The sequence below is a fragment of the Erpetoichthys calabaricus genome, chromosome 9, assembly GCF_900747795.2.
Source record: "Erpetoichthys calabaricus chromosome 9, fErpCal1.3, whole genome shotgun sequence".
Classification (NCBI taxonomy): domain Eukaryota; kingdom Metazoa; phylum Chordata; class Cladistia; order Polypteriformes; family Polypteridae; genus Erpetoichthys; species Erpetoichthys calabaricus.
Window position 1 is genome coordinate 91458073 of NC_041402.2, and position 72089 is coordinate 91530161.

The 72089-nt window shown below is 40.3% G+C and overlaps 1 protein-coding gene across 1 annotated transcript; it reads left to right on the top strand.

Annotated features, from left to right (window-relative positions):
• Window positions 1-18491: 18491 nt before the first annotated feature.
• Window positions 18492-58305, top strand: nqo1 (NAD(P)H dehydrogenase, quinone 1). The gene is made up of 7 exons (XM_028809893.2): window positions 18492-18531; window positions 18654-18777; window positions 24653-24817; window positions 24900-25030; window positions 44604-44717; window positions 46733-46834; window positions 57826-58305. The coding sequence occupies exons 2-7, from the start codon at window positions 18774-18776 to the stop codon at window positions 58129-58131; spliced, it is 822 nt and encodes a 273-aa protein (XP_028665726.2). The 5' UTR covers window positions 18492-18531; window positions 18654-18773; the 3' UTR covers window positions 58132-58305.
• The last annotated feature ends 13784 nt before the right edge of the window (window positions 58306-72089 follow it).

Genomic DNA, 72089 nt, shown 5'->3' on the forward strand with positions numbered 1-72089 from the left:
ACATGATTTCTTCACTGATTTAGTATCCCGTCATTCTAAGAATTCTAGGGTCTTATTTAATTCAATTAATACGGCCATTCACCCTCACTCTGTGACGGGATTAAATAGTACTGTTCTTTCATGTGAGCAGTTTCTTTTATTCTTTGTCAGTAAAATTGATACAATCCGCTGTGGTATTGTTCCAACTGGCTATGCACTTCCTACTGTTAATCATGGCATTGTCTTTGAATCTTTTGATCTTGTCTCACGTTCACAGTTAAAAAGTACTATTGACACCCTTAAACCTACGCTCAGTCCTCTTGATATTGTACCACCACGCCTCTTAGTGGAAGCCTTTGCTGTATTGGGTCCACCTTTACTAGCCATTATCAATGGTTCTATCAGTGAGGGGGTTGTGCCCTCATTTTTTAAACATGCTGCGGTGTGTCCCTGTTTAAAAAAGGCACAATTAGATCCTGGAGTTTTAGCCAATTTTCACCCGATTTCCCAATTGCCATTTCTTGCTAAAATATTAGAAAGAATTATTTATAATAAATTGGTTGATCACCTTAACTCCAATAATTTATTTGAGATCTACCAATCTGGCTTTAGGTGTTATCATGGTGTTGAGACGGCCCTCCTGAAAGTATTCAATGACATCTCTATTATTACTGACTCAGGTGGTGCTGCAGTCCTTGTCCTCCTGGACCTGTCCGCTGCCTTTGACATTATTGACCATGAGATATTGCTGTTGCGGCTTGAACATCTTGTTGGTCTTAAAGGGGCTGCTCTTAACTGGTTCAGGTCATATCTAATTGGTAGACACTTTTCAGTGACTTTAAATTCCTCTTTTTCGTCTACTGCTCCTCTTAAATGTGGTGTTCCTCAGGGATCCATTTTGGGTCCTATTTTATTCTCTATATACCTTCACCCTATTGGAGCTATTTTTAGGAAATTTAACATTTCTTTTCACTGCTATGCTGATGATACACAGGTTTTTATTCCCATCTGAAACTCTGCAATGAATCAACTGCACAACTGTCTCTTTGAACTAAGATCCTGGATGGCTAATAATTTTCTTGATCTGAATCAAAATAAAACGGAGGTGCTTATAGTGGGTCCATCAGCTAAAGCCCAAATTGGTCTTGGACTTCTCTGCTCTTTCTCTGTCTTTTGCAAACCTCAAGTCTGCAATCTTGGTGTTATCTTTGACAGTAACCTCTCTTTTGAGAAACAGATTAATTCTGTAGTCAAGAGTTGCTTTTTCCAGCTTCGTCTTTTAGGTAAGATCAAGCCTTTTTTTTATCTTCTAGGGATCTTGAGAAAGCTACTCATGCTTTTGTCTTTTCTTGCCTCGATTACTGCAACTCGCTGTATTCTGGGATTAGCAAATCCCTGATACGCAGGTTACAGTTGGTCCAGAATGCTGCCACTCGCTTTCTGGTTGGGGCAAGAAAGTCTGATTCTGTTTCTCCAATATTAGCTTCTTTACACTGGCTGCCTGTCAGTTTTTGAATTGATTTTAAAAATCTTGTTGCTAGTTTTTAAATCTTTACATGGGCTTGCTCCTGCCTACTTATCTGAATTGTGTGATTTACACCAGCCATCTAGAGTGCTTACATCTTCTGGTCAGTTGTCTCTTGTTGTCCCTCGTACCAAGTGTAAAACTAAGGGGGGCAGGACTTTCGCAGCTGCTGCTCGTCGCCTATGGAACTCTTTTCACCTCATTACATAAAGGAGTCGTCTACAATTGAATGGTTCAAAACAAGTTTAAAGACTCATTTCTATTCACTTGCATTCCGTAACCTTCAGTAATACTGATGGTTTCCTCATTGTGATTATGTAACATTAGTTCTATTGATTATTTATTTTATTTATGTTCATTTACTTTATTTCTATTTATGTTAATTGAATGTTTTTTTTTCTTGTATTATTGTAAAGCACTTTGGCCACAGCATTCCTATGTTGTTTTAAATGTGCTATATAAATAAATTGACATTGACATTGACATACCTGACAAATATCAGAGTCATCTGCAACACTTCAAATTTGGCCTCTTCTCTCAAGACAGCAATAATGTCTTGACTACATCTTTAAATCAATTTAATGGTATCTTGGTAAAATTATATTAATTTCTATAATAACATGAACATTTACCCAAACTTTTGATTGGTGGTGTTGATGCCCTGTCTTCATGTCAATACAGTACATAGAAACCTGCAGAAAAGCAAAGGTCAGCAGTAGTGAGGACAAACTACCTAACTGTAGACTGAATACAAGGAGAGAGAAAAATGGATAGATAGAGTTAAATGAGAGAGCTGTCAGTGATGTTTTGCAGGTGTTAAAGTCTGTTAAGGATTGACCTGTAATTAGACAGGCTCAAATAAAGTTTGTCTCCATGTATTTTCAGTTTCAATAAAGTTACTCTTCTTAAATAAATGGCTTGCCTTTAACAGTTTTATATGATGGATGGTGTACCCAGTAGAAGCTGTTCTTTCATTCTATAAAAGAGTCTACAGAGAAAAAAAGTGTGACAGAGGCAACAAAAAAAAAGAGACATGAACCAGGCTGGCTTTACTCTAAATTTACAACCCTCCTTTAATAATCGTTCTGCAATTGTACAGAAGACAGGAACTTTCTACTAGTAAATCCTGAACTGTAACTACAGAAGATAAGTTACACGAGTTTTGTCAAGGAAATGAAAAAAAAGTGGCTAAAAATCTTTGCAATGATTTTCAGCAAATTTGTAATTATACCATGGAGTACTGCATTTAGATAAATATGTGACACGTGAAAACTGACCCATCTTACAATTCAGGAAAGTTCAGGCTTAACCTAGGCTCCTCTAAATCCAAATTTGATGTCTCGTAACTGCACACCTGCTCTGTAGACTTTTAAAGACAAGAGAAAGAGTTGCTTAGCACTGAGAAAAGAAGCAGTTAATGGTTTAATAGTTATCTGCCGGAATAAGGAGTCAGCAGCAACTCTTGCATAAGCCCTACTGCCATTGTGTGTCTTTGGGAAAATGGTCAAATCAAACAGTTGATACTAACAACAAATAATGGCGGCACGCTCTGTCTGATAGTCTGCCATGATCAGGCATTCATATTTACCAATCCAAGAAATTAAGCCTCACTGTCATCAGATGAAGGCATTTGCTTTAAATTTAACTTGAAATTTGATCATATAGAATCATGGAGCTCATTCTTCAGCATAATTAAAATATTATTTTATAACTCTACAGATCTCTGCCAAATGAAATCCACTCATGTGAGTTAAGCAAACAAACCTGTAAAGGATTCTGTTAAATCCTGTGTTGAACAAGTGGCCTCACTAATATTCCCATAAATGCTAGATTAGAGACTTTGGGAAATTCCATCTTACAAATATTTAAGAAGAGTGCCACTAATAGGTAAAGTTTCTTATTAATTACACTGTAGCTTTCATTGAACTTTGACTGAGTACATGCTATTCTTCATTAAGGAAGACCAAACCATCTTCTGTACCCCACCAGCTCATACGAAGTGTTTGCTAAACATCTAAAGATTACTCAAAAGTTTTAAAAGTGCATGCCATTCATTTTTTTTATTATTTTTTTCTCATTAGAATTATCCATCAAATCTCTCTCTATATATAAAATCCAACGTCTGTCTGTATATCTGTCCACTTCTTACAAGAGAACTACTTAACGAATTTAGATCAGACTTTTTACTAGAACTTATTTGAACATTCCAGTTGATTTTCCGACTTCTCTTATTGCACTGAGAATCATAGTTCTCTTGCAGGACCAATATATTCTCATTAATCCAAGACAGAGGCTGCGGGCCAAGGTGGAGGGGGAAGCGTGACGTCAGGAGTAGGGAGCCAGGCAGAGCCTTCCTTGCTGTCCTGTTTCACTTCTACGCTGGCGGATCCGCGGGTCACGGCTAGCAAATAATACAATTAAACCTAAAACAACATTTACTCATAAACAGCACACCAATTCAACTGTGAAATCCAAACTTGTTTTCTCCATTTAATAGTTCTCATCTCTGTATAGTGACATCTGAGGAAACAAAGCTACAGGGATAGGCCCCAGCTCCTCAGCACAGAATTGTACTCAGTATTCTTAGAAATGATAGGGATGGATATGATGAGTGAAAGTACCTTCACTGAGGGATCTTTCTGAGGTGGAGGCTGAGATCTGTGCAGTTCTTCCATTTGCTGTGCTCCTTTTTTCCTAGTGGCCTGCATGTCTCACTGGTAATAGTAAGTGTTGTGCTCCCTTGCCCTTAACTCATTGATGTACTAATAAAGAGAGCCATACCTTTTTAAAAACAAGTGATAAAGTAGTTTAATAGACAGTAGTACTTTGAAGTCCTTCAAGTATTGACTTGAAAGTGGTAGCTCTGCAATAGGGGCAGGTGGGGCACTGCCTCCCATCCCCTAGCGGATAACAATGTGGAAAAATTAAATAAGTAGTAAACTTCCACCTTAATAAAAGCATAAATGTCTGTGTGCCCATCTGGTTTCTATGTCTGTCATTCCAAAAGATGGCCCATCACATTGCCTTGCTGAGGTCTACATTGATTGCTTAGGATGTAATTCATGCACTGCCACCAGTAAATACACTACCAGTCAAAAGTTTTACAACACCTTAGTTTTTCCAGTTTTTCTTCAAATTTAATCAGTTGAAATGCAATTAATGACCTAAAATGGTGTAAAGGTCAGCATTAAACTGCTAGAGATTTAAATTTAAAGATTAGGTTAGTAAAAACAGAAAAAGTAAATATCAGAATATTACAAATGGGCCTTCTTCAGGTAACAACTAACAGACTACAACCTACAGATGTTCTGAAGCAACTAAAGTAAATCAAGCCTTGCAAGTTGAAGCAAACAATTTACAAAGGTGTCCCAACTTCTATTGATTACTTAAAAACCCTCTGTCTTAAAGCAGAGTTGAAACAAACTGTTTTACTACACACTCTGAAGTATTACTTGGACAAAATGCTGTGATAATGACAAGAAAACAGCAATTAACATATGAAATGAAACAGAGTACCCTTAGAAGTACAGACCTTTCATGTAGAGAAACTGCAAAAAAAAATCTAAGTGTCAGTGAGTACGGTGTCCTTACACAATCCAAAGGCAATTAGAAACTAGAAGAAACTCTGATAGGAAGAGATCAGCTTCAAGCACAGCTTAACAGTAGTAGAAAAAAGCAAGTGTCAGTTTCTACCATGAAGAGATGACTTTGTTCAGTCTGCAGTAGTTCACAGCTGGTATTTCAAGACCCTATTTTATTGCTTAAGGAATTGCTTTCTTCCTGCCACTCGCTCCATCAATCCTGCAGCTCGAAGTCTCCTCTTCACACTAGAAACTGAGACTTGCTGTTTTCGACCACTGTTAAGCTGTGCTTGAAACTGTTATGCTGTGAGCAGTGAGTTGCAAACTGTTTCACATTTCCTCCTCATCTACAATAAGCTGCTGCTTAAAATATCAAATAATTACTTAACTGCCCCTCGGTAAAGCACAAATAAATATTGTTATGATACAAGTCTCGAAATATCCCAGAAATTCACATTAGAAGGGGAAATTCCATCAAAAACCCTGGCAAAGTATCACAGTGGGCAATGTAGAATCTTTATAAATAAAATATTTATTATTCAAAATTATTTGTAGAACAAAATAAGCTCCAAGGAGTATGAAGGACAGAAGGTAATGCCTTCCATAAAGGCAATGCCAAAAGCAAACAAAATCCCAATCACAAAAAAAGAGTAATTAAAATACAGAGCAAATATGTCAAAAAATGTAGAAATTCACAAAGCACAAGAAATAATCATAAATCCAAGAACTCATCACTTCAAGTACAATTGAATGATCTGCAAGGAACTGTGGGTTGCCCCGCCTTTAAAGGGCTGAGGGCAGTCCATTATGGTGTAGCTCACAGGTGGCCCCACCTCTTGAGGAACCACCCACAAAACACAAGGTACATAACACAAGCATAGGAAAAAATACAAGCACAAGAACCCTGGCTGAAACACAAGATTTCTTAAAATAACAGTTAATTCAACAACTTGGGTACACAGGCAATCACTGGAAGAAGGACTGAGAAATCCAGGTTCCACTAAACCTGTACTGTTCTCTTTTCAGTATGAGATCAGAAATGCATCTGCCAGGACCACAATTCCAGGGAGCCAGTTCAGCCCAGGGTCACATATTTCTAAGACAATATTAAAGGGAATGGTAGATGAGGAAGAGCAGTTCACTTGTTGCTCTAAGTAATGACAGAACTCTGTTAAAGAGGTTGCTGTTTAACGATGGAAAGTAATACTAAAAGAGGTCCCACCCTTCTATCTTGTGGCAACTTTTGCTGACTTAGCACATGCAGGTAACATTTTACAGAACTCTGTACACATGACAATAAGGACCCTTCTTCTTCTTCTTTCGGCTACTCCCATTAGGGGTTGCCACAGCGGATCATCTTCTTCCATATCTTTCTGTCCTCTGCATTTTGTTCTGTTAAACCCATCACCTACATGTCCTCTCTCACCACATCCATAAACCTTCTCTTAGGCCTTCCTCTTTTCCTTTTCCCTGTCAGCTTTATCCTTAGCATTCTTCTCCCAATATTCTCAGCATCTCTCCTCTGCACATGTCCAAACCAACGCAATCTCGCCTCTCTGACAGAGTCTCTGTCTCCCAATCCTCCAACTTGAGCTGATCCTCTAATGTACTCATTTCTAATCCTATCCATCTTCATCACACCCAGTGCAAATCTTAACATCTTTAACTCTGCTACCTCCAGCTCTGTCTCCTGCTTTCTGGTCAGTGCCAACGTCTCCAACCCATATAACATAGCTGGTCTCATTACCATCTTGTAGATACCCTCACTCTTGCTGATACCCGTCTGTTACAAATTACTCCTGACACTCTTCTCCACCCATTCCACCCTTCCTGCACTCTCCTTTTCACCTCTCTTCCACAATCCCCATTACTCTGTATTGTTGATCCCAAGTATTTAAACTCATCCACCTTCACCAACTCTACTCCCTGCATCCTCACCATTCCACTGACCTCCCTCTCATTTACACACATGTATTCTGTCTTGTTCCTACTGACCTTCATTCCTCTCCTCTCTAGAGCATATCTCCACCTCTCCAGGGTCTCCTCAACTTGCTCCCTACTATCGCTACAGATCACAATGTCATCAGAAAACATCATAGTCCATGGGGACTCCTGTCTAATCTCGTGTGTCAACCTGTCCATCACCATTGCAAATAAAAAAGGGCTCTGAGCTGATCCCTGATGTAATCCCACCTCCACCTTGAATGCATCTGTCACTCCTACCGCAGACCTCACCACTGTCACACTTCCCTTGTGCATATCCTGTACAACTCTTACGTACTTCTCTGCCACTCCCGACTTCTTCATACAATACCACAGCTCCTCTCGAGGTACCTTGTTATATGCTTTCTCTAGGTCCACAAAGACACAATGCAACTCCTTCTGGTCTTCTCTATACTTCTCCATCAACATACTCAGAACAAACATGGCATCTGTGGTGCTCTTTCCTGGCATGAAACCATACTGCGGCTCACTAATCATCACCTCACTTCTTAACCTAGCTTCCACTACTCTTTCCCATAACTTCATGCTGTGGCTCATCAGTTACTGCAGTCCTGGACATCCCCCTTATTCTTAAATATCGACACCAGTACACTTCTTCTCCACGCCTCAGGAATCCTCCCACTTTCGAAGATTCCATTAAACAATCTGGTTAAAAACTCCACTGCCATCTCTCCTAAACACCTCCATGCTTCCACAGGTATGTCATCTGGACAAATGGCCTTTTCATTTTTCATCCTCTTCATAACTTCCTCCTTGCTAATCCATTGCACTTCCTGATTCACTATCTCCACATCATCCAACCTCTTCTCTCTTTCGTTCTCTTCATTCATCAGCCTCTCAACTTCTTCTTTGCCATCTTTTTCCTCTGTATACTCTCCTGTACTTCCACATTCCACCACCAGGTTTCCTTTTCCTCCTTCTTCTGTCCAGATGTCACGCCAAGCACTCTTCTTGCTGTCACCCTTACTACTTCTGCTGTAATTTCCCAACTGTCTGTAACTCTTCACTACCACCCAGTGCCTGTCTCACCTTCTCCCTAAACTCAACCTTGCAGTCTTCCTTTTTCAAATTCCACCATTTGATCCTTGGCTCTGCCCTCACGCTATTCCTCTTCTTGATCTCCAATGTCATCCTACAGACCACCATCCTATGCTGCTTAACTACACTTTCCCCTGCCACCACTTTGTAGTCTTCAATCTCTTTCAAATTGAGTCTTCTGCACTGGATATAATCTACCTGTGTGGATCTTCCTCCACTCTTGTACGTAACCCTATGTTCCTCCCTCTTCTTAAAATACATATTCACTACAGTCCTGTCCATCCTTTTGGCAAAATCCACTATCATCTGTCCTTCTTCATTCCTCTCCTTTACACCATACCTACCCATCACCTCCTCATCTCCTCTGTTCCCTTCGCCAACATGTCCATTAAAATCCGCTCCAATCACCACTTTCTGTCTCTTGGTTACACTATTCATCACTTCATCCAACTCACTCCAAAAATCTTTCTCCTCCATCGAACACCCAACTTGCCAGGCATATGCACTAACAACATTCATCATTACACCTCCAATTTCCAGCTTCATAATCATTACTCTGTCTGACACTCTATTCACCTCCAAAACACTCTTGACATACCGTTCTTTCAGAATAATGCCTACTTCATTTCTCCTCCAATCCACACCATGATAGAACAATTTGAATCCACCTCTGATCCACCTGGCCTTACTTCCCTTCCATTTAGTCTCTTGCATGCACTATATATCAACCTTCCTTCTCTCCATCATATCTGCTAACTCATCTGCTAAGTCATACTGCCAACATTCAAAGTTCCTAACCTCAGTTCCACTCTCTTTACTTTCCTCCTCTCCTCCTGCCTCCGGACACATCTCCCCCCTCTTCTTCTTCTTCCTATAAACCTACCTGCCAGGCGTTTATTTTCTCAAACAGTTACCAACTTTTAACTAGGGAAAGAGTATTAATGAGGACAATTATAATATCTTGCTAATAAAGCAACCAGCACACATGAACTTTAAACTTTGTCTTTTGTCTTCACCTTTTGTTGCCCCCTCCCACCCGTTACAATTTCATTGTAAGACTTTAATAAAAACAATGGTGCTGTCATTTATAGACAGCAGATCTGCAGTGTTAAATTAATACTTAAAAGAGCATACAAGGGAATTTAACACTAGTCTAACAACTGTGCTGGGTACTTCTGTTAATTCTTATGTATTCTTAATTCACAGGACCCTTGTTATCAACTTTGTAAATAATTTACAACAAATTTCCCAAGAAGAGTAAGTCAATTAGATACCTGCTGACTTATTTATGTGGGATCAAGAAATATTAATAATCAATAGCACTCTTTATATCAATGATCACTAATTGATTTGCTATTATTTCTGACTTTAAACAAGTCCCAAAAGAAACTGGTGGGAGTAGTAACTTAGTTGATAATGTCTGAAAGGAAACAAAAGAAACAGCACACTCAGAAGAACACTCCTTTCTTATCTTTTGAACAGTTAAACAATGCATATATTATGCTATAAAACAATGGCTCAGCAGTCCACACTGCCTCACATGCAATATTACAATAAATTTAAGAACTCCTATGTTAACTTCCAACTGGCTGTGCAAAATACATCACAACATCTCTTTACCCACAACACCCAAATATGTGGTTACAGAAGGAAGTCTCAGAAGTTAGCTGGACGTGAGGTGGGCTTTGCTAGCCAGGATCCCAGAGGTGTATCAAAAGCAAGTGTTTGGATGTTCTGAGATCTGAAATGAAGGGAGTAGGAGGAGAGGGGTGTGATATTATGGGAGTGAAATATTTAGGATATCAGGCACAATGACAGTAAGGGATGTAAGGAAGCAGACACCTTTTGCAGGCTGCTAATATACCATCAAAGGTTATCGGCCAGTTGCTAGCTCAGTTGGGCGACAAGGAGTTGCCTACAACAACAACATTTAATTCTATAGCACGGAATCGTAGACAAGATGGTGCTTGGTATTGAAATATGGACTTGTTATTCTCACCCCGTCTGATACTTTGATATTGCCCTCTTTCCAAATCTTTTATTGCCCTTTACATAATGTTGACTTAACCAATGTATCTGTTGGATATTTTACAGGGAGACATAGACCACGTGAGAACAGTCCCACCAAATGACTTCACATAACAAAATTGCATTTTTTCACCACCATGACATTGCTCGCTTATACCCTTTACAAGAAACATGTTGAAACACTGGCTCAATGCTTCCATTACTTCCCAGCTCGATTGTTGCAATCCTTGTACACTGAATGATATTTAGAAGACTTGAATATGTTTACCTGTACTGACACCAAAAATGACTACTCTTACTAGAAACTTTTATATTGCAAAAATGAAAGGTTCATAGTAGCAGATCTGTCAGCCAGAGAAGGTGAAAATGTAAAGGCAGCCATCTGCCCAAATACAGATTTGAATGTTATAGTTTATTTGCACTGTTTCAGATGAATAAAAGGTTTTATAGATTTTTAAAAGGGCTTAGTGAAGTTTTGGAGACGAAATTAGTGACCTTCACGTTTAAACCTTTTTTGTTTCGTTGCATATTTTAAGGCCGCACCCAGCTTTCTTTTTACATTATTTTCAGAAACCTACTTTCTATTTTTGTCCTGTTGTTAAAGGAAAGCTCTTGCATTCCTGTTTCACTTCTAAACTTAATAAAAATTCTACAGTTAGTAAAGCATTTACTTTTTTTTTTGTTGCCTAGGTAAGGTAGTACATTTTAAGCAACAAGCTTGAGAAAATATTTCAAATTTAAAAAGTCAGTCAGCACACATTTTGCTTTTCTTTATAAGGTAAAGGTTTCACCCCTAATTTACATATTAAACATAATATTAGTCACTTATAATGAAGTTTATGTGAAGTGGTGCCATGCTTTGAAATGTAGAGAAAAGTTGAATTTAACTATCAGAATACATTTGAAATCTTCACATATATACAGTAGTGTATCTTTGATAGTGTTTGTGAAAGGGAACTTCAATGAGATAAAAAAAGTGTCATGTCAGACCCAAACCAGTTCTGATGGAGCATTTTGACTTCAGGAAGTAAATGGTAGAAGTAAATTTCATTTTAAATTTTCAATATGTCGACCATATCCACTTAACAAATAAATATATGTTATGAATACAACCCTTAGTTTTATTTTTTTTTTATTTTTTAATGTAAGGAAAAATTGCCAAAGATAGTGTTGCTACTTCAGAGACCTGGTTTTTAATCCTGAAAAGCTATAGGCTTTGTTTAGGTATATATACATGAATGTCAAATTATGTATTTTACTGTTACTGTTTTGTTCAGTCCTTCAGAGTTATGGGTTTAAATCCCAGCCCAGGTACTGCCTATGTGGAATTTGCATAGTTTCTTCTTCGCTGTGGGTTTTTTTTCCGTGTTTACACCAATGTTTCTCCCCCATGCCAAAGGTGTTTGTTATTTGGTGACTCTTAAGTTGGCATTTTATGAATGAGTGCAAGTATTTAAGTTCCCGTTTTCCCAGAGATGGACATAATGCTTTGCCCAGGTATGAGTCTCACCTTCTACCATTTGATTCCTGGAGGTGCCAATTTCTTGTAGCCCTCAGATGGATAGATAATGTGGATGTTACTGTATTATATTTGTAAATCCGTGTATGCTCTCTAGACTTTAGTGAAGAGTGCTATATAAAAATAAACTGAAATGAATTTAAGTATGATGTTTTAAGATATGTTCAATTCTTTATCCTATGTTGCCTTATTTTAATTTCTTATTTTGTCTTTTATTTTTCTTTGCTTCATTATGTAAAGCACTTTGAGCTACTTTTTGTATGAAAATGTGCTATATAAATAAATGTTGTTGTTGTTTACTGGTCTTCTTGCTATACCACTCATTGGACATTAGAGTTCTTATATACACTAAGTATACAGAGGACATCAGTACTGTTCTTGCCAAGGTTCTGATTCTCTGTGGTCATTTAAGATCCTTCCCTGGGCATCTTTTGAATATAGAAGAGTAGGGTTTATTCCGGCTAAACTGCCCATTACGGCCTTGTCCAATCTGGCCCCTTAATCATCCCGTCTATAACTGGCTATTTCTCTTATCCCTTCATCACTTTATAGTTAATGTGTGGTAAGCATACTGGTGCAATAATGGCCGACGTTGCATCATCCAGGAGGGTGCTACACATTGGTGATGGTTGACTTGGTTCCTCTCTGTCTATATAAAGCAATTTTATTAGCGAAAAAAGCACTATAGTGGCAATTATTATTATTTATCAGCTACATAGGCTACCAGTCTCTCCATGTATAAACCCCAAATTTTGGCTTGCTATCTTCCAAGTCTTGAATGGTCTAGCCTTCACTGATCTAGTTTAGGGATTTACCTTTATAACCCTCCACATGCATGCAGCTCCTCTGGCACTATACTATTATTGGCCCCCAAGACCAAATTCTCCTACTGAGTTGGCATGTAATTCAGTGCCATGACCCCTAAACTCTGGAATTCATTACCCTGATATATATGAGACTTCTCTTTCCTCTCTTCCATCATCTCTGGACAGAAAGCCTTTACAGTAAATGACTTTTGTCTTCAGCAAGTAAATTGAGTTGTTGTCAGTTGATTGACTTGGCTTTTGAAAAATATTCCACTACTTTGCTTTGAAAAGCATGTGGTTTGCTTTTGCAGTATGTTTTGGCTCATTGACCAACTGTACTGTGAAGTGTCGTCCTATCAGTGTTGCAGCATTTGGTTGAATGTGAGCAGATAGTGTAGTCCTGTACACTTCAGAATTCCTTCTGCTACATCTGCCAGCAGTCATATCATCAATAAACACTAGTGACTGCCTTCCATTAGCACAAATGCATGATCATGCCATAAAACCATGTTTCACAGATGATTTTTGGTATTTATTGGATCATGAACAGTTTCTTCTCTTCTCTACACTCTTCTCGTTTCAACATTCTGGCATATATTGATCTTAGTTTCCTTTGTCCAAAGAGAAGTCAAGCAAAATGACACCTTTTACTGGCTAACTGAAAAGATTAAATTCCAGAATATAAATAGGCGGGAGGTGAGGAAAATTGGGCAGATTTTGTTTTGCAAAGTTTCAGATTTGGAGATTGTGGAAGAATTGTGTTGATGGAAAGTTAAATTTGGAGTGTAATTGTTTGTAGGATGCAAAGATGTTATCTATTTACAAATCACTAAGTGATTTAATCCCATATGTTTGCCAGACATTAAAAACTGTGAACGTTTGAGAGGGTGGAAAAAGGCGCTTATCATGCAGAGGTGCCACAGATAAAAGCTTCTCTATCTTGTACATATATCATTATCAAGCTCACTATAGTGAATTAAATTCCTTCTCTAAAATAGGTTTACCTAAACTTTGTAGAATAATTACTCAATTAAAACCTTCCACTTGTACCCTTCACCCAGTTCCAACACGCTTTTTTAAAGAAGTTTCTGATGTGCTCATTGATAGTGTGCTTGATATAGTTAACTCCTCATTAGATACTTGGGTCTTCCCAGATTCTCTAAACAGTGTGATGGATGGCCGGAGATCGTGCCCTACCGGGATGCCTGGAAGAGCAGGGAACTAGGAGAAGGACAATTCATACCCTGCGACATGAGAGGACAGCCCCCTTGTGTTGCATTGGGGCAACGGGCTTGTGACTTAGATGCTCAAACCTGTTGAGGTCTGTGGCCACAGCCAGGGGGTGCCTGGACAGCTCCAGAAACAAGGTCTGCAGCACTTCCGCCATACCCGAAGTGCTGCCAGAAGAGGAGCTGGATTCACGTGCAGCGCTTCCGCCACACCCAGGAGTGCTGCTGGAAGTTAATCGGGAATCACCTGGAGCACTTCCAGGTGTAGTATAAAGGAGGCTGCCTCACTGCAGTAGAGTCTGGTGGGAGAGGACGGAGCTTGCGAGGAGAGGAATGGAGGCTGCAGAAGGAAAAGAAGAGAAGTAAAGTTTAGTGTGTTGATCTATGCATTGTATTGTGTAAATAAGGAAGAGTATAATAAACGTGTGTGTTTTGGACATCATGTGTCCTTGGTGTCTGTTTATAGCTGGGCTGATCTTCTACAACAGCAATAGCAAACCACTGCTCAAGAAAAATAATATTGACATCTCTGTCTTTAACAACTTTCAACTTATTTCTAACCTGCCTTTACAAAGACAAATTCTAGAAAATCATTTTTTAATCAGTTATATAATTACATGAATAAACACACCATCCTTAATACATTTCAGTCAGGTTTTAGACCAAATCATAGTACAGAAACTGTATTGGTTAAAGTAGTTCATGACCTATGAGTTAAGTCTGACACAGGAAATATATTTTCATTTTATTAGACTTGAGTGCTGCATTTGACAACATGGACCACAGCATTCTTTGTAGTTGTCTTAGCCAATTTATGGGTTTCTCAGGTAATGTCCTAGACTGACTTTCACTCTTATTTAACACACAGAAAATTTTTTGTTAGTTATGACGATTGTAGCTGAAGGATCCATGATATTTTATATGGGATACCACAAGGATCTGTTTTGGGCCCACTATTATTTTCCATTTACATGCTCCCATTAGGCCAGATTATCTTTAAACACAAGGTGAGTGACCAAAGTTATGCAGACAAAACACAGATTTACTTATCTATAGCACCTGTTAATCCTGACTGTCTGTGCCCTCGGATCCAATGTCTGTCTTGTCCAGTACAGTATTACTGAATGGATGAATAGTAATATTCTCAAGCTAAATAAGAAAAAAAAAAACTTTAGATGTTGGAAAAAAATGGAAATAGTGAGGATCATAGAAATAAACTTGAGCCCTTGGCACTAAAAGTCAAGGCGGAAGTTAAGAACGTAGGTGTGATCATGGACTCTGATCTAATATTTAAATTACACATTAACTATGTTACTAGCGCTGAATTTTTTTCACTTAAGAAATATTGCAAAAGTTAGACCTCTTACAACATTGCAAGACGCTGAAAAATTAGTTCACGCTTTTGTTTTTAGTCGACTGGATTACTGTAAGGTAGTCCTGTTAGGAGAGCATAAGAAAGACATCAACCAGTTGCAGTTAATTCAAAATGCAGCAGCAAGGATCTTAACCAGCACAAGAAAATCTGAGCACATCTCACTGGTTTCAACATTATTACATTGGTTTACCCGTGTCCTTTAGAGTAGATTTTTAAATACTGCTCAGGGTATATAAAGCTCTGAATAACCTTATGCCCTCATATATTTTGAAGTGCCTGTCCACTTACATTCTGCAGTTGCGACTTCAGATCGTCTTACACTGGTTTGCTTATTATACCGACAGCTAAGCATAAAAGTAGTGGTGAAGTCACCCTTTGCTGTTATGCACCAAAAAGTTTGAATACTTTACCAATAGAGATATGTCAGGCTAATAAAATTGATCAATTTAAAAAAAAACTATTAAAAACCCCCTTGGCCTTTTCTTAACTGCATTTATGTTCTCCTTCTAATACATTATATAAGCATTGCAATATCATACACTTTGTGGATGTGCTATCATTATTAATCCATACTTTTGTCTGTTTTCTTTTCTGGGCTCTCTGTGGTGGCGTTTTATGCCACCACCGCCTGATCAAAGTACTGTGAAGACACTTCTGATGATGGAATGAAAGTAGATACTCTAAATGTCTATGAGACTCGCTGCATTGAACTGTCGAAAATAAAGATCAAAATTAATAAGACTGACATCAGTTAGACTGACTTATCTTTAACACCTTTATGTTAGATAGAATGTCCAGTGGAGGCTGGGTGGTCTTTTGGCCTGGAAAACCTGCAGGTTTTTTTTTTTCTCCAGCATCTTACCCTGTAGTTGTGTTTTTTTTTTTTTTCTATCGTCCCTGGCCATTGACCATAGGATCCGACTTATCTTAATGGACTTAAAAAACTTATCTTCAGATTAGGATTCTATTACTTGCATATCTGTGTTATGTAAGTGCATATTGACTCCTTATATTTTTTTAAATATATTATTTATTTAGTTATATGTAACTATCTATTTCTAACTTGCTGGTTTGTTTTCCTCTTGTAACTTTTCTTTTATACTGTGTAAAGAACTTTAAGCTGTATGAAAATGTGCTACAGAAATAAAAAAAAAATGTTGTTGGATGATTCTGTCTGTACCTGAGAACTCCTGTTCTCTCAGGTAGGACACTCTCCTTGTCTCTGTCGTGCCTTCACTACAGCAACTCTCCCACTTCTCTACTTCCCTGAGTTGTTTTAAGAAATACAGTGCATCAAAGTGGGTGAATGTAGAGTGAGTGATAGCTATCTCAGCATTGCCTCCAAAATGTTACACCTCTGCTAAAAAGGGGAATGATTAATAAATCAGGCTCAACACACTGTTTCCACAGCAGTGTCTGTATAATGACTGAGGAAAACAGGAAGAGCACCACGATATCCCATCTGGCCGACAGCCCCAATCAACTCTCTAATCACCAATCAACCTGGAACTACTGTATCACTCACACATATATATTTGATTATCAGCATTCAAGACTTTACCCATCTTTATACTATTGTTCTCTTTAAAAAAAGGAAACTTAGAAATGAATTCAAACTGCACTAATACATCCCTATGACCCATTGTATAATAATTAGACTACTGTTAAACCTGAAATACTGTTGATATAAATATGTAAACATTTGATCTCAATCTGTCACAATATCGGAGAAACCATGAGTGCATGCTTGACTTCCCATGCAGGTCTTTAGAATGAATGAGAAAACTAAGATATGAGAAGGCATATAAAAATTTTCAAGTATTTCACTCAGATACTGACCAATTTAACTAAAATCAATTTGATTATGAAGCTGGCGGGCTTCCCACTGCACCACAGTACTAATGAATTAATTGATAATGTGATATATGATTTACGCACATATGTGCAGCCCAGAGCTACTAAATTTTTTTCCAAACATTTTCCTGTATTTTTCATTAGTTATGTTTTTTTCGTATATGTAGCCTCTTCGCTGTCACTTTAAGGCGCTCGTTTTTGACGGCTTTGCAGTTCCTTTCTAATGCCATTCCCCTGAAAAGCGCCGCATTGCATTCATTTCACTTTACGCGTGTTGCCTTCACAACAGTACGTGAACAGTTTAATTATGACTTTCTATTAAGCTCTGTCTTCTGCATTATTGAACAAGATGTGTCCGGTATCGAGTCCGTTATGTAAAGTGTTATCCGCTGAATCTAACAACTCGGCTCTGAATTAAACAGTTATTTCTACTGTGTTTCTGCAAAAGAGCGGCCTCTGTATTTTACAGACTGTTTTGGAGGTGTTCATGCCACTAGTTTCGAAGGCCTGAAAATTCCGTTACGAGCTCGGCATTTGGTAGATCGGTCATTCCTCCAAGTCCTTTGACGTCTGGGGACCTCGCTCGAGGGTCTGCAGATCAGGGGTTTCTTTAGTGTCTAAAACGAAACCGGGACGGGTGAGAAGTGTCCACCTGCAATCAGGACAGTTTTAAACCTGGGACAGATCCGAGCACTTCAGACACTATGCTACGAGGTCCATAAATTGACGCCCCTTCTGGAGCCATTTCCCTGATCCGCTGTTTTCCTGTACTCCTTTATTAAATTTCTAAACTATTGAGGTCTTTCAGTTCTGCATCCGAAGCAGTTGCTTTGGTGTCATATACTGTATTAGAAACAAATAGAAAAAAAAATCTTAACATTTTGTATTTTATAGTACAGTATACGTTTTATATCTGCGTTTGCCATGTCTCATTCATGAAACTGCACTTTTAAAACGTCAAGTTATATGAGGCACTGAACGGAGTAGTAGCTCTGTAGCTAAGGATCTGCACTGGTAATCAGGTTGACCCCATATAAAAATGGGAACTGATAAGGAAGAAGACGAAGAATAAACTATATAGTGCACTCAGATACGATTAACACTACATATTCCTATAGACTTTGAATCGAATAAATGATAAAATTTGTGTAAAATATGCAATACTGTACTACGCGCCGGACGTTTAGGAGTTCTTTGGGGTATTGTCTTAGTGGTCCTCTCTGTGTTATATCATTAGTAAATATATTTACTGGTGTACTAAATTTTAATATTTATATTAACGATGCATTAATTGTGGCGGAGTTTATGCTCCATAGGAATGACGCACTCGCCCTCAGAAGCACAGAGGTATACAATAGTCGTTTGAGACGCCCAGCTAAGACTTTCTATAATAGCACATTTAGCACAAAAGTGAACCTCTAAAATATGTCCTGACTGCAGCAGTACTCTATTGAGACGGGTGGGTTCAAAAGCGTAACCCCGCCCTTGTCTGTAACAAGCTCCGTCGCCGCCCCATTTTCCGTCCCGCAGCTAGGGCTACTTGTGTTCTCGAATTTCAAGGGAGAACGCCTTTGCCTGGTCCAGAGCCACAATGTAATATAAACTTCTCCGCTAAAACATTTCATAATTGCTAAGTAGGTCACCGGGACTCCTTGTACCGGGGTATTTGCATTTGAGGTCTCGTAACAAGAAGCTCTTCGCATTTCTTCCTGCAGGTTTTGCTTTTGATCAGCTGTGAGATTCCACAACATAATTTAACTTGAAATCATCGCTTTGAGGACATTGTGCACGGGGACAAGCAGCCTGTTCAGAGGAGAGAAATAGCAGGCACATCCATGGGTAAGTCGGCTCTAGTCATTTTTAAGATTGTTTCTCTAAGTAATATTGTAGATATTGTTGCATACAAAACATTTTAATACACAGTTATTTACACTGCCAGGGACATTGTATCAATAGAATCCATGCATGTTGTTTAATTAGTAACTCATAAACTGCCCTGGTAAATGTGAGGGCAGGTGTTGCAGTGAGTTAATGTCCCGCGCTATGCTGGCGTCCAGGCCAGTGTTGGTTCCTGCCTGCGCCTCAGATTAGACGCTCCAGGAATTGGACGAATAGACGGGCATGTAGACAATTTATAAATGTTTGATCAAACTGGTTAATCCGCCTTTACTACAGTGGACAATTGTCTTTTGAAATATGCTCCTGGCTACAACTAAAGTGCCTTAATATATTAAATTACTCGACAAACGACTTTACATAACAGTGCTATAAAATGTGCATATTATATCTTTTATCTTGAATACAGGAGGTGATTTATTCAATATTCCATAGCTAGGCAAAGAGGCTGACACTATTGACTGTATTATGCTATTTTGGTATACATTAGGACTAGATAGATAGATAGATAGATAGATACTTTATTAATCCCGATGGGAAATTCACATATACTTTGTAATTCCAGTATAATACTGTAGCTGTGACTTAAAGCAGTCTGTCTCTCTCTCTCTCTATATATATATAAATTTACACACAAACAGGTATATAAACATACAGGCAAGAGTCAACTCTGCTACCTGTATATTACTGAAATCTTACATAAAGAATTGAACAACATACAGCAAAATGACCAAGTCATTTAAATACTTTCCTTCATATCTTCTCTGCCTTTTAAGATAAATAGTGAACAAGTGACATCTTGGGTAGACTTTTTTCCCCTGACATGCTAAAAAAAAGCCCCTTGAACAGTTTTCCATCTATCCAGGGCTTCACTTCTTCATTAGCTTGTAATGAATAAGAATTTCCTTTGTTCAGGTTACATGATTTTGAATTAAACTGCAGTGTTAATTTAAGATTAATAGCATTTTCAATTTGAAAAATAGAACAGAAAAATGGTTGGAATGTTGAAAAACTGCTCAAAAATGGCATCCCTGCCAATCAAGTTGTTTCAGTTAGAATGTGTGTCTGTTCCTCCATTGCCTTTACACACTCAACCCAAATTGGGAGAACCAGCAGCAGAAACCAGGTGTGGATGGGTTCTAGCCCATGTCAGAATAAATAGGCGGTAATCTGCAGAGGACAGGAAGATATGAAAAAAAATGATCCGCTGCGGCAGAGAAAGAAGAAGAAGAATCTACAAATGTTGCTTTTTAAAAAGAAAATTTCAAAGAAGTGCAAAGTAAAAGAGAAAGGGGTGAAAAAACTAGTGTGCCAGTGGTAGATGAAGCTCTCAAACAATTTACTTAAGTAAGTGTATAAATAAACAAGCAAAAATGTACTCTAGTAATAGTAATATAATAAAAAATAATTATAATAATTCTTTACACATATGTAGCACTTTTCTCACTACTCAAAGTCTCATTGACCCATCTACATAAAGAAAAGTAACAAAGTACTTGCTTGAAATTATACTTAAAAGTATTAAAGTAAAAGTACTGTAAACATTTCTGTTTTCTTTTTAAGCATATTTTCTCACATCCATATTACTAACCAAGAATGGTAAACCGGATATGGACGCAGGGACCTGCCCGTGGATGCAGGAGACATAGTGCGCAGGCGCCACACAAAGCCCCCCTCCCCAGAGTGAAACGGGAGAGATTACGAACGTGCGCAGGCGCCACACAAAGCCCCCCCACCCCAGAGCAAAATGGGAGAGACTACGAACCGTCTGACATGCTGCAAACAGGATAAAGCGAGGTCAGAAATAAAAGACAGAGTAGGAAACAAAGTAAAACGTCATAAAGAGGTTAAAGAACGGGGCCAAACACATGGAGAGCAGGTTACAGATGATGAAAACTGGAATGCAACAGCTTCAAAAAAACCTAGGCACGAAACACATGCACAGCGAGATACATAATATAAAAGCAGAAAAAACGACAGTTAAACGTCCACACCACACAACAGAGGCAGACCCGGAAGGTGCAGGCGCCTACATCGCGCGTCGGAAGGCGCGGGAAAGTATGAAAGGCAAAGGCGCCTACACAGCATGGTAAAACCCGACATAATACGGAAGGCGCAGACGTTGCCGCCATATTGTGAGTGGCACTACTACGTAGTGAAGGCGCAGGCGTCACCACCATATTGTGAGTGGCACTACTGCGTAGTGAAGGCGCAGGCGTCACCGCCATATTGTGCGTGGCACTACTGCGGTGTGAAGTTAGGAATAATGTGCTGCTTGGGATCGTACAAAACGCTGAACACGACCCACCGTCTGAAACTGCGGAGGCAAAGCAGGCATGGGTTCAAACCGAACGAGCTCGACTGACGGATATACGCCTACAACGCGCGTCTCAAACCGCAGAAGCAGGGCAAGCACGTGTTCAAAACAACGCAAGCTCCTACAACGCGCGTCTGAAACTATCGCTGCCCAGCAGGCATGGGTTCAAAACGCCGGGGGTAGGTGAGCGAAGCCCCCTTGTGAATATTACTAAAACAGAAAAATGGGAAAGTAGCATATTGTTAGAAAACAATACTCTCTTTATCCATATTCCAAATATGTTTATTCAGAGCAGGGTCATGAGGCAGCTGGAGCCTATCCCAGCAACAATAGGGTGCAGGGCAAGAATAATCTCTGGCTAGGGTGTCATCTCATCACAGGGTGAGCACACACACCACACAAACACTAGGGCCAGTTCACTTAACCTGCATGTCTCTGGACTGTGAGGGGAAACTGGAGCACCAGGAGGAAACACACATGTACACAGGGAGAACATGCAAAGTCCACACAGAGTGCACATGGGGCTTAAACCTAAAACAACTATTAGCAATTGGAACAGGAATAGATTTCTGAGATACTGTATATTACTGTCAGTGGAAATACTTAGTTTAAGCTTTAGTAAAGCTGAGAAAGAAGTTTTTTGGAGTGTGGTGCAAGGATATGATGTTTTGAATATGAAATGCCACTTAACTTTGCCATTTGACTCATGGCACCAGTTAAGGGATAAAGAAGTTAAAAAATTAATTAATCAATGCAGCTTATTTACCTTGTCTTTAACAACTTTTGAAAAATAATGTTTTCCAAATGATCAGTACATTTGACACTTCGTTCTACCGAAAAATAAAACAATTCCTAAAACACATGTACATTATGTGTACTTTATATGGGTGATAGGATACATCTTGCTGAATAATTCAGTGAAAAGTCCACTCTCTGAAAAATAATGGCTCTTTAATAGCACTATATGGTTCTTTACTAAGTTGTGTGGTTCCTCATAGAGCTGTTGTATGGCAAAGCATCATTTCATTCTGAGGACGGCACTTTGCATGTGAAATTGGTTGTTTGGGCTTTAAAAAAAGACTCCTTAAATATGGACAAAACAAGGATCTTTAATGTATAGTAGACTACATAGCAGGGCAGTACTACAGTAGAGACCTATAGTCTGTGTTATGAAGTGCAGCAAGAGCCCTTTTAAAATCACAACCCATTGATATTTTACAAATTTGTTACCCTATATTCCTGATTATTTATTATATGAAGCCTGTTATGGATCTAAATAAATAAAAGTTATTTCTGGAACCTTCATGTCGATGGGTCTTTTGGGAACCAAAAATGGTCCCTCTATCGTGCTGAATGTCTTCTGCTTATCTCACCCTTTTGATATTTTCTGATGTTCTTGCAGTTCTCAGTGGTTTAAAAACATGTATTTCAAACTACTAGTTGATTGATATTTATCAAACTACTTTAAAAAAGTATGAGGAGAAGGAACTCTTCCTCACCAAGGCATGATAACCTTAATAAAAAGTCTTTTTTGCACCTCGGCTGCAGATTTAGATTCAATGTATTCCGTAAACACAAACACATTATGAGAACTAACCACTTGTCCGTGACCACTGCAACTTAATTCATTGTAAAACTCTGCCACGACACTTTTTATACTCACTCTATTGACACAATTCTCACAAACCCTGAAAATTGCTGCATTGTTGAGCCGCACATGTTTGGACATTTCAAAGTAGTCCAGCTGTCCCTTCACATCACAAGCTCATCTGTCATTTCTTCCCCTCACCAACCAAACCCTCTTATGTGTGACTTTGCTGTCATCCCTTCCATTTTGATTGTTTTCTCTGGTTGTGAGATGGAAGGTAGGAATACTTGCCATGGAAACGAAAGCTCTTCTTGATGTGTTAATGACATTGTTTCACATTTTGCACTGTTGCAAACAGAATGCTAAAAAGCGGGCGGTTTATCACTTAATACAGACTTCACACTTGGACAAACTTGGTTAATTTTACCACACAGTTATATGGCAATCCATCACACACAAATACTGTATGTCACCAAGTCTAACAACCTATAGTTTAAGAAACACTGCTCTGAATGGAAAAGGCTGACTGCATTGCGTATGCATTTTAGCACTCCTGTGGAACTGTATTGAGTTGATTTGTTTGTTCTCACAAATCGATTTCCATTACTCACTGAAAAGAGTCAAGTGACTTTAAAATGTAACGTATCACCTTATATAAATGTAGCCGAGTAGAAATTTGAGATATTTGTAAAAGGAAGTGGAGTAAAAGTAAAAAGTATCCACAGCTAAATCTACTCAAGTAAAATACAGATACGTGAAAAATGTACTTAAGTACAGTAACAAGTATTTGTACTTCGTTACTTTCCACCCCTGCATTCTGTGTAGGTTGAATTTAAATGTATCACTCGAACTCCTTAAAAGCTAACATTGGTCTGCAGTCAATATGTTAAAATATTCTACATGAACAAGGGGGCTTCGCTCGCCTACCCCCGGCGTTTTGAACCCGTGCCCGCTGGGCAGCCGTAGTTTCAGATGCGCGTTGTAGGAGCTTGCGTTGTTTTGAACACGTGCTTGCCCTGCTTCTGCGGTTTGAGACGCGCGTTGTAGGCGTATATCCGTCAGTCGAGCTCGTTCGGTTTGAACCCGTGCCTGCTTTGCCTCCACAGTTTCAGATGGTGGGTCGCGTTCAGCGTTTTGTACGATCCCAAGCAGCACATTATTCCTAACTTCACTCCGCAGTAGTGCCACGCACAATATGGCGGTGACGCCTGCGCCTTCACTACGCAGTAGTGCCACTCACAATATGGCGGCAACGCCTGCGCCTTCCGTATTATGTCGGGTTTTACCATGCTATGTAGGCGCCTTTGCCTTTCGTACTTTCCCGCGCCTTCCGACGCGCGATGTAGGCGCCTGCACCTTCCGGGTCTGCCTCCGCTGTGTGGTGTGGACGTTTAACTGTCGTTTTTTCTGCTTTTATATTCTGTATCTCGCTGTGCATGTGTTTTGTGCCTAGGTTTTTTTGAAGCTGTTGCATTCCAGTTTTCATCATCTGTAACCTGCTCTCCATGTGTTTGGCCCCGTTCTTTAACCTCTTTATGACGTTTTACTTTGTTTCCTACTCTGTCTTTTATTTCTGACCTCGTTTTATCCTGCTTGCGGCATGTCAGATGGTTCGTAGTCTCTCCCGTTTCGCTCTGGGGCGGGGGGGCTTTGTGTGGCGCCTTCACACGTTTGTAATCTCTCCCGTTTCACTCTGGGGAGGGGGGCTTTGTGTGGCGCCTGCGCATTATGTCTCCGAGTCCATGGGCAGGTCCCTGTGTCCATATCCGGTTTACCATTCTCGGTTAGTAATATGGATATGGATTTTAATGTCTGTATACATGCTGCACAATCTTGTAATTTGGTCATCTTATGAGCATCACATCAAAGTTACAAGGTTACAGACATTTCCAAAAGTCCTTTGTCTTTTCCAGGTAAAAACGTACTGATTGTTTTTGCTCACCAGTCACACAGCTCATTCAATGCGGCTCTAAAGGAAGCTGCCATGGAGGCATTTAAAAAGCAGGGGTGCAAGGTAATGGTTTCTGATCTGTACGAACTGAAATTTAACCCGACTGCTACAAAAAATGATATAAAAGGTTGGTATTTTTTTTTTTAGATTTGTAGTGAATAGATTTTATAAACATTTAATAAAGGCTACTTAACTACTTCTGTGCTTAGGTGAAGTGAAGAATCCAGATAATTTCAGTTACGGAGAGGAGAGTGGTTTGGCATGGAAAGAAGGAAAACTCAGCAATGACATAACGGAAGAGCAGAAAAAAATTAAAGCTGCTGACCTAATTGTATTCCAGGTAAAAAGGATTAATTGTAGAAATAGAGCAAGACACTGCATATGGAGTGCAAAAGCTGCACTGTTAGGTAAAGCATTAGAAGACTTAACGTTTTCTACAGTATAGTTGTACAGTGTGAAATGCCATTTGTGCCAATTAGATAGATAGATAAAAAGGCAATTCTGCAATTAATAATCACATGAAAAAGGGCAGTGATGTAAATAAATGGGGCTTTAATTGTGAAAATACATATAATTAAAGTTCATCTAACTATTCTAAAAGACTGTTAAATCATCAACAGTTTTCTGCAATGATGTAGTAAAGTTAAATTCCCTTATTGTAAAATGGCCTTACTTTATTTAACATTGGGACCTTTTCAAATTTTGCATGTACAGATGTCTCTCTTGAGGCCTGCCTGATTTGTTTCAGACAGAATACCTTTTTCATGGTCGTTTTGTCATGTGTCATTCAGTACCAATGGGTGGTGTCAAACCAGGGCATCGGCTATTCACCCATGCAGACACAAGCAACAGGTGAAATTTTCAGCAGCGGACATCCAGCATTAATGCGTGACTCTGTCAGTTCTTCTCGAGAAGCTTCTTTGCTCATTCAGTCATAAACTAATGTCAACCTCTCATACAAAATTATGCAAACTGAGTTCTTTAGGCAGTGTTTTGTGATTGTTAAGGCTTAGGATTGAAAACCTTGAGAGTATGGATTCAGAACCTGCTGATGACACAGTGTGACCATGAGTAAGTCACTTCACCTGTCTGTGCTCCAATTGGAAAAACAAAAGAAATGTAACCAGTTGTATCTCACATTTTGGAAGATACCTGTTAAGTAATAATAATGTCAACAATTTGAAGAGTACTTATCTCTCTTTTTATTTTCATTAGTGTCACCAATGTGTGTCAAAATTTTGTCATGCCTTAAATTGCATACAGTTTTATCGTCTTCCAGACTGAATAGCGCAATGTTTAACTACCACCATATTTTTGCCTGTTTGAATGCAAGTAGCGTACCACCTAGATTCAGGCAAAAGTAATTGACAGCAAATCATTAAAAACAGAAATAGATTCAGCCAGTCGATCTTGAATGAAAGGTGACAAAAACATGAAAAGAGGCATTCTGAAATTAATAGCCCCAGCATTAAAAGAACCTTTCATTAATGTGAGGTTTAGAAAAGTCCCATAGTTAAAGAAAGTCAGTGAAGAATAAAACCTGCAGCAGTTTAACCATAGAAGATTATTTAAACATAACAAAATGGTTAAATTGTATCTAATAATAATTAATTACGTTTTATTCACATTTTAATTGTTCCTTTATAAGGTGGTGTGGTGGCTATGTAGCTAAAGGATCTGGGCTGGTAACTTCAGGTTTGCCAGTTCGAATCCAGGCAGTGACAGAAATGAATGTTGCTCCGTTTGGGCCCTTGAGCAAGGCCCTTAACCTGCAATTGCCCCAGGCACACTGTACAAATAGCTGGCCCCAAATAATCCATCCATCCATCCAGTTTCCAACCCGCTGAATCCGAACACAGGGTCACGGGGGTCTGCTGGAGCCAATCCCAGCCAACACAGGGCACAAGGCAGGGAACCAATCCTGGGCAGGGTGCCAACCCACCGCAGCCCAAATAATCTGCACTTTTTAATGCGATTATTAGTTAAATTATTAATTTTCTATAATTTAATGACTTGCTCATACAGTATATCTCATTGAACTGTTCCATATGAGTATTTTAGAATTTTTAATTTCATTTGATACAAAGGGAGACTCGCGAGATACTCACAGCACTGAATATCTCCACTGGCTGCTCCAGTGTGCTTCTGGAAAATTAATATAAATCACCACATATGCTCCACTGGGCCCTTCATCAAGGCTCTTAACCTGAAAGTTGCTGCAGGGGCACTGTTCAATGGCTGTCCCTGCACTCTGAGCTCCAAAGGTCATTCAAAAGCACAATTTCACCTTGAGGAATCAAGACAGTGTACCAAATACCAAAAAAAAAGTCAACTATGTCCTGCAAATGAGTGTTTTACAGTAAACTTGTAACGGCCGACCCCTTTTACCCAGCCGGCAGCTACACCTCCAAGACCAGTGGCCTGGATAATTAACTGAGAAATAATCTAACTATCAAGCCGTACTTCTTACCAATTAAACTTTTCCCCCCACAATCGACGGTGAAAAATATGAGCACAAAAACAGGATGTAAAATTAAACAGATTATATGTATTAAGTAAAACAAGACATGCAAAAAATAGAAACATATAAATACAAATATCCCTCCACCCCAGCAATAACAAAACACCACCAAATATATATAAATATATACAACAAAAACCCTCCCTTGTCCCTGTAACAAATAAACACACAACACGAAAACAACAATGAATGATAAACTGAAAATGAATGAGAACGTGAGTCCGGTAATAATGAAACTGTCCTGAAAGCGGATGACTGAATTAGTGATATTGAGTTGTTTGAATCTCCCCGGAAAAAATGGAACAGCCTCACCGTGAATCCTCGTGTGTATGGTGGATGATTAAGTCCTACCCCGGGGTCTTTCGTGGTGAGGTCCTTGAAATAAAATCCGGCAGATGGAAAAACAAACTGGATTGGCAAGCGCGATGTAGACAATAACTGGTACCGTTGGTTCGTGGTCGTGAATGAAAAATCTCCTTCTCTCCTCTCTCTTCCTTCTCCTCCTTCTGGCTTAAATAATCCTGTGACGGCTGTGATTGAATGATTGTAAACAGGTGTTTTCCAGGTTTGTGGCTGTGGTCTCCTTCCATCATCCGTCCCCTTTTTACGGGGACGCCATAAACTGATGCACAAACAGTAAACGGGACAATGAAACGAGACGCACTCAGAACTGACATTTAAACACTATGTGGCCCCGCTGCATCCCCCCCCCCCCCAACCTTGGACAAGGGAGGGCCGAAGTACGGCTTGAGATTGGCCACATGGATTGTGTCTATCTTGGAGTCAGTGCCGATACCCCTTTGAAACTGGAAATTAACGGGACCTGTTTGAGAAATGATTTTGGCCGGACCTAACCATTTAGGCGCTAGCTTGGGGGAGAACCTTTTGCTGGCATCCGAGAGATGGTGAGCTCTAATCCAGACCAAATCACCAGGCTGAAAGTGCGCTTCCTTACGCCGGGCATTATATAACTTGGCATGTCTGGATGTCGAACTCACCAACCTCTGTTGGATTCTCCGCCGTAATTCCTCAATCTTAAATAGGTTATTGTAAGTGGTGGTTTCTGGATTAGGGGCTCTGGGAAGGAGTCGGTCAAGCGGACCCTTTAGCTGTCTGCCCAGCGCAACCAAAGCAGGCGTCTCACCTGTGGCTTCGTGCACAGCGGTGTTCAGGGCAAACCGGAGCTCGGGGAGCCATTTATCCCAGTCCTGATGGCGTTCACCCACATAGGAGGCGATCATATTCTTCAGGGTCCGGTTCACTCGCTCTGTCATGTTAGCCTGGGGATGGTAAGCTGTTGTCAAGTTTTTCTTCACTCCCCAGGCTGTATAAAGTTCATCTAATAGAGAGCTCGTGAACTGCGGCCCCCGGTCTGAGACAATGTTCTTCGGCACCCCCCAGCGGGTGAAGATTTCGTTCTTCAGGGTGGAGCAGATCTTGTTAGTTTTTGCGTCTGTTAATGCAAACAGCTCCACCCACTTTGAAAAATAATCAATCACCACCATCAGGACGGTCTTCCTCGAGCTGGTAACAGGAAAAGGCCCCATCAGGTCGACTCCCAAAGTCTCCCCCGGTCCATCCGTGATTGTCGATTGCAGAAATCCTGCCGGTTTACCAGGTGGGTTTTTGAGCTGTTGGCAGGTGATGCACTTCTTCACATGGTGGCAAACGTCTTTCCGGACAGACGGCCACCACGCAACCCCCAGGATCTTTAATAAAGTCTTTGTCCTTCCAAGGTGACCACCTAAAGGACTGTCATGATAGTAAATTAGGAAGTCTGGGATGAGGTCTTCCGGGACCAGTAGTTGGTGTTGCAGACCCCCAAGGGAGGATGGAGTGGTCCTGTACAGAACCCCCTGGAGGTCCACGAAGTGTACCCGGTCGGTACGCTGCTGCTCCAGTCCCTCCCTGATGCTCTGGCAGAATGGACTGGTGGCTTGTGTTTGAGCCAGGTCTTCAAGGCTTCTTGGCAGAGGGAGGATCATCTTCTTTGCCTCTGCCAAACACACCATCCCCGGTGGCTCGGACACCCTGGACAGAGCATCAGGCACAATATTGCCACAGCCCTTCCGATAGGTCACCTTGAAAGTGAAGTTCTGGAGGCGGAGTACCCACCTGGTTAGACGGGAGGAGGTCTTCGGGTGATTAAATACCCAGGTCAGAGCGTGATGGTCGGTGTACACTTCAAATTCAACCCCCTCCAGATAGTGTCTCCATTTTTCCACAGCCCACACGACAGCCAAACACTCTTTTTCAGCTGTCGAATAATGGAGCTCGGCGCCGTGCAAGGCTCGAGAGGCGTAAGCGATGACGTGTTCAGCCTGGTGGATTTTCTGAGTGAGCACGGCGCCAAGCCCCAGGTTGCTGACATCTGTTTGTACCTGGAAAGTGAGCTGCGGATCTGGCTGGGCCAGAACGGGCGGCTCTTGAAGGTGGCTCTTTAGTTGCTCGACTGCGTCCTGGCACTCTGCTGTCCACTCCCACGGGACATCTTTTTTTCTTAGGTTGTTCAAGGGAGCCGCTATATCAGCCATCCGGGGAATGAACTTGTGATACCACCCCACTAACCCAAGGAAACGTTGCAAAGATTTCAAATCCGTGGGCGTGGGGTAGTCTCGGATGGCTAAGGTCTTCTCGGGGTCTACAGCGACCCCCTCAGATGAAAGAATGTGCCCGAGGAAGCGTATGTGGGGTTGAATGAAGGTACACTTTTTCATGTTCAGCGTAAGGTGCGCTTGATGTAATCGTTGGAAGATGGTGTCCAGGTCCTGGAGATGTTGTTTAATAGAAGGGGAGTAAATAATGACGTCATCGATGTATACAAAGCAGATCTTGCCTATCAACCCCCTCAGGACTTGCTCCATGAGCCGCTGGAAGGTGGCCCCAGCATTTTTAAGCCCAAAAGGCATGACTGTGAACTGGAACAAGCCTTCAGGGGTGATGACTGCCGTCTTCTTCCTACTCCCCTCGTCCATCGGCACCTGCCAATAGCCACTGCGGAGGTCTAGTGTGCTGAAAACTGCAGCGACTCCAGAATCTCATGAACCAGGGGCATGGGATATGCGTCCAGGCTCGTCTTCCTGTTAACCCCCCTGTAGTCCACGCAGAAACGATAGGTGTCATCTGTCTTCTTTACGAGGACCACAGGGGACGCCCAGGAGGAGGAAGATGGTTCATTAATTCCCTCGGCGAGCATTTGATCAAGGTGTTCTTTAATTATGCCCTTCTTTAGTGGAGAAACGCTGTAGGCTCGGTGCCTTATTGGAACTTCGTCCGAGGTGTGGATCACGTGGGTAACTCCACGGGAGACTCCTAATTTCTCAGTCCACACCTCGGCCCACTTCTTCAGCACCGGCCTTACCTCTTCGGTGGCAGCCCCTGTGGAGGAACAGCCCGAGGTGCTTGCGTCACTCCTTACTGCTGCGTAGAAGCCAATGAATTCCGAGCCCAGATCTTCTTTGGATTTATGAATGAAGTCGCATACCCCTTCCCCTGGCACCGTATACCCCCTGGGACTGAGATGGATGGTCATCCTCATGGTGGTTACAGAGTCCAGCCCAAGGAGTAACGGGACGGACAGGTGCCGGTCATCCAGGACATACGTATCCATCTCCCAGGTGGTGGAAAGTACACTGTACCTCAAGGGGACTTTGCCCAGGGCCCTGTGTTCACTCCCATCTGCCAATACAAATCGGACAGACGGGGCAGATGTTAAGTTGTCTGTCGGTCGGCTAATCTTCTTCCACATGCTTGAGCGGATTAAGGTGTGATGGCTCCCTGTATCCACCACCGCATCTACCTGCCACCCCCGCAGCTTCACTGGGACGATCAGGAAGGACGTACTCGCTTGCATGATGGCGAGATCGGCTTCCAACCGGCAAGGTTTGGCTCGCTGGGGTTTTAGGGGCTGGGTTTCTCGTGTACTGGCTTGTACCTTGTTCCAGTACGTTTTTGAGTTTCCCCAGTCCCGTTCCACTTGTGAGCCCACCTTCACCAGGTCTTCCACCGACCCCACAACCCCCCTGAGACCCCCAGCTAACCGCGGGTTACAGGCATTAAGAATGCGGCGGACCACTTCTTCTTCAGACATAGCCGGCCGCCACTTCAAACACAAAGCCCGATATTCATAGGCGAAGTCCCGGATGGATTGCGAAGGCAGTTGCACCATGGATCGCAGCTTGTCCTCCAGTTCAGATTCATAGTCTTCCGGAAGAAAAGCCGCGAGGAAAAATCGACGAAAGGATCCCCAGTCTTTAATGTTCTTCTTGGCTGTCAGCCACCGGCCCCGAGAGGGATGCCCCCATCACCCCCATAAGCTCTTCTGGGGTTAAAGGGTTAACAGCCAGGTACGCCTCCCCTTCTTCCACAAAGTTGAGGACATCATCGATGTTATAAGGGGCCCCCAACTTGGGAAAGGAAAGGCGCACCCCAGGAACAGAGGGCCGATTGATGTATTCACCCCCCCCACTAGACCTGTACGGCGTTGAATGACAGGGTGACTGACGTAACGTCTGGAGACTCCTTCGGACCTCCCCCTGAAGAGTTTCTTGCCAGCGTTGATCCCGCCTCTGGAGGCACAACACGATTTCCCGCCCCAGGAGTTGAACTTGCTCACTAAGATATTCTTTTACTTCCTCCTGGGAGCTGTTGATGCGAGCCCGCAAGGCATCTTCGCGCCCGAGCGCACTTTCAGCAACCTCGCGGACTTTCTCATCCAGCCGGGTCAGTTGTTGCGCCAGATCTTCCCACGGAGGCGAGACATCCTCCAGGCATTCCTCCTCAGGTCCATGGTGATCTTCGAGGTACAGTGACTGCAATGAATCCACCACCTCCTGCACCGCTGAACACGCTCTGACCGTGACGTGCCGCGCCCCGGCTACTCCATCATCACACCGCGGCGAAGCAATGGTGTCGTCCTGCTCGGCACACACTATAGACATATTAATTGGGGAAAATGTTTAAAGGCAGACAGCGATAGATATTTATTTAGATTCCTCAGAGAGGGCACCACTTTATGTAACGGCCGACCCCTTTTACCCAGCCGGCAGCTACACCTCCAAGACCAGTGGCCTGGATAATTAACTGAGAAATAATCTAACTATCAAGCCGTACTTCTTACCAATTAAACTTTTCCCCCCACAATCGACGGTGAAAAATATGAGCACAAAAACAGGATGTAAAATTAAACAGATTATATGTATTAAGTAAAACAAGACATGCAAAAAATAGAAACATATATAAATACAAATATCCCTCCACCCCAGCAATAACAAAACACCACCAAATATATACAACAAAAACCCTCCCTTGTCCCTGTAACAAATAAACACACAACACGAAAACAACAATGAATGATAAACTGAAAATGAATGAGAACGTGAGTCCGGTAATAATGAAACTGTCCTGAAAGCGGATGACTGAATTAGTGATATTGAGTTGTTTGAATCTCCCCGGAAAAAATGGAACAGCCTCACCGTGAATCCTTGTGTGTATGGTGGATGATTAAGTCCTACCCCGGGGTCTTTCTTGGTGAGGTCCTTGAAATAAAATCCGGCAGATGGAAAAACAAACTGGATTGGCAAGCGCGATGTGGACAATAACTGGTACCGTTGGTTCGTGGTCGTGAATGAAAAATCTCCTCTCTCTTACTTCTCCTCCTGCTGGCTTAAATAATCCTGTGACGGCTGTGATTGAATGATTGTAAACAGGTGTTTTCCAGGTTTGTGGCTGTGGTCTCCTTCCATCATCCGTCCCCTTTTTACGGGGACGCCATAAACTGATGCACAAACAGTAAACGGGACAATGAAACGAGACGCACTCAGAACTGACATTTAAACACTATGTGGCCCCGCTACAAACTCATTTAGTGGAACACACACACTCCTGGCTCATTGTTAAGTTTTTCAGCACTCTGTTGCAGGTTTGGTGTAACTATTACTTGGCAATGGTACAAAAGAAACACCTCACTATTTTGATGAGGACTGTCTCACCTGACATGCACTCTGATCAGTACAGGAGTGACTAGAAACATTCAATGTGGGATAAACTAAAGTTGCCTGACTTGTTTTTTGATATGGTGCAACAAAGGGTAAACCGGTCTCTGATCTGAATTTGCCTTCAAGACCTGGGAGTGATATTTTCACGTCTCTCATTCTAATTCTTAAAACAGCATGAAATTAATGTCAATTTCAAAGCAAAATGCAGTCTATATTTTTGTCCATAACTAAACTTCATAAATACATCCTGTAAAATAACAAAAATTAAACATAATATTTAATAATACAAAATACTAATATTACTAGTTATCATGAAGTTCTACATCATCATTTTGTTTTAAAATTGTACTTTTAATCTGACTTTTGCATGTTTTCCTTAAAAATGCTGTTTATATTGCATAGTGGAGCTTTACTGGTCGGCACAATTCAAAATAGCTTATTATGTATTTCACAAGGTCTCTTTTAACTTGGTTGTGTCATCTATCAATCAGTCAAGCTTTTATATGCATTGTTGCGGTTTATCAAAATTGAATGGCTCATATATACCATTTCACATTTTCATGTGATTTCATAATTAAGTTTTTAATATCTCATTTTGGCACAAATGGTGCTCCATACACTCCTGCAAATCGAGATTGCCAGCCTAATTTAATTACTCCTGACTCTAATATTCTAATTTTCTTTCTGAATCGCAAGGGACACAAAACCAAATTTTATCACATGAGAAAGTTACAATGGTAGTGAGTGCATGTTAACTAGCAAAATATAAGCAGATATTAGGTAATGGCTCCCTCGAGTCTTTACAACACAATGGAGCTGACTAATTAGAAGACAATTTAGGTACAGTAAAAATATATTGCAAAACAATGAAAGTTGAGATGAAAGCCCTGTCTTGTGTTCTTGATTTTCAGAATAGTATATTCTGGAACAGTTGTATCATTACTCGCTCCTTTTGGCCCATTTTGAAAAACTATGGTCTACTCTGTAGATATCACCATGAGTAAAGAAGCTAATTTACAACTTTTTCTGCATGTGTGCATAGTGGTTTTAATGTACTGTAATGGACAGCCGGGTTCCATGCCCGGCAGGGATGCCCCTGCTGCATCTGTTCCGGGGGAGCAGCCATGGACAGTTCAATACCTCCCCCGGGACGCTTGGTGGCAGCCTCCCTGGCAGACAATGATTCCCCAACCCGGCCCATGGCTCCATGGGAGATGGAGTCCTCCACAGCCTGGTTGGAGGTTCGGATGGCCGCTAGGGGGAGCTGCATGGAGTCAGCAGCCTGGCTGGTTGTATCTTCAGCCCCACCCGGAAGTGCAGTTAGGACCAGGTGGTCAAGCACCTGGAACGCTTCCGGATGGGATATAAAAAGGGCCAGGCACCACCACTCAAGACAGCCAGAGTCAGGAGGAGGAGGACTAAGCCTGAGGAGGAGTGGTGGTGCCAGAAGGATTGTTGTAGAGATTGTGAGTGTTTTTGGGACTGTGTTGGGCTGGTGGGACACGGGGAAGGCATGCCCCACGGCTGAAGACAAATAAAAAAGTGTTTTATTTAAGTACGTGCCTCTGCCTCAGTCTGTGCCAGGTCGGGCGCTATATAGCGCCTGTCACAGTACATATTTAATTTGTATATTTTCTATTTTTAATAAAATACATGGGTTTTTGTAGGATCACTATATCCTTATTGTTTTATTTTTTGACCGCTTGCAGTTTGGAGTTTGTTGAATGGCCTACCTGGACCCTCCCTGGCTGTGACCCTGACTAGACAGATAGATTTTGGACCTGAAAAGATGTGATAGGGTTTTGCTTTATTGCTAATACAGGGAAAGCTAATACTACACAAAAGCACATCAGCATCATTGTGTTTACTTTGAATTTACTTGGTTTATTAATTTAATTTGATTTCATTTCCAATGTACCGTGCAGATCTTAAATGAAAAACTGTATATATCTGTGAAGTATGGTTTAGTGTGGAGAAGTATGGAGAAGCTGGTATTGAGCTGTCAGACTTAGTGTGTACTCACATTGGCAATTCGCTCTGTGCCCGAGAACATTTGTCCGCATGTAATCCCACAAAGTGTAGTTTGTTTGACTAGTGTGATCTCTCTGTGCTGGGCCAACCATACCATGCCCTGGTCCACTTGGAAGAGGTTGGCCCCAAGCACAGTTCAGTAGCATTCAGGAACAGTGTGATTGCTAAACGTGCTTGAGCATGGAAAACAGACATGACGTCAATGATGAGACAAGTCAGATAGTGTAATTCTCATTTCAATCAATATCTTTCGAGTTAAAAACAGGTTTTTTTTTTCTCACCTTACACATGAATGTGAAGCTGCAGATTCCTCCCTTAACATCATTTTTGCTTTTTGCGTAAAAAGACGTGCAGCACGATTAACAGCAAAATGCTGTGCTGCACACTCAATAAATCCAAAAGAGGGTAGAAGGTTATCCTGCACTGCACAACTCCACAACAACCACAAAATAAGTAAAATCATTTTGACATGCATGCTGTCACACCATGTTTGGATCTTGTTTTGGCTTTACTTAAAGTTGCATGGTCATGACGAAAGCGTGGCCAGGCCCAGAACATTAAGCGCCATATGAGTGCAGGCCAGTGGGGGAGTAGGCAGGGGGAACAATTGTGCTTCGGCATGGTACGGAATAAATGTGCCTAGTGTGAATACACCCTGAAGATGTTTATTTAAAACCCAGTTAACAAAACTTTAACACATGTAAAGCTATATTGAGGCAGAATAGCGATATGACCCAGTGTCGAGTGGCACAAGATCATAACTGTGCTTGCATTTACCAATGGTATCAAACTAAGGCATGCATGATCAGGAAAGTGAAAGTTAAACCCAAACGTCAGCGACAAAGCAGGGATGAGTTTCCTGAAATTGATGACTCTTCAAAGTTAACAAGCAACTTTACATGAATGTTTGTCTCCCAAAACCGCTATTATTCAGGCACTTTACGATGGGATATAAAGTACTACTTTGTTAACACCACCTCTGAAGTTACCTGCAATAAAACATACTGTAAATCAACCGAAGAGCAATCGTTTGTGAAGACTTTCATTATATGGTGTTGTTTCTGATCCTTCGATGCATTCTTAAAAATAAAGGTACTAGCATTGTTTTTCAAAGTAATTCCATAAGGGAACTATTTTTGGTTCCCAAAAGACCCATCCATTTGAAGGTTCTGGAACGAGCCTTTATTTATTTAGATCTGTTACAGACTCCATTAAGTAAATCACCATGAATAGAGGGCAACAGATTTCTGAAATACCAATGGGTCATGATTTTAAAAGAACTCTTGCTGCATACAATAACATTGGCTAAGTCCTGGTTTTCTTAATCTGTTAATGTCCTTCTAGGTAACCTGCCATACCTTTTAAGATTTAATTTTTTTCACATATTAGGAAGTTTTTCAAAGCAAAAAGAATCAAGTTCATATGCAAGTTAATCCTTCCCAAAATTAAATGGGGCTTTGTCACGCAATAGTTCTGCAAAGAACCATGAAATACCATTAAAGAAACATTTTTTTAAGATTGGAGGGCGAAATAAATTTATGAAGTTAAATATGACATTTATTTAATAACCAATTAAATCAGTTGAATTTAATAGCAAAAAGCAGGATGCCTATATTCTTTCTAAGATGACCACAAAAGATATGACAGACACACAGTAAAGGAAAACCACACTTTTCTAAAGAAGTGCTTGCTCTTCTTTAGATGATAACAGAGTGCTGTTGTTTACTAAGGCTCGCGACATCCTTTACAAAAGCAAGAAAAACACATGGGATAAGACTGTAAAGAGAATAAACCTACACATCCTGACCTCACCTTATTCTCTTTTTGGACACATAGAAAATTACTTGCGATGGCAATTTGTAAGGTGTTTGTGTATATCATTGATTTTTATAATCTGTAATTTTTCAACAATTCTTAAATGAAACAAATCCTATTATGTATTTAATATTCCACACCCCTTTAGATATATTTATTTCTCAAATATATAGGGCTTTAAAATAGAAACTAGTGAACAAAGTAACTGTATAAAAGCAGTAGTGATGGTGTCCTGCCTAGTATTCTCACAGCACATCAATGGCAAGCCTGCAAAGTCACAAATGATTCTATCTCGTGCATCAATAGCGAGTGGTCCTTTTGAAGAGGGTGAGATACCCAAAGTGGCTGTGTAAAAGAGTGAGAATCCATTCACACTTGGTGTAAGCTCTGTAATGTGTGATGAGGGGAAGACCTATAGTCCAACTTAGCAAAGCATCTTGTGATGCAGAGACCCATAATAGAATTGTTTGGCAATTCTGAAGAGTTGCTAAAGATTTTTAAGGCTGAGATCTGGGATTCTGAAATGCATGTTGTGGCATTAGTACAGAAAAAGAAGACAGCCAAGAGATTACTACTTTTGCAGCTCCATTACTGCTTCTCTAATTGCTAAAGTTCTTTGGCACGCATACACAGTTGCTAGTGGAGCTTCTGGCTTATGGAACTGAGGAAAATAGTGGTAGATCAAGTTGCCACTGGCCTCAGATCAGCAGTGTCCAGCTGGGCCAGTGGTGAGACTATCTAGGCAAGGGATGAGGCAGGTTATAGCAGCATTACAGAGCAGCTGTACAGGGAAGGTCTCAAAGCTGAACTCCTGGACCTGGAATACTGTTTGCAGGGTCAGTTTAGGGAAGGAAAACAGTTAAGACTCCATTGTGTCTACAGTTTCACATAAGATTTGTCTACCTGGATTTGTCTATGGACAGATTACTACACAAAAGTGCAGCCTTAATAAGCCTGTCTGCTGCAACACCCAACACCCAGGCTGTGCCATCTGACAACAAAGTGCTCCAAACCCCCCTCTGATGTGTCTTTGTCATTGACTGCATGACCGCTGCAGAAACAAAGGCCACCTTGTTGTCATGAAGAGTTTGTATGCCGCTGCAAGGAGCTGGAAGTAGTTATTAGGGCAAGGACTTCAAAGAGAGGACTATGTAAAGGTGCAGACAAGTCGCATCAGCCTGGGGTTGAGTCACTACCGCTAAGAGCTAGCATTCCATCAAGTAAATGAGTAGCTTCAGAGCCAGCTGCAAGGGAGCCTATACGAATAGCAGCCTGCAATGTCTCAAATTAATTACATTTAGTGCAGCAACAGCAAGTTCCTCTTTTAAGGATGGCAAACTACCCAAAGGTGATGTAATAAAGTGAGAATCCTTTGGCACAGGTACTGCTATTACAGAATTTTTATTTAATATATAATCTTTACAAATTTTTGTGATAGTAAATTAAACATAAGGAAAAGGACTGAAGATAACTTGAGCTTGAGATAGCTTGAGCATGTGAGGTAAGCCTCATCTTAGAGAAACCACCAGCTTGATTTCCCAAGCTTAAAATGAGGTAAATGAGTAACGAACACCCCCCTGGAAAGTGAGGATAAACTAATGGGAAAGCCCAATGAATCTTCCTAGGAAGCGGCCCTAAGTCAAGGACTCCCCTTTCAGTGAGGTGACATTCAGGTAAATTGGACAGTCTACAGTCTAAAAATGCTGATGGCACCAGATGATTGGATGAAATAATATAGCTATGCATATTAAGAGTCAGATGACATAATGTATTAGATGAGGTAATGGTAGTAGAAAAGCATAAAAGCAAGTGAACTGTTTAATTAATTGCTCACTTCATGGACTGAGACATTTATGCACATCTATGTGCAAATAAAGAATTGTCCTATATTCTCATCTAGTCTCCGTGAACAAATTCTTTAAAATGAGGCCAATACTGGATTTTTCTGAGGAAATGAAAGTTGTCTTTTTTCTTGAGAAAGATGGTAATTTCTTATCAGAAAAGTATGCACAATTGCTTTTTTCCCCACACACATCTCTCCTTTATTTATTCTTTTAAAAGAGTGGTCCCAAAGATCAGTCCTGGGAGTCATCTGTGACTATGGACTTTTTATTACAGCCAAATGTTCAATTAGTGTGTCATTAACTAATCTCACTGTTTAGTGAGCTCACCTTTTTAAATGACTTATTCTAAGTTCTGTAATACTTGTCAAAACTTTAAATGCTTAATTTTCTTTACCTGTTTTGTTTTTAATCCACCAATTTCAACAGTGCTTGCTCCTTTTGTTGTATTCAAATGTTGACATTAAATGCTAAAGGGGAGCAATGTCTATTGTATGCTATACTCACTTGTTTGCTCATTTGTGTTTTTTTAATTAGCAGACAAATGAAAGTGAGTAAATTTAGTTGCTCTCTTTTAGCGTCCAGTATTGTTTGTACCTGAGTCAGCACTGCTCACTGCTAATCATCCATTCATTCTACAGAAACTAGTAAATTAAAAAGAATAGGACACAAGATTTGTAATCATTTAAAGCGATGGCAAAGAATGAAAATATTACAAACTTCTTAGAAATATTTGTAAGTCAGATAACCAAACAATCTGATCAATTTAAAGCAACAATGACAGACTGATTGCGAAACTTTTTGAAATAAAAACCTGCAATCATGTATTGTAGGTCCTTCAGGGACTGAGCTTGATAGCTACTGGTTTAAAACAATCAAAGAAGCTATTTCACGACCATCAGACAAAGGATTTGAACCAGCTCTACTTGTCCATCGCAGGTCACACTCACTCCAGCCGACCAATAACAGCAAGTGCTAAATACCTGTGATTGAGTAGAAAACCATTTGACCCTGAATGCCCTGAGTGGACTTTTATCAAGAATGTGCAAAGTGTACACATTGACCAGATGGATAATTAAATTCAGGACCCTGGAGCTGTGAGGTAGCCTTGCTAAGCCATTGCTCCACAGACAGCACAAACAGTAGGGGAGTGTGGCATACTGGCCAAGGCTGTGGACCTTGAATTAAAAGGTAGTTGGTTCAGCTTCTATATCTGCCTCACTTTGTGACCCAGAGCAAGTCACTTAACCTGTCTGTGCTAAAGCTGAATGTCACTTTGGCTAAAGGTATCAGCTAAATGTACAGTAACTATTAAATTGGTAATAATCAATCCATAACATAACATTTTCTGTTCCACTTAATTTAGTTCAGGGTTATTAGAGACCATAGCTGTGGTAAGTTGTGCCACAAGGTGTTTTATTGAGTTAATTTATTAATTGGTTTTAACGATTTTAAGCATGGCCCAGTGGCTTAACCGCAGACAAGCGATGCACACTTAAAAGCATTCAGTTACTTATGAGGCAGAGACACAAGTAATTAACTAGTGGTAGCTGGGGTTGTCAAGAGAATTAAAGGAGGACTGTTGTGGTGGCAGAGAGAAGAAAAAAAAATCCAAAAGAGAGGGAAATTGCTCATGAGGAGAACAGTTGAGGAGGTATTTGTTGGTGAGGACAGGATGTGCAGCCTCGGTGCTATGAAGTGACTTGAAAGGGAACAATGGCTGATGTGGAAGTTTTGGGAAGTGGTGAGTTTGAGTCTGTTGAATAATTTAATGAGAGCAGAAAAGAATGAAAGGACACCACTGGAACTGTGCACAGAGAGAAGAGGATCCAAAGCGTGGTGGCCTTCATGTTAAGGCGAAGCATCCTGGGGGAAGCTGCGGTGACCAATGGAGGTGGCAGATCTGAAACTGTGGTGACTGATGGAGGAAGCAGTTCAGGTCTGTGGTGATCAGCTGAGGTGGCAGATAGGGGATGCGGTAGGCTGCACTAAAGGGGATCAATACTGACCTAATGGCAGATTTTATAATATTTGTTTATTTGCACACTATAACACTGTTTGGTTTTTATGGCACATATTTTAAAGATGTATTTATTAACTTATTTATTTGAAGATACACTGTTTTGCACATTTCTGGAGTAATTTAATTCCTTGTATTTAACTGAGGACAACCAGCTTACACCTCTTATTGCTGATGATATTTTATTGCTGGATGAGTTTAATCAGACTGAGTGGAAAAAGCAGGAGGAGGACTGGATATTTTTGTGAATGTGCAATGGTGAAAAAGGGAGCACAGTGTAATTAAAACTAAATATGTGATCCAGGGATTTTATTGTGGACTGATTTTTATCCATATCACTGCCGGGGAAAGTAAGTTGCATCATCATGGCTGACTCAGCAACAGATATGATTCACTCTGTACCAATATCTTTTTGATGAAGAAATCTTAATGCTTGTAACGTCAAACAACAAATCAGGTGTCTTTTAGGCCTGTTCCATTTGTGACAGTGCTATATCCAAATATTAATGCCTTTAAATATAAACCTCTGTCACAATCCGAGCAGGTCTTACCTCATCTTACTGCCACCTACATGCCTGTATTAACAGTAGCAGCTCTTGTTATCAAACCCAGACGGTTTTATGTGTGTTGGGGGGGTTGTTGTTTCTATCTATTTATCTATCTACAGTGGGGCAAAAAAGTATTTAGTCAGCCACCAATTGTGCAAGTTCTCCCACTTAAAAAGATGAGATAGGCCTGTAATTTTCATCATAGGTATAGATTTCTTTACACCAAGCTGCTTACCTATTGCACTTTCAGTCTTCCCAGCCTGGTGCAGGTCTACAATTTTGTTTCTGGTGTCCTTTGACAGCTCTTTGTCTTGGCCATAGTGGAGTTTGGAGTGTGACTGTTTGAGGTTGTGGACAGGTGTCTTTTATATTGATAACGAGTTCAAACAGGTGGCATTAATACAGGTAACGAGTGGAGGACAGAGGAGCCTCTTACAGAAGAAGTTACAGGTCTGTGAGAGCCAGAAATCTTGCTTGTTTGTAGGTGACCAAATACTTATTTTCCACCATAATTTGCAAATAAATTCTTTAAAAATCAGACAATATGATTTTCTGGATCTTTTTTCTCATTTTGTCTCTCATAGTTGAGGTATACCTATGATGAAAATTACAGGCCTCTCTCATCTTTTTAAGCTGGAGAACTTGCACAATTGGTGGCTGACTAAATACTTTTTTACCCCACTGTATCTATCTAACTCTGCTGTTGCTTTTGCAGAGTAAGTCTGCCTTTTCTGTTCACTTGCCCTGGTCCATTCTCAGTTCATGGCTATCGATGCCAAAAAAATGGGGTGTGCCCTTGGCTGCAAAAGGTCCCAGGGCATCATAATAGACTATTCTACATATTTATTGTATATGAAGAGCCAAGCCTGGATTGGGGTGCCAGTGCAATGCAGGCCACACTTACTTACACATCTAACATGCATAAATTGGATGTACATACTGTGTACGGAGAGCAGTAAAGATATATGTGGTAATTGGGGAAACAACAATTACCAGTGTCTGCAAGTAAATGCTTAATCAATTTTTTAAATTTCCTTTATGATACAGTGTCTTTTTTTAAAGAAAATTAGGGGGCTCTGCCCCCTGCTTACTTTGCTCGCCCACCCCCGGGTTTGGTTAACCAGTGTGACAGGGGCGCTGTCGCACCTCCAAACCCGCAGACAATATGCCAAAACACCAGGTAAAAAGTCCCAATAATGAATTTATTAATATAATAATGTGCACAAAGCACCTCCACCTCCACTATACACAATAAATAATCAATAACACAAGTAACACCAATACAATCCTCCTCTCTTACCCAGCAGCACTGTCACACTCCCTCCCAACTCCGGCTCTGCTTGCTGGGTGTCAACCAGTCCTTTAAATAGTCCTTGACCCGGAAGTGCTCCTGTTCTTCTGTCCATGTGATTCCATAGCACTTCCGGGTCAGACGAAGACTTGTGTTTTTCTTCAGCTTGGAAGTACTTCTATTTCTCCATCCTTGTGACTGGGGAGTACTTCCGGGCTACTGGGAAAATAGAAATCCCAGCGTTTCCCTGCAGCATCCCACAATGATACCCATGGCACCCAGCAGGGCTGTGAAGCCGAACTCCATGGTGCCCTGCGGGAATCCGGGGCACCTCCATGCTGCAGGGAAGACACCATCTAGCATCTTGGATGTATCGGCCGGGATTAGCTACCGGCCGTCCATCACACCAGATATTCAATTTAAAGAGATTGTTATTTTCATGGGAATTGTTACATATGCATTATTTTCACTTTTACTTTAAAAGATAGATAGATAGATAGATACTTTATTAATCCCAATGGGAAATTCACATTCTTCAGCAGCAGCATACTGATACAATAAATAATATTAAATTAAAGAATGATAATAATACAGGTGAAAAAAAAAAAAAAACAGACAATAACTATGTATAATGTTAAATATTAACGTTTACCCCCCCTGGTGGAATTAAAGAGTCGCATAGTTTGGGGGAGGAACGATCTCCTCAATCTGTCTGTGGAGCAGGACAGTGACAGCAGTCTGAGTAAAAACAAAATTTGGAATTAATTATTCTTGAAGATCGCATTGAATTTTGATTCCGTGTTTGGACTTACATTGTGACAACGCAACGCATAACTGCCTGTAAGTGAATATGTTTCTTTCTCTGTAATAAATAAAACGACTTTTTTAAATGTTTGTCCATGCTCTTTCTTCTTCGCTTAGTCGTTGACGTGTCATCTAGAACGTATAAAATTTATTGTCCTGATAAAATTTGTAAGAGCTTAGAGCATTCACACGACTGAGGTTAGATGACTGTGGTCTTGTTTGAAAATAGTTGTTAAGTATGGCGTGACTTGAAAGAATCTCATGTTAAAAGTCTCCATATTATAAGACTTCATACCGTGCCAACGTTTTTGGAATCCTTTTAATTCTCGCTGGCTACATGAATTAGACGATCTACAAGTCTCCGACTTAAAGTTTAAATCCGAACAATATATTCAATCTCTTTTCACTGTTCCGTTATTTCACCGAGTAATAATTTCTGTTTGTTTGTGCTAATTCGATCTTTACTATCCTTTTTTTGAGACTTTTGAATTTTCGTACTTCCATTATCTCTAACCTGCTCTGCATGTGTACCGCGCCAACATTTTTTAATTCTTTACAACGTTCTACTTTTATTTCCAGCCCCAGGTGTGGTTAAATCTCTTCGCACAAAGACTCATCTCGTGAGACGTGTAAGTGTCTCTTCGAGAATATCACGTCTTGTTTCCTTCCAAGGTTTTTTTTCATAATAGAGAGATGCTACAGATTTATCAGAATTAAAACTTGCTTCCAGGTACCAAAGATGACTCATTATCTGCATTTATAAAATTAGACTGGTTCCTTGATGGGTCATAAGATCTGTAAGATTAAGACATAATGAGTAATCAACTAGTGATGCAAATCATATGACCGTAGTCAAGAATAACTAAGAAATAAGCTTTTAAAAATGGGAAAGGGCATTTCTACTTGTGCTCACAGTCACATTGTTAGAATAACTAGAGCTATGTCCTAACAGCAGGAAATTCTAAATTATTATTAAACAAGAGGAAAAAAAAAACAATTGTAGCTGTCACTGAAAGTTTTTTTTTCCTCTGTGTATATGTTTCCAGTTTCCTCTTTACTGGTACAGTGTGCCTGCTATTCTGAAAGGCTGGTTTGACCGTGTTCTCACACAAGGATTTGCTTATACATTTGAAATGCTCCATGACAATGGACCTTTTAAGGTAAGTACTTCTTTGAGTAAGCAGTATGCACAGCAAAGTGTTATACATTACATATGAATAGAAATTGATGTTGTTTGAAAGTTAATAAACAGCTATAAGTCTTTTGATATCTATTCTTCCATTTATCCTTCAATTTATTATACTGGTATAATCCAGTAATTGTGTTAGGTGGAGCAAGAGTTAAGGCAGTAAACCAACCCTTGGTAGGCACAGTTCCATTGGAAGGCACACCCATACTTAAAAACTGTAGTATCCAGAAGAAAACCCAATGTAAAAAGATGGCCAGAAAAAGTAAACCCCACAAAGAGATCGAACCAGCTGGGAACTAAAATCAGTATCTTTAGATACTGTACATGTTGAAAATTTACACTTATTGGTCACAAACAAATTGAAATTTCTATGCTGTATCAATAGTTCCTTTTTTTTGGATTTACGAGCAGTTGATTTCTTTGGCTATGTTTTGCTCTGCTAGGTCACTTAGTCCAACATTGTAATTAAATTGTATGTTCTTACTAGGAATAGGACTAGGAATAACTCTAGTCATCCCTATAAACTATAGCTACATACAGTACATTTAAAATCATATCTGATGCTGTTGTAAAATTGAAGTTTTCCTGCTAGTCATGAATGTACTACACAACCGCTCGTTTCCTGTACAAGTCATAGAAGAAAGTGTGATACCCACATTGAGATTCTACTCCAAAAATACAATTCTACTGTCCTGCCTCAAGACTTGCTTTCAGGTGTTTTGGTCCAGCTGGCATCCATCCATCCATCCATTTTCCAACCCGCTGAATCCGAACACAGGGTCACGGGGGTCTGCTGGAGCCAATCCCAGCCAACACAAGGCAGGAACCAGTCCTGGGCAGGGTGCCAACCCACCGCAGGACACACACAAACACACCCATACCCACACACCAAGCACATACTAGGGCCAATTTAGGATTGCCAATCCACCTAACCTGCATGTCTTTGGACTGTGGGAGGAAACTGGAGCGCCCGGAGGAAACCCACGCAGACACGGGGAGAACATGTGGGAATCGAACCCAGGTCTCCTAACTGCGAGGCAGCAGCGCTACCACTGCGCCACCGTGCCGCCCAGCTGGTATCCAGTCTATGGTTAATTTCTGCCTGGCAAGAGTTTCTGCCTGAATAGGTCTCAGCTCATTTTAATTCAGTACTATATCAAGCAAGTTTCAGAAAGCACATGAAAAGACAAAACTTGACAAGGTATCATGAAGCTATAACAGCAAAATTATAAAAAATAACATTAAAATATAATTTATTTTGTATAGGTATGTAAAACATAAAAGAGAAATAGTATCATTGGTTAGTACCCCAGTCACTTATCTTCCTTATATCCACATAACTTTTGAGTTTGAGTACTTCACCATCCACCATATGTCACAAAGGTTCTTATTCTTTGTTAACTGGTTCTTGGCTTGCATGCAATTTTAATGTAATAAGGGTGGGGTGGGTCAATATTTTTGTTCAGAGAATAGATGTCTGTTGTCTAATAATAATAGAGATTTATATCATTACTTGGATGGGAGACCAACAGGGAAAGCTTGGTTTGCTGCTGGAAGAGGGTTTGGGGAGTTTACCGGAGGTCTTTGTGTAGATTCCAATGCCCCAGTGCTGTGACGGGGGCTCTATCTATGCTAACAAAATGGTGCCATTCTTCAGATGAGATGGAAAACCCATTGTGTATGTAAAGCACTCCGAGTAGTTATAAAAGCTCTATATAAATGTATTTAATTATTATTATTATTATTATTAGACTTGTAGTTATATTTAAAACCACTTTAAATATAAAGTTATATTTTATTACTAGTTAAAATTAATACTAAGTTGGTATTAATAAAAACATATTGGCAGCTTTTACTGAGTCTTGATTATTTAAAAAATGTAATTATATTATTTTTATGTGTACTCTACTTAAAAAGAGAGCAGTTGCTTGGCTGCACTGTCAGATGCTCGCCTGTGTATGTCTAATCACAAACTTTCTTTTTCAGAATAAAAAAGCAATGTTGTCATTTACCACTGGTGGCCTGAAGTCTGCGTACACTCCTAAAGGATTAAATGGTGATATTAATATCATTCTGTGGCCAATTCAGGTATGAAAATTCTGCAATTTTATGTTGTATTTCTTCTTTTAGTTATATATGAAAACTATTTTAAGGATAATAAATCATGGAGTACAATTTCACATCTTTTATAAAAATATTGCAATTAATTCTACATTCATTACAGTTCATTCTACACATGCATTTAGAGTACTGGCCATAAATACAACGTCAAATCAAACATTATACAAAATTAAGAATTTGTATTTTTATATATAAGGCAATGAGCACATACTGTATGTGCTCCACTTCATACTTTTTTTTAATCTTACTTCGCAAGGAGCCTCCCTGAGCACCCCTAAACCTATTCCCCCAAACCTATGCCACTATCAATATAACAAATGCAGTGTCCCCTCTCTGTCCTACAGCAACACTTTCTCACACCAATTATCTCCGTCTACCCAGCCTTTCAGACTTTTTCTTCAAGTTTTCCTAAAACAGCTTGGACTGCCATACCCAAATTAGGGAACATTAAACCCACCATCCTCACTCTAAATATTTAAAGAACTTTCAAGACTTCATAATGCAGTGATAGACAAAATATCAGAAACATCACACAAAAAGGAGTTCAAAGTAAATAAATCACAGTATGTCAGGTATAAAATAGGTCTGACAGCTACCACTTTGGAATGTGACATTCACACAGTTGAAAATTATGACAAGGCCGCATAAGCCATTTGTATCTAAGTCTAATGCACAAAGATGCATAGCCCAGGGTGAGAAGCACAAAACCTGGAACCCTGAACAGTAAAGAATGTAATGAATTATTATTATTATAAAGAAAGTAATATGGTCTGATGACTGTTCTTTCACCCTATCTCCTACCTCTACATATAGATTTACATTTGGAGAAGGCCAAAGGATGCCTTAAACACACAATGTCTGTAGTCAACTATTAAACATGGTGAGGGATCTGTAATGGTTTGGACTGGAATCTTATGGGAGTCATTAGGTTTCGCTAATTGTTCTGCATGATTGCAAAGTGGAGAAGAAATATGAAACAATTTTATAGGACCAGATGAACTCAACGTTGCAAACATGTTTCTGTCATTATGTTTCCCTATTGCATAATATTAAGGTTCCCATGCCTACACTGAGCTGATGCTTTCAGAATTATACAGCTCTGGAGAACATTTCCAAAAGTCCCCGTTTTCGGGGAATAGAAATACTGGGGCAGTGTGGACAAAAGTCGAAAACAGAGACTAATGTCTGCTTTTGTTAAATGAAACTATAGTAGTGCAGAAGTAGCCAGAGACAACAAGCCCACAAGTACAAGTGGTCAAAGTGAAGTTCTTGTATAAAGCTGCTGAAGTCACTTTCTATGGCAGGATGAGGAATTCAACAGTGCTGAAGGACCTCTAAATTAGAACTTCCAGTTCTCCTAGTTTAAAGATGCCCATAAAGGTGGTTTTGGCATGTAGTTAGGATGCTTCCAGATACCCATTTGATGTTCGATTGTTTTCTAGCAGTCTCATGTTCACGGCAGTCTTGTGACATAGTGTGTGTGCATTTAAATGGCAAAGCAAACATTATTGGTTCTCAGTCATGGATGCTACAATTTCAGTGTCTTGCCTCTGAATTTCTTGGTACCAGTGGCAGGCTTGCGGTCATTTTACCATTTGGCATGGGGAAATAATGCTACTTTGTGGCTAATGGCTGATTGTAGTTTGTTTATAAGATGCTGACACTGAGATAGATCACACCCATATTGCTCTTATTTTATAAACTTTGCCCAATCGTGAAACTTAGCACAATCTGTTTTTAATAATTATATAGAATGCATCCTTGTAAACATGTTATAGTAAAGTTACATTAGTAAACATCTCTCTAATCCATCCAATATTTCTGATCATTTGTCTAATGACTCGCTGTGATTGTGACTGCTTTTTTTATCTTTAGCCAAGTCAGATTTGTTTGCTTTTAGTTTTGTTTTTGTGTAGTAATTGTTTTGTGTAGTTGTTTGTCAAAATGCTTTTTTATTTACTTGAGCTTCTGTAAAAACCCAAATTTCACCCTTAGATTGATTGATTTGAACTATCTATCATTACAACATTATATCAGATAGAAAGAACCAAAGGGTAGCCCAGGGACATAATGAAGCTTGCCAAGTACAATGCATTGCATTGTCATTCTCTCTTAGCATACTTTACTGTGCTGGTCTAAAGCATTTCATATAAATGTATTAAATACAAGAGGGTTCAAAACTGAGAGAGGGCAAGGTTCTAACACTGTCCCTTGGACATGCTTAAATCTCCAAATATGTGCAGAGTTATATAAATTACTTGATGACTACATACATTTTTAGTGTTCACAGTATCTTACAAAAACATCTTCAGTTTTAGCAAATGGATGGCAGGAGTGTTACTAAAGTTTATACTAGGTTGGTGGAGTTGCTTTAATGGCTTATTGTGTTCATCATTCACATGTTAGAGTAGATCTTCCTTTCCTCTATTTGGTCTTACACGGAGAACAATTGTATCATTGAGTAAATGCACTTGGCCATCTTAGATAAAATCAAAATAAAAAAATCCTTACAGAGTCCTATGTAAAGGAAGGCAGTGGGGAATAAGACTCCCATCTTGGTAGAGGGCAGCATGAGATTCTACTATATAGTGCATGGGTTGCTGTGTGCCACTGTGGAGGACAGCCTGTCTGAGCTTCACCTGGCGTCTAGGCGGAACTCATGGCACCAGTGATGTAGCTAGAATTTGATGGGTCCCAGTGCAAAAAATATATTTGACCCCTCATATGAAAGTAAACTAAAATTCTATTAAAAATGACCACCATCAATGACATACAGCAAGCATTTCAGTTACATAAGATCAGTAGCCATAATTAAGCTGTATGGTGCCATGGGAATGAAAACACCATCAATCTGTTATTTTTCTCATATCTCGTAGGCTAGTATGTTAATGATAAAGCCTTGTGAAATAACTACCGTGCAGTCACTGTGGGCCCATTGGGGATGAACTGCCTTGAGTTACACCACTGTGTGGAGCAGTGGTGCAGGAACATCTGAACTTGGCAGAGAGCTCTAGGTATATGTCTCCCCAGAGTTCCTTCATGACATCAGGGATGCTAGAAGTGATTCTCATGAGATACACAGAATTAGTCTAAGGCCAGAGTTTAAAAGCCCCTTCTGGACATAATGTAGATGAGCTTGTGGCGAGAAATTAACAAAAGCTCATTTGATGGAAAGAATAGAGGTCAGGGTGTGTAGAAGGAGTGCCAATGTAAGGAAGATAGCAAGGAGTCAATTTTTTTTTTAACTAGTAAAGTAGACCAGCATTGTGTAAGGTGGTGTACTGACATCTCCAGTCTTAATTGTTTTCCTTTTCTTTTGTACTTTGTATACTCCCTGTGTAAGTAATACTGTATTACCAGTTTACTGCTGTAGTACTAGGGTGTTGTACCATGTTAGCCATTATGAATGTAGTGAGAAGTCAAGCAAAATGACACCTTTTATTGGCTAAATAAAAAGATTACAATATGCAAGCTTATAAGGCAACTCAGTTACATCTTGCCTGAAGAAGGGGCCCGAGTTGCCTCGAAAGTTGACTCTCTCACTAGAGTTTACTGCTGTAAAACCTTTTCTCCCTTTATGTTTTTGCCTCTTTATTTTTTATGTTATGGCATAAGAGAGCCCTCTGCTGTTCACAATAAATAGAAGGACAAAATTAATAAAATCAAGAGTCCTGTTTAGAAGTTGATTTGCAATTTTCTTTGTAAGATATTTAGAACGTATCACTAGTATTCCTTAAAGAGTTACTTTTGCTTACCACTTTATCTTCCCAATCTGAAGTTTGGGTTGTATCAAAGTTTGACATCTGATTAAAAAAAATCTCTGTTATCCATCCATTATCCAACTCGCTTAATGCTAATGCAGGGTCACGGGGGTCTGCTGGAGCCAGTCCCAGCCAACACAGTGTGCAAGGCAGGACCCAATCCCGGGCACGGCGCCAACCCACCGCAGGACACACACACACACACACGCACACACACCCACACACACACTAGGGCCAGTTTAGAATCACCAATCCACCTAACCTGCATGACTTTGGACTGTGGGAGGAAACCAGAGTGCCAGGAGGAAGCCCACACAGACATGGGGAGAACATGCAAACTCCACGCAGGGAGGACCCGGGAAGCAAAACCGGGTACCCTGACTACGAGGCAGCAGCGCTACCACTGCGCCACTGTGCCACCCATCTCTGTTATGTAGTAAAATAAATAAATAAATAAATAAATAAAGCCTATTTTTAGAGAATAATGTGTGAATTGCATGGTAGCTCTTTTTAAATGAAATGCTATATATACTTAAAAGAAATCTTCTTAGTTCTACTCTTTGCTTCTTTTGTTCTTCCCACTGTTGGTCTATGCAGTATTGCCTAAGCTAAGGATCGGACAGTAAATAGCAAATGTGCAAGTTCAGTCTTTTAGCGCTGAGCGAGTCACTGTGTCAGTTAATATGCCATGTGTGCCCAACTTGTAAAGTGCTTTAGAACGGGTTCACTGTGGGAAGGCAATATATAACATAAACCTTTATTGAGTTGTCTGTCTATCAATGTCAAGTTTTGCAGTGTGACTGGGACATTGTAATGAGTTATCAGAGTGGACACATCACCACATATATAACAGATCCAACATTTGTTTTGCCATGTTTTTGGAGCACTTACCTAGTGGATGGATGACCAGTGTTTCTGATAGAAATTGAAACCATTTTTTTATCAACTTCTTCTTCTTCTTTCGGCTGCTCCCGTTAGGGGTTGCCACAGCGGATCAGCTTCTTCCATATCTTTCTGTCCTCTGCATTTTGTTCTGTTACACCCATCACTTGCAAGTCCTCTCTCACCACACTCATAAACCTTCTCTTAGGCCCTCCTCTTTTTCTTTTGCCTGGCAGCTCTATCCTTAGCATCCTTCTCCCAATATACTCAGCATCTCTCCGCTGCACATGTCCAAACCAACACAATCTCGCCTCTCTGACTTTGTCTCCCAACCGTCCAACTTGAGCTGACCCTTTGATGTACTCATTTCTAATCCTGTCCATCCTCGTCACACCCAATGCAAATCTTAGCATCTTTAACTCTGCTACCTCCAGCTCTGTCTCCTGCTTTCTGGTCAGTGCCACCGTCTCCAACCCATATAACATAGCTAGTCTCAATACCATCCTGTAGACCAGGCATGCGCAACCTTTCCGCTATTGACGGCCGCACTACAGACTTTTTACTGTAATAACGGCCGCACTACAGACTTTTTACTTTAATAACGGCCGCCAGTAAGTCCAAGTAAACTTAATAATGTTTTATGATTTATGTAAAAATTTACAGATTACACATTAAAACAGAGTATGATATATCTGACAATATTCAATTTACTGGTCTACATATGTAAAAAAATGTCTACGAAACGTCATATAGGACAAAAAACCTTTACAGCAATTGTTTCAGGAAGTTTGGAAAACATCGCCATTAATGGCTTCCTTGCTCTTGCATGTTTGCAGACAGACTTGCAAAGTCAGGGGACTCGCTGGAGACCATTAGCCGTATTCCAGACTCTAGATTGCTGTCTACCAATCGGGTTCGGTACTTGTTTTTCAGATATTTCATTCTGGAAAACGCTGCTTCGCACATATGATGACCGTTTGCTAATGGCGATAGGCAGTGTATGGACTTAGCCACAAGGCCGTACAGGCGTACACTCCCATTTCCTTCTCAGTTCCATATTGGCTAGCCGCTAGTCACGTGACTTCAAATGTACTCCTGGGTGTCAGCCCATTTCAACCGAACTTAATATTCAAGTAAGCAAATCGGCTTTCGGCGTCACCATACCGACCCGGCCGACAAAGATTCCGCGGCGTTGAGACCCCTTACTCGCTGGAGTCCAGAGACCCTACACCTGCACGGCCGCCATTACGTACACTTTAATATACACGTCCACGGCCGCCAAAGTCCTTGCCCACGGCCGCATGCGGCCGTACGGCCGCAGGTTGCGCACAGCTGCTGTAGACCTTCTCTTTCACTCTTGCTGATATCAGTCTGTCACAAATCACTCCTGACACTCTTCTCCACCCATTCCACCCTGCCTGCACTCTCTTTTTCACCTCTCTTCCACAATCCCCATTACTCTACTGTTGATCCCAAGTATTTAAACTCATCCACCTTCGCCAGCTCTACTCCTTGCATACTCACCATTCCACTGACCTCCCTCTCATTTACACACATGTATTCTGTCTTGTTCCTACTGACCTTCATTTCCCTCCTCTCTAGAGCATATCTCCACCTTTCCAGGGTCTCCTCAACCTGCTCCCTACTATCGCTACAGATCACAATGTCATCAGCAAACATCATAGTCCACGGGGACTCCTGTCTAATCTCGCCTGTCAACCTGTCCATCACCATTGCAAATAAGAAAGGGTGCAGAGTTTGATCCCTGATGTAATCCCACCTCCACCTTGAATGCATCCGTCACTCCTACTGCAGACCTCACCACGGTCACACTTCCCTCATACATATCCTGTACAACTCTTACATACTTCTCTGCTACTCCTGACTTCCTCACACAATACCACAGCTCCTCTCGAGGCACCCTGTCAAATGCTTTCTCCAGGTCCACAAAGACGCAATGCAACTCCTTCTGGCCTTCTCTGTACTTCTTCATCAACACCCTCAGAGCAAACATCTGTAGTGCTCTTTCTTGGCATGAAACCATACTGCTGCTCACTAATCTTAACCTAGCTTCCACTACTCCTTCCCATAACTTCATGCTGTGGCTCATCAATTTTAACCCCGTGTAGTTACTACAGTTCTACACATCCCCCTTATTCTTAAATATCGGCACAAGTACACTTCTTCTCCACTCCTCAGGCATCCTCTCACTTTCGAAGATTCCATTAAACAATCTGGTTAAAAACTCCACTGCCATCTCTCTTAAACACCTCCATGCTTCCACTGGTATGTCATGTAGACCAAGCTTTTCCATTCTTCATCCTCTTCATAGCTGTCTTTACTTCCTTGCTAAATCATTGTACTTCCTGATTCACTATCTCCACATCATCCAACCTCTTCTTTCTCGTTCTCTTCATTCATAAGCCTCTCAAAGTACTCTTTGCATCTGCTCAACACACTCTCCTTGCTTGTGAGTATGTTTCCATCTTTATCCTTTATTACCCTAACCTGCTGCACATCTTTCCCAGCTTGGTCCCTCTGTCTAGCCAATCGGTACAGGTCCTTTTCTCCCTCCTTAGTGTCCAACCTTTCATACAACTCATACGCCTTTTCTTTAGCCTTCGCCATCTCTCTCTTTACCTTGCACCTTATCTCCTTGTACTGTTGTCTACTTTCTGCATCTCTCTGACTATCCCACTTCTTCTTTGTCATCCTCTTCCTCTGTATACTCTTCTGTACTTCTTCATTCCACCAACAGGTTTCCTTTTCCTCCTTCCTCTGTCCAGATGTCATGCTGAACACCCTTCTTGCTGTCACCCTTACTACATCTGCTGTAGTTTCCCAACTGTATGGTCTCTTCACTACCACCCAGTGCCTGTCTCGCCTTCTCCCTAAATTCAACCTTGCAGTCTTCCTTTTTCAACCTCCACCATTTTAATCCTTTGCTCTGCCCTTACTCTCTTCCTCCTCTTCATCTCCAACGTCATCATACAGACCACCATCCTATGCTGCTTAACTACACTTTCCCCTGCCACCACTTTGCAGTCTTCAATCTCCTTCAGATTGACTCCCTTCTGCATAGGATGTAATCTACCTGTATGCATCTTCCGCCACTCTTGTACGTAATCCTATGTTTCTCCCTCTTCTTAAAATACATATTCACCACAGCCATGTCCATCCTTTTGGCAAAATCCACTATCCTCTGACTTTCTTCATTCCTCTCCTTGGCACAATACCTACCCATCACCTCCTCGTCTCCTCTGTTTCCTTCACCAATATGTCCATTGAAATCCGCTCCAATCCTCACTTTCTGTCCCTTGGGTACACTGTTCATCACTTCATCCAACTCACTCCAAAAATCATCTTTCTCATCCATTGCACTCCCAGCTTGCGGGGTATATGCACTAACAACATTCATCATCACACCTCCAATTTCCACCTTCATAATCATTACTCTGTCTGACACTCTTTTCACCTGATAGAACAATTTGAATCCACCTCCGATCCACCTGGCCTTACTCCCCTTCCATTTAGTCTCTTGCACGCACAATATATCAACCTTCCTTCTCTCCATCATATCCTCTAACTCTCTTCCCTTACCAGTCATACTGCCAACATTCAAAGTTCCAACCTCAGTTCCACTCTCTTTACCTCCCTCCTCTCCTCCTGCCTCCGGACACGTCTCCCCCCTCTTCCTCTCCTTCTCCTTCTTTGGCCAACAGAAGCCTAATTTCCGCCAGCACCCTGTTGGCTAACAGTACTGGTGGCGGTCGTTGTTAACCCAGGGCTCGGCCGATCCGGTATGGAAATTTGTTGTCCGCATATTGACTTGGCAAAATTTTACACCGAATGCTCTTCCTGACGTAACCCTCCCCATTTATCCAGGCTTGGAACCGGCGCGAAGAAACACACTGGTTTGTGCATCCCCTGTAGCTGGGTTGTTTTTTGTTATCAACGTACTATTAAAATAATTAAAAAATATCGCCAAGATGTTAGTAATGTTTCCACTAAAAGAAATGGGCATTTGTGAACACTGGTAAATAAAACGAAAAGGTTCACATGTTCAAAAGAACACAGACATTGGACAGAAGTTGCTGACCAGGATGCATCATGGTCAGCATCCTGGAGTCGTCTGTTCTCTGTTGCAGATGATGCTAGTATTTAATGTATATTTAGAAGACACACACACTGGTGTTGTTGTTATCTCCAAACTGTATGTGGTGAGCAACTGTTTATAAACTTCACAACTTTCCAATGCAAGACAAAATGGGCACTGCCCATTCTAATAGGCTTTTTAGTGGCACACAAGGTGCATTAAGACAACAGATTTAACACTGATGCATGAATCCAGATTCAGCTGTAAGAAAATGGCTTAACTGTACCAAGATCAGCCTGTACTTCATCTGATAACAAAGGTGTAAATCAGAGTTGAACTGACATCTTTGCAGAGGCCCTTATAGACCAGAAAGTGCCAAATAAACACCCAAGTTCAAAATAAGAAATATCATTCAAAGAGTGGCAAAATAAAGCATCTATGAGCAGACACTAATTCTGTAATTGGAAGGGACTTTAGTCCAAACACCTGTGGTTACAACTTCCTTTAAAACAAGTTGCATTCATCTCTGAAACAACTTATACTCTCTTGAACTCTCAGAAACCTAAAAGCTGATGAGCTGCTCTCCCTTTCTGGACCTGAAAGCTGAGAATCACTCTGCCAAGCCAGGCTCTGTGCCAGTGACTGAGCCCAGTCTCTGAAGACATTGCTTCAAGAAGGGAATGTTGGCATTTAAACTCTTGAGCCAGAATGAGTAATTCTTTTACTTTTGAAGTTTCAAAACACTTCATAATGCTTAACAGTGAGCTGACAAAAGCTGATCACACTATAAACAATGGATCATGTGCCAGGAGAATGAGTGCACTCTTAATGTAAGAAGAATCCCCAACTTGAAGACGGAGCAACAACATCGGATACCATCGTTAAAGACTGCTTATCTGTGCCAAGATAACTTAGAACTGTAAGTAGCCATCCTCTTATGTGTTATACAGTATGTTTGTTTGTTTATACAGTATGTTTGTCTTCTCTGTCTAGCGCCCTGTCTTCAGTATTAAAATATATACAGTTGTCATTATTTTTATAGTCTTGTGTTCATGAATAAATTGTATTACTCTGTTTCATAAAACAAGTGTGCTTCAGTTGCTTTAATACGGGGAGAGTCACTCAAAAGAGGCCCTGAATATTCTGTAATAACCCTCGCTAGGATGAAGCAATCTGAACAAAACAATGTGCAATGTGCTCCTCGGTATATGGAGCTTTGAACAAGCTGGGATGCTCCCATCATGACATTTAACTTCTGTTTGCAACTACTGGGTGCATACCGCCCATACCCCTTCACTCAGTCACTCGACTTCTCATTAGGATGGTGGCATACAGTATTGAGCAGCGCTTCTTCATGGTGCAAACCTATTTGGTCACCAATTCGATTATGCAATGTCAGAATCAACTGGATGATCGTGAGTTAGAAGGTTGCTTCCAGCAAGATGGAGCAACATGTCACACATGGGCAAGGAGCATGGCAAAAATTGAGTCCTTCTTCTGCAACAGGGTAATTTCAAAGGGGCTTTGGCCACCACGGTCGCCGGATCTGACACCACCAGACTTCTTCCTTTGGATTATGCTCAAAGGAAAAGTCTATCGGAACAAGCCTCATGCTGTGGATATTTGAAGGAAAACATCCAACACGAAATTGTTGCTATTCCCTCAAAGATGCTTGCAGATACATTCAGGATCAATGAGTGCCACATCAAAATATGTCTGGCAGAAAATGGAAACCACTTCCAGCATTGCATGTAATGCAATCAATTACACATCCGTCAAGGTATATAGCATATTTTTATAGTTCAGATTGCTTCATCCTAATGGTAGTTATAACAGAATATTCGGGGCCTTTTTCGAGTGAATCTCCCTGTATAAGTCTAATGGCCGGAGATGGCCATCTACAGAGAAAGGTAAGGAAAATAAAGTAGGTGGCGTAACAAATTATTTAATTAATTAAAGGCATTGTTGAAGTCAGACCTGAGTATTAATTAACCAAAGTTAAAATCACTCACTTTCCTACATTATTTTGCTGTCCCAGGTGGGTGGGAAACTTAAAACCCCTTCCTTTTCATCTTCCTACACTAACTCAGGCAGCTTATAGTCTTTTTAGGCTATAGTAAAAAAAAAAATGCATTGAACAAAAAATGCCTGAGTCTAATTCTAAATTATGCACTGATATAATTTTTTTATATATATTTTTTCTTTCACTTTTATTTCAGTATGGTGTGCTGCACTTCTGTGGATTTCAAGTACTGCCTCCTCAAATATCCTGGACTCCAAAATTAAGTTCACCCGAAGCCCGGTCCGCCATGCTGAACTCCTGGCATAAACGTCTCGATGGCATCTGGAATGAAAAGCCACTAAGTTTTGTACCCATAAACTCATTTGATCTCACCTTGCAGGGTGGTTTTATGTTGAAAGAAGAAGTTGTGAAGAGCCAGGAAGGCAACAGTGATGGTCTCACAGTGGGCCAACACATGGGAAAATGCATTCCTCCAAATAACCAGACGGGGCAAAGTCAGTGAAGGGAAAACATGGTGGTGCCCGAGTGCTCCTGAGGTGTCATGAATCTTGGCTCTTTGGTTTTTGCATTTGATTTGTTTATTGATATTAAGGACGATAATTACTTGATAACAAATGCCTTATTAAAGATTATGAGTAATCGTACTAATAAAATATTGAGACTTGATTCATTTTAATGTACTATTTCCATTCTCAAGCTCAATTGTGTGTTGGCTAAACTCAACATCATGTCTGAGACATCAAGCATGGAAAAACTGAACTTAAATTTAAAAAAAAATAATATTGATTTAAAAACTTAACTTTTCTTGATAGGAGAACAATCATGACTGTATGTCCTTGATAAAATGCAGAAAGACAAAAATATATAAAGAAAAAAAAAAACAGTGCAAACACAAGTAGACAAGAAGGTGTAAGAAATGTCTCCCCCTGGGAGAGCCCTGTTTAATAGGATAATCAAAAAAATTAAAACTGTAAAGTCAAAAAGGTAACTATGAAAGGAACAGTTCATCTTACTTTGTCACTCCCTGAGCTCCCTGAGCTCTGAGCTCTCCAGGATATCTACTGGTCAATTACAGCTTGGGGACCAGAAGCAGTGAAGCTTGGACGGAGCACATGGGATGTCAGTCGAGGTCAGGTGGGTCTTCCAGCTATCTGAGGACGGGAATGATAATAATAATACAGAAGCAATTCAACACCTGTTTCTTTAGGCCTTGTGTTCTTCTGAATTGTTCTGCACAAGGCACTCACCAGACTCATGTGTAGCAATAGTCATCTGCTGATTAGGAGCTCATTCATGCTGAGATTAATGGGCTTTCAGCACCTAGCAATCTATATGTTTGCCCAGGGCGTCTTGTGGCTTCTGATTACTATTGCTAAATTGAAGGGTGGTTTTCCCATCTGATCCCAACAGCAGGTTCACAAAAACAACATGCTGCTCCATTGAAATCTTGAAGCATTCAATGGTTCAGCATCCATTTAATCGAAAGATTAACCATTTATTCTGCAACAATTCAAGCTTTCTAGACTTTCTGATGACAAAGTAGAGGTTTACTACATGCATTGCATGATTATATATCTGAAAGAAGGTATAGTTGAAGTCAGATGTTTCCATACACTTAGGGTGATTTCTTAAAAAGTCACTTTCTAACCATTCCACAGATTTCATAGTAACAAATTATAAATATGGCATATTGTTGATGACATCTACAATTTTTAGAGATAATTACCATATCACAATTCCAGTGGGTCACAAGTTTACATACACTTTTAAACTGTGCCTTTAAAATGATGTCAAGCCATTAGGCAATTAGATAATTAGCTTCTGATAGCCAATTAGACTAATTGGAGTCAACATGTGGATGTATGTTAAGGCCTACTATTAAACTCGCTGCTTCTTTGCCTGACATAATGGGAAAATCCAAAGAAATCAGCCAAGAACTCAGAAAAAAAATTGTGGACATCCACAAATCTGGTTCATCCTTGGGAACAATTTCCAAACACCTGAAGGTTCCACGTTCATCTGTACAAACGCCAATAGACCACACAGCCATCATACTATTCAGGAAGTAGATGAATTCTGTCTCCTAAGATGAACATATTTTGGCACAAAAAGTGCAAGTCAATTCCAGAACAACAGCAAAGGACCTTGTGAAGATCCCGGGTGAAAACGGGTAGACAAGTATTGATATCTACTGTAAAATGAGTCCTATGTTGACATAACTTGAAAGGCTGCTCAGCAAGGAAGAAGCCACTGCTCCCAAGCTGCCATAAAAAGCCAGACTGCTGTTTGCAATGGCACATGTGGACAAAGATCTTACATTCTAGAGAAATGTCCTCTGGTCTGATGAATCCAAGATCGAACTGTTTGGCCAAAATGACCATTGTTACGTTTGGAGGTAAAGTGAGTTTGCAAGCCAAAGAACATCTTAACCGTCAAGCATGGGAGTGGGAGCACCATGTTGTGGGGGTGCCTTGTTGTAGGAGGGACTGATGTACTTCACAAAATAGAGGGGCATCATAAAGAAGGAAAATGATGAAGCTATACTGCAGCAACATCTCAAGAGCTCAGCAAGGAGGTTGAAGCTTGGATGTAAACGGGTCTTCTAAATGCACAATGGCCCCAAGCATACCTCCAAAGTCGTGGCAAAATAGCTTAAGGACGAGGTCAAGGTAAATTTGTGGACAGAACTGAAAAAACTTGTGCATGCAAGAAGGCCTACGAACTTGTCCCAGTTACACCAGTTCTGTTTGTAGAAATGGGCCAAAATTCCAGCAACGTATTGTAAGAAGTGTATGGAAGGCTACCCAAAATGTTTGGCTCAAGTTAAATAATTTAAAATATTACCAAAGTGTATGGAAACGTGTGACCCACTGGAATTGTGAGATAATCAACAAGAAGTGAAATATTCTTGGTCTGTGAACATTGTTGGAAAAAATTAAGTTTGGCCTACACAAAGTAGGTGTCTTAAACAATATATCAAATTTATAATTTGTTAGCATAAAATCTATGGAGGGTTTATAAAGTGGAGTTTTAAAGAATTTACCCTAAGTGTATGCAAACATCTGACTTAAATTGATTGGATTGTGAGACGTGCATAAGAATACATATTACAAGAAGTATAATCATCGTAGGTATGCTAACAAGGTACAAATATTCATATATAGGTGAATTATCTAAGTAAATTAACAAAGTGCAGGAGTTTACTAAGAGTAAAGTCATTTAAATTGCACTTATTAACATTTAACAGCACTGATGTCAGTCATTAGCATAGTATATTGCACATAATGTCATTGTCTAATAAGATGTCTGCTGGACCAGCTCAGTACCATTCAGCAAATAGAGAACATTATCTCCAAGACTGAGGGGTGACTCATTATAGGTCCTTATGGCTGAGGGTAGAAACAAACTTACATAGCACTCCTTGGAGCAATGGAGTTGTCTCAGTCTGTTACTAAATGTGCTCCTCTGTTTATTCAAAACCACATGCAGAAGGTGAGACTCATTATCTAGAATAGTAAGCAGCATGCTAAGTGATCTCTGTCCACTTCCTATAGTGAGTCCTGCCTGACTCCGAGGATTGAACCAGCCTTTTCAGTACATTTAATTTTTCACTAGGCCATTTCCCCAGCACACTACAGCATAGAAAAATATACAAACAAACACGCAAAATAACTACATTATTAGGCAGCAAATGAAATGGTTAATGAAAATGCAAACATAACAAAAATGTTGATAATGCTATATTGTCACGCTTGGGTCACAAAGTTGCACAGGTTTATTCAGGGTTTTCAAAAAACAGAAACTTTATTCATATACAGCATAATAAAGCATAAAGAATAAAGCAGAGGATGTCTAGGGAAAAAGAAACAAGGCAGTGAGACACTATGACAGCCGGTGCGGTCTTATAAATGTTCGAAACCGCACGCGACATGCAGAACACTCTGCATGGCAGCATACAGCAGGCAAAGAGGAGATGAAAAGCTGTGTTTGTTTCCCATTGTATCACTGTTTAACAGGGGGTTTCGGAGTAACGGCCACTTCCTCTTGAGGCCACGTTCACAATACTGTACATTAAACCTTCTTAGTTTCTAAGAACTGTCAGATGAGGTCAGGTTGGGGAGTATGCACTGGTACAATGCATTGCTGCAGCCACCATATGACAAAACAGGTTAGCAGTCTCCCAGGCAGACACACAGTCCAGTCCCCACCTCCAGAAATGGCCATCTATCTGCTGCAGCCAGGTGTTACATGGGTGTCTCCTTGGCCTGGTCCAGCTCCTCAGGTCCTCAACAATGAGGATCCTGTGGGGCTCACAATGCAGTTAATGTGTCTCATTCGGGACTCTATGAGCAACCTCTTGTTTGACACAAAGTCGAGTAAGCGGTACCCAAGGATTCTCCAAAAAGACACAGTATCAAAGGAGTACAGTCTTCATCTCAGGTCACTGGATAGAGTCCATGTCTTGCAACCATATAGCAAGACAGGAAGCACCAGGACTTTAAAGACTTGGACCTTCGTCCTTTTGCATAGATATCGGAAGCGCCGCACACCCCTTTCCAGCGACCTCATGACCCCTACCCCCATGCTCTCACAATCCATCTAATGATTTCATAGGAAGAGTCACCAGAGACATGAATGTCACTGCCAAGGTAAGTAAACCTCTCGACAAGGTCAACACTCTCTCCGCAGACAGACACACTTCTGATGACAGTGCCTAAGAGGTCATTAAAGGCCTAACATGACAATGAAAGTAATCAGAAATTTAGTGTATCAATTCCTTGAAAAACTTTGTCAATGACATGTAATACTAAAAATGGTCACTAGATGACACTACAGTGCAAGAATAAATCTTGTAAATAAATGACAAATTCCATTAACCACTATGAAGAATCAGCCTCACAGCTTTAGACCCCTGCAGTCATACAATTAGCTGTTTTCCTCCGTGTGAAAGACAGTGGGGATCAAATGCAATTTCTGTTTCTTTTATCAGGATTTTCTTCCAATCATCAATCTGCCTATGTTGATTTCTTTCCATCTTGCAGCTAGATAATAGCTGCATTCTGTTCATTTTACATGGAGCCAATTTAAAGGGGACATTGGGGGGATGATGTTTATATTGACACAGTCACATACAAGTGTCTTCTTTCTTTTCCACAGGCAGGAAGTAGTCAAACCAAGATATGATAAGATAGATATGAAAGGCACAATATATAATATGAAGACTTCATGAGACGCACATGCAAGTGAATAGACTCCATTTAGTAACATAAAATAGCCTACTTGGCTAAGAAAAAACAACAATACAATACAATTTATTTTTGTATAGCCCAAAATCACACAAGAAGTGCTGCAATGGGCTTTAACAGGTCCTGCCTCTTGACAGACCCCCAGCCTTGACTCTCTAAAAAGACAAGGAAAAACTCCCAAAAAACCCTTGTAGAGAAAAATGGAAGAAACCTTGGGAAAGGCAGTTCAAAGAGAGACCCTTTTCCAGGAAGGTTGGGCGTGCAGTGGGTGTCAAAAGAAGGGGGTCAATACAATACAATATAATACACAGAACAGAACAAATCCTCAATACAGTATAAAAATAAAAATTTTTGAAGTATGGAGCAGAATTTAACAGTTGATGATATCACATAAGAAGATTTGGACATATTTAGAGTCCTGGAGACCTCATCCATCAAGCTGCCTCCCCCATTTGGCCATTCCATGGCTGAAACAGTGCTGGGCCAGCCAATCCGATGAAAGGACCCCTCCTTCCCACGATTCCTGCGATCCTCCATCAGGGATGACTTTACCTTAGGCAGGTAAAACAACTTGACAGGTGGGCCGTAGCACCAAGTGCCACATTTCAGTACCGAGAAGAGAAACAGAATAGTTGAGGGTTAGTATCCAATTATAACTATCATGTTACTTATGTTTTATTGCTAATGACTAACAACAGAAATAAAGTCTGTACAGTTAATCAGCAGCTCTAGTCAGGATATTCTAAACTGAAGTAGTGAGTCTTCAGCCGGGATTTAAAAGCTGAGACCGAAGGGGCATCTCTTATAGTAGCAGGCAGACCATTCCACAGTTTAGGGGCCCTGTAACTAAAAGCTTGACCTCCCATTGTTATTTTATTAATCCTTGAAATCATAAGCAGACCGGCATCTTGAGATCTTAATGTGGGCTCTGGTTTGTAAGTCATGATAAGTTCTGACAAGTAAGCTGGACCTTGGCCATTTAATGCTTTATATGTTAAAAGGAGGGTTTTGAAATCTTCCCTAAACTTAAGCGGGAGCCAGTGTAAGGATAGTATATTAACAACTATATATATATATATATACTAGCAAAATACCCACGCTTCGCAGCGGAGAAGTAGTGTGTTAAAGAGGTTATGTAAACATATATATACATATACATATATACACATATCTACATATATATATATAAATATACACATATCAACATATATATATACACATACATATACACATATACATAAACACACACATATACATCCATCCATCCATCCATCCATCCTCTTCATATATACATATATACATACATACATACATAGTGCGTAATAACACGGGCTGTGATTGTTACATGGGAGGGAGACGACAAATCACAGCTTCCCGCTTTCTAATCGGGCCTGTGATTGGTGCTTTGACTGATGCCTAGATCCCACAGTATGTCCCCTTAGGAGAGGCGTTAGGCAAGTGTAATTGAATAGTGGTGCTGCAAGTTTAGCTTTACACCTGTTTTTAAGGCTTATTGACTGAAAGGGGCTTTCATGAAAAAACTTACGGCTTTGCTACAGGATACACCCTCCACAAGTTAAGGAAGTAAAAATAAAGGTATATATTTCTGTTTTATTTAAACTTTTTAAGTTAGTATGCGGGCGGCATGGTGGCGCAGTGAAAGGTGCCAGTTAGGAGACCCGGGTTCCCTTCCCTGCGTGGAGTTTGAATGTTCTCCCCGTGTCTGTCTGGGATTGCTCCGGGTACTCCGGTTTCCTCCCACAGTCCAAAGACATGCAGGTTAGGTGCATTGGCGATTCTAAATTGTCCCTGGTGTGTGGGTGTGTGCGCCCTGCGGTGGGCTGGCACATTGCCCGGGTTTGTTTCCTGCCTTGTGCCCTGTGTTGGCAGGGATTGGCTCCTGTATTTAGGATATAGCGGGTTGGATAATGGATGGATGGACATCTGTATGCATAGCCCTATTTGCCCGTTTTCGTTTTTTTTCTTTCTTCAGTAATATTTCAGCAAACCCGGAGCTTGTCAGTTCAAATCCTGGTACTGACACCACTGTGTGACCCTGAGGAAGTCACTTCACCTGCCAGTGCTGAAAAAAACAAAAGTAATGTAACAAATTGTACCTCAGATGTTGCAAATTGCTGGAATAAAGGCATAAGTAAAATAGATAAATATGTATTATACACATAGGAACTATTCATTTATTTTCAGTTAAGTCATCTGCAGCAAACTTTTATAAATGAGGGTTTCTCATTTTTAGATAGTGCAAACTGTTTCTTCTTCATTGACGTTTTCTCTTGGAGAGCTTTTTTCATTTCATTGAAAATGAAAGCAGCAGCTGCCAAAATATGTAGCTTTCTTATTAATTTTTCAACATTGTGTAAAATAAATGTATAAAGTAACATAAAAGGTTTAAATACTGGTTATCCTTTTACACTAAAATATTACTAAAGAGATACAAAAAAAGTAAAATGGATATGTTCTTTTTCTTTAAGGAGATTAAATATTACTGAAGAAAGAAAAAAAAAACTAAAATAGCCAAATGGGGCTATGCATATGAACTTAAAAGGTTTAAATAAAACAGAAATATATACTTTTATTTTTACTTCCTTAACTTGTGGAGGGTGTATCCTGTAGCAAAGCCCTAACTTTTTTCGTGAAAGCCCGTTTCAGTCAATAAGTCTTAAAAACAGGTGTAAAGATATTGACAATAAGCTACGCAAACTCACCAAGACATGGAATCATTTAAATCAAGTATCATTACATCTTCCTTTCTTAAAGAGAAGTAAGGCAGTACTTATAAGCTTACATATTTATATATAGACATACATACATATATATATATATATATATATATATATCTATATCCGAAGCCGTGCAAGCACACTCTTGAGAATGCAACGTATAGTTGTACAGAAGAAAAGCAATCTTGCCTCAAATGAATGGCAACCTTTTGTAGGTCTATGAACTTAATTTAAACTTTAGGTTTACACGGTGCTTTCTTTCCGAAGTACCTGCACTCATGAATATGTCTGTATGTGTCAGTCGGTCAAATCCACGCGCTTCGCACCGGCGAAGTACCGCTTTTAAATTTTTATTAAGAAGAAAATAAAACCTTTTTAAATTGAGGGAAAATATACTAATAACAGTTTGTTAAGGATCTGTTTTTTTGTGAAGCTGCCTTTACTCGAGTGATCACTGCGACCTGACTTGGTGGCCAACTATAAGCGTTACCTGGTAGGTAACCACCCATACAATCAGATTGTGAATCAGACTACGAATGCCGTGAATGTAATTACACACTCACTGCACTTGCTTACGGTAATCGAACCTCGGACGTCAGCGCCAGAGGGGCTTAGCAGCGGTGAAGTATTGCTTTTAAATTTTAATTAAGAACAAAAGAAAACCTCAGAGGTTCGATTCCCGTAAGGGAGTGAAGTGACTGGCCGGTTACCTACCAGGTAACGCTTATGGTTGGACAGCAAGTGACGTAACATCAGCCACGGTGCCTTCAGTTGTGAGAAGCAGATCATAGAATGATTGAAAATAGTTTTGCATTTACCTTTTTAGTAAAAGGCGAGCTTTTAAGCCTGAGAAATCACCCCGTAAATGCACACGTTTAATTGCACATGTGTTAATATGTATGGTTACACAGTATTAAAAGACAGTGAACAACGTGATTTACCTTTGTTCCCGCGTTTGATAAAAGGCGAGCTTTTAAGCCTGAGAAATCACCCCGTAAATGCACACGTTTAATTGCACATGTGTTAATATGTATGCTTACACAGTATTAAAAGACACTCAAAAATTAACGTCATTTACCATCAGCCACAGTGCCTTCAGTTGTGAGAAGCAGATCATAGAATGATTGAAAATAGTTTTGCATTTACCTTTTTAGTAAAAGGCGAGCTTTTAAGCCTGAGAAATCACCCCGTAAATGCACACGTTTAATTGCACATGTGTTAATATGTATGGTTACACAGTATTAAAAGACAGTTAACAACGTCAGTTACCTTTGTTCCCGCGTTTGATAAAAGGTGAGCTTTTAAGCCTGAGAAATCACCCTATAAATGCACACGTTTAATTGCACATGTGTTAATATGTATGCTTACACAGTATTAAAAGACAGTGAAAAATTAACGTCATTTACCTTCGTTCCCGCGTTTGACTCGTGCTGTAAATCTCTTCCTTGTTTTTAGTTCACGTGATTACGTAGGAGGCGTGATGACGCGATATGTGACTCCGCCTCCTCCATTAGAGTATATGGACAAAAAACATGTTCCAGTTATGACCATTACGCGTAGAATTTCGAAATGAAACCTGCCTAACTTTTGTAAGTAAGCTGTAAGGAATGAGCCTGCCAAATTTCAGCCTTCCACCTACACGGGAAGTTCGAGAATTAGTGATGAGTGAGTCAGTCAGTCAGTGAGTCAGTGAGGGCTTTGCCTTTTATTAATACATATATATATATATATATATATATATATATATATATATATATATATAATCAGGAGGCACCTGGAGCACATCTGGGTGTGTATAAAAGGGGCTGCCTCCCTCCATTCAATGGCTGGGAGGAAGAGAGACAGAGCTTGGGAGGAGAGGAGTGGAGGTGGACCTGAAGAGAAGCATTTTGGTAGAGACCTCATGTATAAACAGAAATGTTGCGTACGAACGTTTCCACGCTCAAACTGCGATGTATAAAACCTAAACTTGCCGTAAAGCCACGCACATTTCCACGGTACCTCATACCCTGGCGTACGCAATTTCTCCACTCGGTTTTGCAGACTGGTGGCACCCAGCATCAAAGCAGTGCTACTGTTCCTGTGTGGTCACCCTTTCTTTCTTAGATCCACATTCCTGACGCGGCTTTATAAATACACTGAAACTAGTTGCATATTGTTTATTAGTGTAATGCGTCTGATTGTAATTAACCTGCAGCAGTATAATGGTCCAGGGAATAGCCATAGTATTCCAAACTAGTCATTTAGCCCGTTACAATAACGGGCGCTAGAACAGTAGTGCATAAACATTAGTAGGAACAGTCTATATTAAATGGCAAGGGACTTTGACCTCATTCTTTTTGTTGGTCGTATTTTTCTTTCTTTCATCCTTTCTTTTGTTCATGTTTACTTGCTGAGCTGACCGTTCTTCGTGGGCTGCCGCCGTGTATTGTGTGTCTTTAATTTTCTGTGACAGTAATACTGTCTTGTACGGCTCTATTCAATAAGGGCGCGTAGATAATTTAGTTCAAATGGCTCTGGAATATGTGAAGAGCAACAGGTGCAGATCTTTATTTACGCGCGCCTTTATTCGCTGCGCCCAATTGAGGTCGTCCTTTTGAGGCTCGCCTTTTTGTTAGTGCCCTTATTGAAGGATGCCTGTGCGCGCCCTTATTGAAGGATACCGTCTTGTACGTCCGCTGGCTTGTACGTCCATAATATACGTCCGTACGTCCGTAATATACCTTTAATTTTCTCTGGCGGTAATACAGGCGTGCGCGTCGGTAATATGCTTTTAATCTCCTCTGACAGTAATACTGGCTTGTATGTGGCTGTAATATGCGTCACTGTATTGTGTACCTTTAATTTCCTCTCGCAGTAATACTGGTTTGTATTTTCGTAAAACGCCTCTAACTTTCTCTGACAGTAATATCGCGCATAGCACCATGCCCCGCGCATGCGCACTTCACCAGAAGACACCCACACACGGACACCTGGACGCACATAGGGATTTTATATATATATATATAGATACCATAACTGCTTTAGCGTTGTTACTCTCAATGCATCTTCTTCTTCTTTCAGCTGCTCCCGTTAAGGGTTGCCACAGCAGATCATCTTTTTCCATATTACTCTCACTGCACCACTCGGAGTATTTATATCACTGTATCTGAGTGGGGAATCACAGCAGCAGCTAATTGGAAAGAGAATTATCGGTATACAGCATGAAGCAGACGCTGCCTGAGCCACGGCAAAACGTTTCAAAGACTTTCCTGTACGGACTTCGCTGTTTAGAAAAAGTTTCATCCCAAGATCTATAAACGCACTCAATCAGTCCATCAAGTGCTCCTTGTAGAACTGTTTGTACTTATAAGTACAATTACCTCACTGTAAACTTGCACTACAGTTATAATATTGCACAACCTGCGCCACTTTATAAAGCGTGTATTTACATATGATGATGATATCATTTTTAAGATGAAATGCAGCAAAATATGTTGATTATATTATACACATAAAACTTTAACTTCATTTAAATAATCTGTATTGTTAATAATTAAACATGTGAGGACACATTGCCGCAGAGCTAGCTAGTTCAGGAATTGTTCCTGTATTGCGTTGTATTCTTGCTGGTGCTGATGCGACACTGGAAGGATACATGGATAGAATAATTAAACATGTACTATGTTCCTTAAAAGTTTTCAAAAATCAGCGTTCTAAGCTTACAAATGGCTTCACATCTATTACAAAGCTGATTGTGTGGCGATTGGATATTTGGAGAAAGAAAAGTAAGGACAGGAATTGGAGGTTAATAAATTTGAAAGAGACAGTACATCAGTAATAAATTATTTCATCGAAGGTCGCGCATGGCGCAGCAAGCCTCTTGCGTGAGACATGAACAAGCACTGCGCCACCGTGTTCCCATGTTTAATAACATGCTTTCATTCCTATCATCATCAAAAAGATATCACGTATACATCTCAGTATTTTAATTATTAAGAGAGCTGTAATATCACGAATGTAATGGATTATGTGTCCTGTCGGAGAAAGAGAAAGCCCATTTAAGAAGCAGGTAGTGATTCACACACAGAGCACATAGAAGATCAAATACAGAACAAAGCATTTAACGTGCTACTTTAGTTACAATGGGATTTGAGAAACTAGTAAATTAAACAATGATGTTCTACTTTAATGGCAAAATAAACTACGTGATTAAAGTGGAAATTTCGAGATTAAAGTTGACATTTCATGCTTTTTTCCCCACTGTGTGCCTATTTTTTTTGTCTGTACCCTAATAAGCTTTCATATGACACTCAGACTGTGGGCTATGACTCGCATTTTCACGGCGACTTTGATATGTGATTTCTTTTTTATTTCGGGCACTGTGCGACTTTGTGAACTTGAGCTTTCGAGTTTCTCCGACACTCTGTCACTCGATCAACTTCCTTTTGTTGATTATACCACTGTTTAAACCAACAAATAGTACGTTTTTCCTTTGCCTCCACGTGGTATTCGCTGAAATTCTTATATTTTCCCCCATGCTTTTCCCATTGTCTTTTCACAGAAGGCTATTTATATTGATTTGCATATTCAAAGAGGCGTAATTCTGGGAGGAGTTGGGGCAGGACAGAAGGCGCGTGCACGTGCGTTACTTTTCACGCTGATCGGGATTTATGTATCGGAAGAACGTGGAGGTTTGCGTATGTACACATTCCTGCATCTGGATTTTTCTGTGCGTACGCACATTCCCACTTTTGTGCTTACGCCATGTTATAGTGTGAGTTCTACGCACGGCATTATACATGAGGCCCCTGGACTTTGGGGGAGTTTTGGGGTTGTGTGGCACTTGTAAATAGAGAATTATGTATAATAAACGTGTGTTGGGTGAACCATTGGCGTCTGCGTGTCTGTGTCCGGGCCAGTGTCCACAATATATATATTATATATTATATATATAAAATCCTTTTTTTTTTTACATATTCCTTTTTACATATTTAATTTGAACAAAGGGTTTGCTCACCTGTGCTGAAGTAAACATATGTGCAAACTATTCACATACTATTCTTAAAATAGTAAGACACACACTATTCTTAAAACACAACACACAAAAAAAAGTTAAACAAATATTTTGAAAAGCCTCTGAAAATAGGCACCAGTGCAGGATCTCCTATGAAACTAATGAAGCTTAAGCTTCAGGTCCCTTAATCCTGGAGGGGCTCTAAAAGTGACTTTAGTTCACATTGCTTAAAGATTCTGGGTGTCTACTGTATGATGACAGGTTTTTAAGAAATAATATTAATAATATAGTTTAATTCAGTACAGCAGATGTAGTGGTTAAATTTAAAAAAAAAATTATGGTGCTCTGTTGTGGAACAACCCCATTGAACAAGATAACAGTGGTTGCGCTGACCTTAATGGTGGTTGTGAAGGGGCACCCATAACAGTTCAAGCTTCAGTGCCATTGATAGAGATGCTTTTATTTTCTTTTCTGCTCCTCATGATGCCTCACTTCTCAGAAGGCAGAGTCTGAGTCTGTCGTCCTTATGATCTGACTCCGCCTCAAGCTTTGCAATTGGCTAGTTTACGAGTAGTCTGCGATATTAATTAGTTGTCAGTCAGGCTGCATGGTTACTCAAAAGACAGTGGAACTGTTTCAGCTTACTACGGTTATTGCAAGCACTTATTTGTTGAAGAACCCTGCCAACATACTTGCATGGATTGTCCAATAAAACTGGTCTATCAGACATTTGGTTCAACAAACCATTTTATAGCGCTGTTTTTAGCAATACCAAATATTTTTATTAATTTGAAAATTTATCTTGGAAATGCTGTTTTTCACTCTCCTGTTTGAAATTATATTCAGTCAAAAAAATATCTTTGTATTGATGAGTATTGTGTGGTTCTGTAGAATCTGTATCAAAACCAGCTTGAGGTCATATTTGCAAAGGTAATGCTGAACAGGTACAGCATCTGCTCTGCTTTTTGTTTCTCCTACTTTCTAACATTACAATTCTTACTGAGTAGTAATGATGATAGGATTGGTTGTTCCTTTGTTCAGTTTCCATCTTGAGTTCTGCCTTTGTCGATTCTGCATGTTCTCCCTGTGTTCATGTGGGTTTTCTCCTGATATTTCCAGAGTTTAGGTTTAGTTAGAATTCCGTATTTCGGAGTGCCTGCCCCTTATTAGTGTTGAATTGATAGTAAAATTTTAGCTTTGGTACTGATACCAGATTTCAAACCTTGGTCCTTATACCAAAATGACACCAAAGCACATAGCTGATAACTCTTTTTTCTTAAGACTTAAAATAGCAGTCTGGCTAATCTTCATAAAATCCCCCAAAATGTCTGGGATGTTGTCTTAATTGTTACTTAGGCTGTGTAAAGAAACATCAGACCTACATTTTTTTGTAATATCCATGTGCGACATGACATGCTTTGAACCTGTGGTCAGTGCGATTCATGTGCATCATGGGATTTATTTAAAGAAAAGCACACAG

What these genes read in the sequence shown, in the direction of transcription:
- nqo1 (XM_028809893.2), top strand. An exon ending in TACAAAAAATGATATAAAAG is followed by an intron (nt 24,818 to 24,899) that starts GTTGGTATTTTT and finishes TTCTGTGCTTAG; the next exon opens with GTGAAGTGAAGAATCCAGAT. An exon ending in CTGACCTAATTGTATTCCAG is followed by an intron (nt 25,031 to 44,603) that starts GTAAAAAGGATT and finishes ATATGTTTCCAG; the next exon opens with TTTCCTCTTTACTGGTACAG.